Source organism: Gossypium hirsutum, chromosome D04, assembly GCF_007990345.1.
Source record: "Gossypium hirsutum isolate 1008001.06 chromosome D04, Gossypium_hirsutum_v2.1, whole genome shotgun sequence".
Classification (NCBI taxonomy): domain Eukaryota; kingdom Viridiplantae; phylum Streptophyta; class Magnoliopsida; order Malvales; family Malvaceae; genus Gossypium; species Gossypium hirsutum.
Window position 1 is genome coordinate 3,217,546 of NC_053440.1, and position 72,089 is coordinate 3,289,634.

Consider the following 72,089-nt stretch of genomic DNA (forward strand, 5'->3'; position numbering starts at 1 on the left):
CTTCAAGATCCGAGTCCGATAGCTGGAGAACAAAAATCTATAAAACAGAGGAGCAGTGTAACGAGTAAGCAATTTATGCTTAGTAAGTTTGAGCAAGGAATTCCAGCATAAAAAAGAATAACACACATTTAGCTAAATGGAATATTTCATAATACGCAATTTACGATATCAAACTTGCTTCACAACATTAACAACCCTTATGTACATACACAATAGACTAACTTAGCCGAAGGCTGGTAGCTCGTTTATAACTGAGCGAACATTATTTGTAAGGGCTGATTAAATCAAAATACGTAACATATCCATATTGGGATGTTTTCGAGTATTCGCTGAATTTACAGCAAGCTCATTCATTACCAAATCACGTACCTCGGGATTTAACCGGATATAGCTCTCGTTCAATGCTTCGGGACATAGCCGGTTTAGTAACTCACACATGCCTTCGGGACATAACCGGATTTAACAACTCGCAGAATGCTCGGGACTTAACCGGATTAATATTCGCACAAAGGCCTTCGGATCTTAGTCCGGATATATCACTTAGCACAAAGTTCGGACTTAGCCCGGAAGCATTCAATTAATATGCACATCTAACAATAATTATGGACATTCATATTTCATTTTCATTTGCGAAACTCAACACAAGGCACATATCATCCTTGCACATTCGGCTCAATAGCCTCACATAGAGCATGATTTAATCACATCGTAATTTAAGCTCTCTTACTCAAGAACTTACCTCGGGTGTTGTCGAACGATTCCGCTAGCTATTCAACCACTTTTTCCTTCCCTTTATCGGATTTATTTCCCCTTTGCTCTTGAGCTTAATAAACAAATAAATTGATTTCATCATTTAGGCATCAAAAAGATGAATACAAGGCACTTAGCCCATATTTATACATTAGACATTAAAGTCTCATACATGCAAAAATCATGCATCAACACAACATATTAGCTAATTTCTTTCCCTTGGCCGAATATGCATGTCTATTTTTGGGGTCGATTTCAACACTTAATACACACATATACACACTAGTAAAGCATCCTCCCCTTTTCATCGATTTAACACATGCATTGCTCATCAACATGCAAAGTTACATTCGGCCTTAGCACACATCTTGCTAGCCGATTCTTCTCCATTTAGCAACCAATGCACATATGTGCTCACACAAAAATGCTAAAAGGAGGTCAAGAATCATCAAGCCATCATCACATGCATCATTAACAAGCTTCATATTTGCATGCAATGGCATAACACAACCTCCACTAGGCGAATCTTAACTCATCCTCATGCCTCATCACCACAACATCAAACATCAACCAAGAATGATGCATCCATGGTCAGTGCCATTTCCATCACGTAGCAAGATTTAGACCATGGCTAGGTAGAATCAAGCTAACAACTAAAACATGCATGCATCTCATGGAACATCATCAACATACCTTAGCCTAGCTACATGCATGGCCGAATCCTTCACCTTTCTTCTTCTTTCCTCCTTAAAATTTTTGGCCAAGGATGAACCAAAGGATGAGAAATTTTTTCTTTGTTTTCTTTCTAATTTAGGCTAAATGAAGGTGAGAAAGGATGAACACAAATTTTTCTCCTTTCTTCTCTTTAGCTCACGGCAATGGGGGGGCAACCACACATTTTTTTCTTTTGTTTCCATTCTTTATTACCCATATCCTTATTTTATTCTTCATTAACAAAATGTTTCATGACATGTTTTGCCATCATTCCTTGTCATGGCGGCACTACTCATTAGGGGGGAATTGACATGCAAGTCCCCTTTGTCCATGCATAATAGGTTCACACATTGACTATCATTTTAGAATTTCTCACATATCCTATTGACTAAATCAATGAAATCAACCAAATTGAAGCTTGAAATTTTCAACATTCTAATTACATATCTAGACAATAAGTATACATTCAAACATTTCGGTGACTCGGTTTAGCGGTCCGAAAATTCCCGATAGGGTAACTTTGGGCTGTCAAATCTCCCATTAAAATTTGTCCCGAAATTTAGTAATAGGTTTGGGTATCGTTCTTCATCGAGCTCTCGGTCTCCAAGTAGCTTCCTCGATCCGTGTTTGAGCCATAACACCTTTACTAGCGGAACTCTTTGTTTCGCAACTCCTTCACTTCACGAGCTAGGATACGCATCGGTTTTCTTCATAGTCATGTGATTGAATTTCAACCTCTGATGGCTAATTATGGATGGATCAGATCGATAGGCGAAGCATGAACATGAAAGACGTCATGATCTTTCAAGCTCCGGGGCAAAATCAATCTAACGCAACCGGACCAACTCGTTCGGAGATTTGTACGGCCAATGAATCTTGGCTCAACTTGCCTTACGGCCGAACCTGAGTATCTTTTTCCAAGGTGAAACCTTAAGGAACACTTTGTCTCCCACCTGATACTCGATGTCTTTTCGTTTCAAATCTGCGTACGACTTCTGACGATCCGTGGCTACCTTCAGACTTTCACGGATTACCTTTACTTTCTGCTCAGCATCTTAATCAAATCAACTCCGAAAATTTTACTTTCACCGAGCTCGGTCCAAAACAATGGTGTACGGCATTTACGACCGTACAAAGCCTCGTAAGGTGCCATCTTAATACTTGATTGAAAACTATTGTTGTAAGCGAATTCAATCAAAGGTAAATACCGTTCCATGAACTATGAACTCGAGGATGCAACATCTAACATATCTCAAGTATTGAATTATCCGCTCGATTGACCATCGGTTGGGGGTGAAAGCAGTGCTAAAATGCAGCTTGGTACCAGAGCTTCTTGCAATTTCTTCCAAAATCGTGAGGTGAATCTCGGATCTCTATCCGACACGATAGAAACAGGTACCCCGTGTAATTCACAATTGATAAACGTACAATTCAGCTAGTTTATCCAATGAAAATCCGTACGTACGGGGATGAAATGAGCCGACTAGTCAGTCTATCAACAAACCCATATCGCATCCTTCTTACTTGCTGACAAGGGCAGTCGGACACAAAGTCCATTGTGACTCGATCCATTTCCACTCGGGTATCATGATCGGCTGAGTAATCCTGAAGGCACTTGATGTTCCACTTCACTTGTTGACATATCAAACATCTCGAAACAAAGTCGGAGATGTCCCGTTTCATACCATGCCACCAAAATTGACGTTTCAAATCGTTGTACATTTTCGTACTCCCCGGGTGAATTGACATTCGGCTACAATGGGCTTCGTTCAGAATCATCGAAATGAGTTCCGAATTCCTTGGAACACACAACGATTTCTGAACCTCAAAAATCATCATCATCAATTTGAAACTCTGATTCCTCGTTCGGAAAACACTTAGCCCGTTTTGCAACCAATTCATCATTGACTTTCTGAGCTTCACGAATTTGGTGAGTCAATAATGGTTTAGCTTTTAATTCAGCTACTAACACACTGTCTGGTAGGACAGACAAATGCACGTTCATCACTCGTAAAGCAAACAATGACTTCCGGCTTAAGGCGTCCGCAACCACGTTAGCCTTTCCCGGGTGATAATCAATGACAAGCTCGTAATCTTTCAACAACTCAAGCCAACGTCTTTGTCGCAGATTCAAGTCTCGTTGAGTCATCAAATATTTGAGACTTTTGTGATCCGAAAATACATGGCACTTCTCACCAAACAGATAATGTCGCCATATTTTTAAAGCAAACACGATGGCAGCTAGTTCGAGATCATGGGTCGGATAATTCCTCTCGTGAGGCTTCAATTGTCTCGACGCATAGGCCACGACTCGACCTTCTTGCATCAATACGCAACCCAACCCAAGTAGGGATGCGTCACTATAAATGACAAACTCTTTACCTGATTCGGGTTGCACCAAAATTGGAGCTTCAGTCAAATGAGTTTTCAGTTGGTCGAAACTTTTCTGACATTTCTCCGTCCACTCGAACTTAACATCCTTTTGAAGTAGCTTCGTCATTGGTGTGGCTATCATCGAGAAACCTTTGACAAATCGTCGGTAATAACCGGCGAGCCCCAAAAAGCTCCGAACTTCAGTAACATTTCTCGGAGGTTTCCAGTCAAGTATGGCTGAAATTTTGTTCGGGTCAACTCGAATACCCGACGCGGATACCACATGACCAAGAAGCTAACCTCTCTTAACCAGAACTCACACTTACTGAACTTAGCATATAACTGCTTATCCCGCAAAATTTGCAGCACTAGCCTCAGATGCTCAGCATGTTCGGTCTCGTCTCTTGAATAGACCAAAATGTCATCAATGAACACCACTACGAACCGATCCAAATATGGTCTGAAGATCCGATTCATCAAATCCATAAATACTGCAGGGCATTAGTGAGCCCAAACGGCATCACTAAGAATTCGTAGTGACCATATCTCGTTCTGAAGGCAGTTTTGGGAATATCTGAATCTCGGATTCGCAACTGATAATAGCCCGATCTCAAATCTATTTTTGAGAACACTGAGGCTCCCTTCAGTTGGTCGAACAAATCATCGATGCGCGGCAACGGATATTTGTTCTTTATCGTCACTTTATTCAGCTGACGATAGTTAATGCACAACCTCATGGTTCCGTCCTTCTTTTTCACGAACAATACTGGTGCACCCCAAGGTGAGAAACTTGGTCGAGCGAAACCTCTATCCGTCAGTTCTTGTAACTGAGCTTTCAACTCCTTTAACTCGGTTGGTGCCATACGATACGGAGTTATCGAAATCGGCGTAGTCCCAGGTACAAGCTCAATACCAAACTCTACCTCCCGAACAGGTGGTAAACCCGGTAATTCTTCCGGAAAAACATCCGGGTATTCACAAACCACCGGCACAGATTCGGGTTTCTTTTCTAATTCTTTGTCACCGAGTACATACGCAAGGTATGCTTCGCACTCTTTTCTTACATATTTCTGTGCCAACATTGCTGATATTACAGCTGGCATCCCCTCCAAGTCCGCAGACTCAATTCGGACTACTTCGTTATTTGCGCACCTCAAATCAATAGTCTTGCTCTTGCAATTCACAATCGCATCATGCGCGGTCAACCAATCCAAACCAAGGATAACATCAAATTCATCAAACGGCAAAAGCATCAAGTCCGCCGGAAAACAGGAACCTCGAATTTCCAGGGGACATTTCTTACACACTTTGTCGACAAGCACGTAACGACCCAAGGGATTTGACACCCGAATTACGAACTCAGTAGACTCAATAGGTAAAGTCTTACTGGATGCTAAGGTTTCACATATGTAAGAATGAGTAGAACCAGGGTCAATCAAAGCAATTACATTAGTATCAAAGAGAGTGAATGTACCGGTAATAACATCAGGCGAAGAAGCATCCTCGCGGGCACGTATAGCATAAGCTCTAGCAGGCGCACGGGCTTCGGATCTGGTTATATCATCTCTAGATCCTCTCTGACCACCACTAGCATTGCCCATATTTCCAGATGGTCTACCTCGAGCAGTGGTAGCACCCGGTCTCCCACTCTGATTTGCATTCTGTCCCGACAACCTCGGGCAATCTTTAATGAAGTGGTCAACTGATCCGCATTTGTAACAGGAGCGGTCAGGAAATCTACAACTCCCCGAATGCCATTTACCGCAATATCGACATTTCGTCCTGTCTCGACGTTCATTCCCAACACTGGCGACCGAAGTGCCTCGTGTACCCACAGGGGGTCGATCACGATCTCGTCCAAAAAGGCCCGAAGTACCTCTAAACTGGCCCGCATCATCTCGAAATCTCTTTGATGTCTGTTGAAGAGACCTTCCCGAGGATCTTTTACGAAACTCTCCAGTTCCCTCATCAACTCTTTGCTTTTCTTTTCTAAGCTCTTCGGCTTTACAAGCTCGTTCAACAAGTACCACGAACTCTCGTATTTCAAGAACGCCAACGAACATTTTTATATCTTCATTCAGCCCATCCTCGAAGCGTTTACACATAATAGCTTCGGACGAAACACATTCCCGAGCGTATTTGCTAAGTCTAACAAATTTTCGCTCGTAATCAGTAACCGACATGGAGCCTTGCTTAAGCTCAAGAAATTCCTTCCGTTTTTGATCAACAAATCTCTGACTGATATACTTTTTCCGAAACTCAGTTTGGAAAAACTCCCAAGTTACTTACTCTCGGGGCACAATAGAAGTCAGAGTACTCCACCAATAGTAGGCAGAATCACGTAGCAAGGAGATAGCACACTTTAGGCATTCATCGGGTGTACAAGATAGCTCATCGAGTACCCGGATAGTGTTGTCCAGCCAAAATTCAGCTTGCTCGGTATCATCGCTATCCATAGCCTTAAATTCAGTAGCCCCATGTTTTCGGATTCTGTCAACTGGGGGCTTATTTGACCTTATTTGGTCCGTTACCGGTGGTATTGTAGGTGCGGGGGTAGTATTTGTCGGGAATGGAGGTTGTGGAACAGCCATATTAGTTCGAATGTATTGGTTAAACCAATCATTCATCACGCTATAGAATGCTTGTCTAGCTTCATCATTCGGATTACTAGCATTAGGTTGAGAGTCTGCCGGCACTGTCCCTTGTGCGGGAGCAGGCGCTACACTCTCAAGATCATCAGCTACCTCTCGGTCACGATCGGGATCCATTACTATAAATAAACACATTTACAATTGTCAGAAATCACCACACTATCAAGTAATCACATAAAATGGCATGTATAGCTAGACCCAAAACATTACGGTAGTCCTAGAATCGACTAAACCGTAGCTCTGATACCAATTTAATGTAACACCCCGAACCCGAGACCGACACCGGAGTCGGACACGAGATGTTAACAAACTTTGAAAATTTTTTTTTTCCAGACACTGCCCAGTCTGAGTACTAGTCGCTTCAAAAATCATATCTTGAGTTTCACAACTCGAAAATCAGTTTTGTGATTTTTCCCTGAAACTAGACTCATGTCCCCACCTATGTATTTTTTTCTAGAATTTTTGGTCGGGCCAATTAGTACAGTTTATTAGTCAAAGTCTCCCATGTTACAGGGGTCGACTACACTGACCTTTTCCCATTACGACTTGGATATCTCTCTGCACAGAGCTTCAATACTGATGCCGTTTGTTTCTATGGAAACTAGACTCAGAGAGGAATCCATACATATATGGTATGACCCCTAATTATCTCTGGTCAATTTATAGTGAATTTCCAAAGTCGGAACAGGGAATCCAGAAACTGTTCTGGCCCTGTTCCACAAGAACCCGAATATCTCTTACTGTACTGTTCCTATGATTGTTTCGTTACTTCCATATGAAAGTAGATTCATCAAGGTTCGATTACATAATTTATTCACTATTTAATTCCACTCCTACGAATTCTTGTGATTTTTCCAATCCACACCACTGCTGCTATCAGCTTCTGTTTTCAAAGTAAACCTTACCTAATTTGGGGTTTCATGGACCAACTACGGCCTTGTCATACATAAGCCCACTTATGATCATACTTAGCCATTCCAGTGGCTGATCATTTGCTCAACACTTCCATTCCAACTATAGTTACATCATGAAACCATCTATACATTCATAAACACGAATGGTCTAATGCCATACTCCACTTCTACAAGCCATTTTCGCATGGCTGTACACTTATACATTTCATAAAGTACTCGAAAACAACAATGGGTAGTCCTATACATGCCATATCAAGATTCAACCAAAATAGTACCCAAAAGAGCCTTTGATAGTGTGGGCGACTTCGACTTCAAGATCCCGAGTCCGATAGCTGGAGAACCAAAATCTATAAAACAGAGGAGCAGTGTAACGAGTAAGCAATTTATGCTTAGTAAGTTTTGAGCAAGGAATTCCAGCATAAACAAAGAATAACACACATTTAGCTAAATGGAATATTTCATAATACGCAATTTACCGATATCAAACTTGCTTCACAACATTAACAACCCTTATGTACATACACAATAGACTAACTTAGCCGAAGGCCGGTAGCTCGTTTATCAACTGAGCGAACATTTATTTGTAAGGGCTCGATTAAATTCAACACATACGTAACATATCCCCATATTGGGATGTTTTTCGAGTATTCGCTGGAATTTTACAGCAAGCTCATTCATTACCAAATCACGTACCTTCGGGATTTAACCGGATATAGCTCCTCGTTCAAATGCCTTCGGGACATAGCCCGGTTTTAGTAACTCACACAATGCCTTCGGGACATAACCCGGATTTAACAACTCGCACGAATGCCTTCGGGACTTAACCCGGATTTAATATCTCGCACAAAGGCCTTCGGATCTTAGTCCGGATATATTCACTTAGCACAAAGCTTCGGGACTTAGCCCGGACAGCATTCAATTAATCATGCACATCTAACAATAATTCATGGCACATTCATATTTCATTTTCATTTGCGAAACTCAAACACAAGGCACATATCATCCTTGCACATTCGGCTCAATAGCCTCACATAGAGCATGATTTAATCACATCGTAATTTAAGCTCTCTTACTCAAGAACTTACCTCGGGTGTTGTCGAACGATTCCGCTAGCTATTCAACCACTTTTTCCTTCCCTTTATCGGATTTATTTCCCCTTTGCTCTTGAGCTTAATTAAACAAATAAATTGATTTCATCATTTAGGCATCAAAAAGATGAATACAAGGCACTTAGCCCATATTTATACATTAGACATTAAAGTCTCATACATGCAAAAATCATGCATCAACACAACATATTAGCTAATTTCTTTCCCCTTGGCCGAATATGCATGTCTATTTTTGGGGTCGATTTCAACACTTAATACACACATATACACACTAGTAAAGCATCCTCCCCCTTTTCATCGATTTAACACATGCATTGCTCATCAACATGCAAAGTTACATTCGGCCTTAGCACACATCTTGCTAGCCGATTCTTCTCCATTTAGCAACCAATGCACATATGTGCTCACACAAAAATGCTAAAAAGGAGGTTCAAGAATCATCAAGCCATCATCACATGCATCATTAACAAGCTTCATATTTTGCATGCAATGGCATTAACACAACCTCCACCTAGGCCGAATCTTAACTCATCCTCATGCCTCATCACCACAACATCAAACATCAACCAAGAATGATGCATCCATGGTCAAGTGCCATTTCCATCACGTAGCAAGATTTAGACCATGGGCTAGGTAGAACTCAAGCTAACAACTAAAACATGCATGCATCTCATGGAACATCATCAAACATACCTTAGCCTAGCTACATGCATGGCCGAATCTCTTCACCTTTCTTCTTCTTTCCTCCTTAAAATTTTTGGCCAAGGATGAACCAAAGGATGAGAAATTTTTTTCTTTGTTTTTCTTTCTAATTTAGGCTAAATGAAGGTGAGAAAGGATGAACACAAATTTTTCTCCTTTCTTCTCTTTAGCTCACGGCAATGGGGGGGCAACCACACATTTTTTTTCTTTTGTTTCCATTTCTTTATTACCCATAATCCTTATTTTATTCTTCCATTAACAAAACATGTTTCATGACATGTTTTGCCCATCATTCCTTGTCATGGCCGGCCACTACTCATTAGGGGGGGAATTTGACATGCAAGTCCCCCCTTTGTCCACATGCACTAATAGGTCCTCACACATTGACCTATCACATTTTAGAATTTTCTCACATAAGTCCTATTGACTAAATTCACATGAAATCAACCAAATTGAAGCTTGAAATTTTCACACATTCTTAATTACATATTCTAGACAATAAGTATCACATTCAAACATTTCGGTGACTCGGTTTAGCGGTCCCGAAACCACTTCCCGACTATGGTCAACTTTGGGCTGTCACAGTTTGTATGAAAATCACTTTTTTTTAAAAAAAATATTCATTATTTAAACCAACTTTACTTATTTAATCAATTACAAAATTATTAATGTGAAGTTTTCTTTTTGAGAAAAATGGTTAAAATTTAAAAAGACTTTTCAAATCTTTACGTATTTTGCAAAGTAACGGAAAATAATAAGAAGAATAATAGTTTTCTAAACTACATATATAGCATGCAATTATTAGAGTATTAACTAAGTATATCCCAAGCCTAAGATGAAGAAGCAAGAAATAGATAAAAATTACAATCCCAAAAACGATTAAGGAAAAATTTAATGGAAACTTTAAAACAATAATAAAAGAAAAACGAGCTGCTAGTCCGAGGTTCCTCTAATGTTATTCTGCGCCCTTGTTTTCTATGTTACCTGAGAGGTAAGAAAAGGGGGAGTGAGCTTATGACAACTCAGTGTGAGCCTAATTTTAAATCATTATAAATAATCATACAAACAATAAAGCATTCAATTTATAGCAACATAGCAATTAAGCATAATGTATGGAACATTCAGTAAATCAGTGCATGTACAAATTATGTTCATGATGCGATGCAATTATGAATTTTAAATTCCCACCCGTCCATCCTATCTGCCCTCAAGCATCGTTCGGCACTCTAAAACCCATATCAATAAATGACCATCCTGGATTTTTTTTTCTAGTGACAATGGTTGTTCACTTATCATCCGTGACAATGGCTTTTACTACAATAACTTACCATCCTGGTTGCCCGGTTTTGATGACATTTTAAACTATCATCCTGATTTACCCGATTTCGATGACATTGCTGCCTACTTCGAGTAGTACTAACTTTCGGTGTGGACTTGATTTGCCATTTTCTCCTATGGAACTCCTTTGTCCTCTATTCCCAATTTCATGTAACCATGCACAAAGATTCAACATGTCATGCTATTTATCAATCAATAATTAATTACTATGCTTATCAAGCACATTTACCTTTCAATACGGTGTATGGATTTTCATACCAACAATAGTTGGCATGTATTTATGCAATTATTTCATATCAATTTCACATATGCAATTACTTTATGTGAACTAAAAACCATTTCACATATACAGTTTCTTCATGCAAATTAACATGCTTAGTTCGACTACCATATACATAATAGGTTCACATGTATATAGAGGGTTCACACATACAAGGTTTGCACATATAGGGTTCATACATATATGGTTCGCATAATATTTCATATAGGATTCTCATAAATATATACTAAAATATCACATACTAAATCATATAAGATTTTGCATATGGGTTCGTTTATAGGGTTCGCACACTAAATCATAGGAGGTTCGCACATCTAAGGTTCACACATATGAGATCTGCACATATAGATTTCGCACATACAATATCACATGAGGGTTCGTATAAAGGGTTCACATACATATTCACTAAGGGATTGCCTACATACACTAAGGGTTCGCATAAATTCCCTTAAGGGTTTGCATATCATGCTCTAGGGGTTCGCAATATAGTTAGCATAAGGGTTCGCATAAAAATTCATATAGGTTCGCATAGTACTTCATCTAGGATTTGCATAATAATTCTTATAGGTTTGTATAATACTTCATCTAGGGTTTACACATATAGGTTATAGTTCACTTATCAATTAATTATAGAGTTCGCATGTATAACAATTTATTTAAGGGTTCGCACCTAGGGTTCTCACATATCAACTACAGTTCTCCTAACAGAGTTCGCATGTACAACAATTTATGTAAGGGTTCGCATGACAGTTCATATAGAAGTTCTCTTAATAGTTCACCTAGGGTTTGCATACATAAGGGTTCACATACATGGGGGTTCACATAACAAATTACCTTACTTTTTGCCACTTCAATTGTTTAATCATACACAATGATTTAAGTTTAGACCCCACAGCTAATTGAAGACACAAAACCTTAAAGTGACAATTTACTAGGAGGAGGGGGACAAATTTGAAAACCTTGAAATCTTTGGTTGAGAATTGATTTGGCAATGGAGAAGAAAAGAAAGAAATTTGGGAGTTGTTCTTGAAAAATTCTCTAAATAAAAATTCTAGTGTTTGAAAAGATTGGTTATTTATAAAACTCTTTTCCCTAATTGAAATGGGATTAGGAATTAATTTTAGAATTAAAATTGATTTAAATTAAGGACTAAATTAAAAAAAAGTTTTCGATTTGGGTTGGTTTGAAATTTCGATTCTTTATGGTGTAAAGTAAGAAAATAAAAATATTTTAGCTAAAGGTGTACAAAGGGTTTCAAACTTGGGACCTAAGGGAAAACTAAGGTTTTATCTTTGAATCGAGAGACTCATTCTTTACATACGCCTTCAAGAAATTGTTTTTAAAGGTTATGGTCAAACATGAAAATGAAAAAAAAAATCAGCAAATGAGTGTAATTTAGGAGGTTTAAACCTAGGACCTTAGCTTGCTTAATACCTTATCATTAAGCATTGTGGTCTATTCTTGTAACTACAATAATTTTTAAGGCATTTTAAGTTAGCTTACCCTATTCTTTTTTACTTTAAAATCTAATTATTTTTTATCCCCATTTATTCTAACGCCAATTTTTTGGGATGTGACAACTACAACATAGACATGGAATTGTGGCATGAGAAACTTGGTCACATTCATTTTAAGGGATTGCAAAGGCTAGTTAGATACGAGGTTGTTCGAGGCATTCCTAAACTTATGAGGATCACCCCTAAAGTTTGCAACAGTTGTGTGAAAGGCAAACAACACCGGGAAAAGCACATAAAATTGACTCACATACAGGCCAAAGCTCCTCTTGAGCTCTTGCACATTGATCTATTTAGTCTTGTTCAAATAGAAAGCCTTGGAGGAAAAAGTTATGTCCCTATTTACTTTGATGACTAATCCAAGTTTACTTAGGTAAGGTTCTTTAAAGAGAAATTTGATGCATTTGATGAGTTTAAACAATTGTGCAAAGGCTTATGAATGAACAGGGAAAACTTATTGGAGTAATAAGAAGGATACGCAGTGATCATGGGTGTGAGTTTGAGAATGAAGAGTTTAGACAATTCTGTGATGAGGAAGAGATAAAACACAAGTTCTTAGCTTTTAAAACCTTCAACAAAATGGGGTAGTAGAACGCAAGAATATAACCGTGAAGGAAATGATAAGAGTTATGCTCAACAACAAGAACATTGAGTGCCAGGGAAGTGCTCACTTCCCTAGCATTAGAGCTGTTTATTGACAGTTTTCATATTTGAGTATTGACAATTTATTGAAAGGTTTGAATGGTTATGCTAAATATTTGAAAGATATCTAGCCCAATAATGAAGATCATATTACCTGAGAAACTCATATTGAAGATTGGATCGAATCAATTCACTCAAGTCAATCCCTTGGAACATGGACATTTGGATTATAACTCTATGTGATTAGTTGCCAAGAGTCCACGTTTGTATTATTTGCTATCATTATATTGTAAGCAATTTGTCTTACTACTATTTTAATGGTATTGCGATAGATCTTTTATGTTAGCAAGTCTCAACATAATCTATTTAACGAATAAACTTGTGATGATTATTGTACGAGAGTTTAAGAACTAATCTTGTTCAAGTAAGGAACTATTTTTAGAGTACAAATTGATAGTAAAATTGTTTGTATTGTGATTTTACTTGTTGAGTTCACAGGGTTAAACTTATTGGTGAGAGTATTGATCTTTAAGGTTCAAAAGTGAGGAGAATTGCCATAGTGTGTGTGACAGGTTAGATTCACTTCTTGTGACTATTGAAGATAGTGGATATTTCTCACTAAACTAGGCTCTGCAGACGTAGGGAAATCAAACTGTGTAAACAATTCCTATGTATTCTATTTGTTTACTGTTTTCTGATTTGGTGCCAAAGAAGTGCCAATTTTTCTATCACTCATTCCAAGCATTTAGTTTAAATTACTAACAAGGGTTTAAGAATTTCATATTTCAATCCTTCTCATTACCTGCCAATCATCATCTTTTTCTTCTTCCTCTCTTATGTCTTTCCCTTTATCGCACAATCAAGTAACAATTAAACCTACTCTTTCAAATCACCTTCTTTCGAAAACACAAATTACTCTTCTTTTTTCTTTTTCTTTTTTTTCTTTTTTTCTTTTTTTTTTTTGCGTCTGACAATTGATTCATTAAATTGATGGCTCCAAACCTCCACCAAAGACTTGACAATACACCAAATCCTAAATACATAACTTGGTACATCAAGGATCAAATGGTGTTCAGTTGGATCCTTAGCTCTCTTTCTGAAACTATTCTCTCTCAAGTTGTTGGTGCCACCATTGTCTATGTTGCTTAGTCTTATATTTCAGGTTCTCGAGCTCAAGTTCGCACTTAAAAAAAAAAAGCTCTTTATGCTTTATCTTGATACTATGACTCCATTTCCACTTTCATGGATTTTGCCAAAGCGTTTGTTTGATCAGTTTGTTGTACTAGATGCTGCCATCTCTGAGGATGATCTTATTAATCATATGCGGTCTTGGCCCATATTACATGCCTTTCACATGCAATATTGAAACAAGGTTAGTTTCTATCCTCCTGCCATTGCTCACTATACTGCTGGCTAAAATGCTACTGGTGGCACACAATGCAAAGGCCTTGAAAATAGACCTAAGGCTATCAATCTACTTACGATCATGGGTGTTCCACTCCCCCTAATACCAAGCCTTCCACCCTCACTTGTTACAATTGTTGAGGGTGAGGAAACACCTCCAAACAATATCCAAGTCCTAAATTCAATTACACCAATTACAACTCCGAATCAACAGCCAATTTCATCTCATCTTCGTCATTGCACCAACCGAACTGTGGATAGTTTTCATTAGATCGCAACCCATAACTTGACTTCTGAATTGGAAAACTTGGACATTCACTTTGAATATTCAAACACTAACAAAGTGACTCTCACAAACGGTAAAAGTTTATATGTATTCAAGCACTAAACTTCTTTCAAGTTCTCCTTACTGAATTTGTTTTTCAAATAAACCACAAAATTTGCAAATTTGCAACATAAAATCTCGAAAAAGGATGCACAAAAATAATCAAAAGACACCGATCAAAATATAACAGAAAACATGAACACCATTGTTACGATGCTGTATATAGATGCAAATATTCTATGATTTACAATTAAATCCTTGATAGATTCACTATATACATAACAGTAGGACAAACGAAGCGTTCCGATAGTCGATAGGAGTATTGACAATACATTTGAATACTACCTAGTGTCCTAAGTCAGAGAAACAGTCTTTACATATAAATATTATGATACATGTATAGGGTTATTGTATCAATTAGGCTTTACCTAATCAAATAAATAAAAATATAAGGATCTTTGAACAGCCAATTATGAATTATGGCCATTAGAGACGATAAATGTAACATAAATCAGGTATGAACACAAATACTCGGAACTCATACTATGTATGTCTTGGGACCACGTTTTCTTCTTGGGTTACCACAGACCAAGCTAGAGAAGGCATTGAAAAGTTCAGAATCCTCTTCGGTTGTCAACATTTTAGCTGCATTTGGGTCTGCAAGCAGAAGTTTTGCCACCAGAAATCCCGCAATAGACCAGGTCTGAAACAGGCGTGCTTGTTTTCCGATGAACCTTGCTTTTTTAGTATCATAGTATTCAGGCCATTTGTCACTTGAAATACGTTTCTCGGCAACCGCAACAGCTTTTGCCGCAATTTCTGGTCTATTCATCTTTATGCATGCGACTGTGAGCTGCTCGATAGGGATTCATATTTAAACATTTCATACTTTGATTGCGAAGCTTATGCTCGAAAGCAACTTCTTCGATAAGCAAATTATAAGATATGCATGGTTAAGGAATGCAAATGTCCACCACATCTACAATATTTTGGATATTCATCTAAAATCTAAAAATATGGATATATTTATGGATATGCGAACTTCCTCCATCTACAATTTTCATGTATGGATATGTACGGTTAAATAATGCAACTGTCATCAGCATCACCCCCACCCCCCGGTCCTCAGATATTCATAAAAAATTACTTAGGTAAGTGTAAGCAACCCAGATTAGCAAGCCCTTTCAATCATTAAGAGCAAAATCTAGAGCAAACATCCTCAAAATCTAGAGATTCCAAAGGCAAACCTAAGATCCAGCTATTAACAATGCAATTTAGATAAATTAAAGGATGCCATCATGCTAACCTGCCATAGTAAAGTCGGCCAAGAACCAGCATTGTGATAGGACCAAGGCCTACATTAAAAACAAATAATTAAGATACTAATATCAAACAAAAAATAAGGAAACTTATTATATTTAAGGTTAGACATATTACGTGTTCTTGGGATCACAGCCTGTAATGATTTGCCACTCCCGACCTTCAAGAGCAGGATAACAGATCTTAAATGGCATTTCAGCCACCAAATCTGCCCATTTAGCTTCAATAAGATCTAATATAGCATGTGACTGATTAGTTGTTGCAAGACCACTGACAATAGCCCAAAAATTTCCTAGAGAAAAGAATCTGAAGTCCATGTGAGCTGGTTGTAAGTTGCCAATCAGGTAACCTCCTTTATGAGGCATCCACTCTACCAACCAAGGAGAAATTTGATCCGGATAAATATTGAACTTATTAACAGCATCAAACGAATACTCTTCAGTCTTGTAACGGTAAATCTCATTAACTTTTACCAAATCAATCCAATAATATTCTCTGATATGAAATGACAAAGCAATCAGACGATTATTCAGTGCTCGAGTAAGATCATCTGATCCATCCTCTGGTGTAAGCATTTCTCGTGCACTTAATAATGCTGAAAAGAAAAGTGACTAAACGAATGCAAAAAAAAAAAAAAATTCACAAGGTCAGCTTCCGACTTTTTGCAAATAAACATGGCCACTATACTTAAATTCCTTATGCATGAAACATGTAACAAACTATATCAATAAACTCAACCCACTTGTTGCATCAATCAAAGAAAAGCCATGTATATGGTAATTCTTCAAACAAATTTTGAAGGACATGTTTCTCAAAATAACAGAATGAGAATGCCATCAAATTTGACAGGGTTGATGAGATTGTTCACTGCAAAACAGACCATCAATTTCTGTTTCCTATCTTTTTACCTCATTTCCCTATCCATATATGCAAGTTCCATAAATTACGAAATAGGTGGAAAAGATCACGATTCAAGTCATTTACTTACTTCATAGATTTTCCTCTCTATACGTTTGAGAGTGAGGTGAAAACTAATTAACTACAAATTTTCTTTGGCATAACTATAAATTGCCCCTCAAACTATGCAAATTACATTATTTTGGTCCTTATTCTTTTACTTGGGTCAATTTGGCTCATACTATTAGTTCTGGTCAATTTAGTCCCCATGCTATTATTTTCAGTCAATTTAGCTTTAGTTGATGAAGCTGTTAGACTTTTGTCAATTTTTGATAAATATTTTGCCTGATTCTGGTTAATTTCAGGCAAAATGGCCTAAACTAATGAAATTGTTATTCACATGCTTGCAACTTTCAAGTGACCAATTTCTACTAAATTCATACAATTTTGACAAAAATGATGGAATGACGGTCAAATTGACAGATATATATATATTGTCTAAGTGACTTAGGCTGCATACTTCAAGAGCCAAATTTATACTTATGTATTTTTCATTTTTATCATACCCTTAATCTTTTTTAGGAAGAAAAATACAACTAGCAAAAGCAACAACCAAATAAAGCTTCTGTTATTGATCTTTGCAATCAGATATTGTCATTTACCTGAATTTCCAGGGGGTGTCCATGAATTCCCATGCGTCGATCTATCATACAAGAACCATCTGTAACCAATAACGTAGGGAACATATCAAAACCATCAGCAAGACATAGTCGCAGAATCATCCTGATTCCAGTTTGAACATCAATTCTATCCTGAAGCGAAAGATCTCCAGAGCATTTTCCATATGCCCGTAGTAATATAATCCACCACAATCCTGGAAAATGAAAATGGTAGTTACAAAAGAATTCCAAAACCATCCCAATGCATAAATAGAAAATAGAAACCCTCTTTCAGACTAAAATTTTGTACCAGAGTCAACAGGAGCAACACGACCAATAGCTGCCTCTCCAAAGTCAGGATCCAATACCTCCACGGTTGCCGAATCATCACCATCAAGAGGAGCTGAACGCACTTTAAAACTTGCAGGCATCAATCCCTGGCCAGGGCTATGACAGTCCATTGTTTTTTCCCAACTCTGAAATATGAGTAAGCATATAATATCAAATAGCAAAAGAAAAAGCAGGAAGCTTATATAACTGTAGGACATACAGTTTAAACCATTTTATATGCAATTTTTCCCAATTCCATAGATCCAGATGCATTACCAGAAAAGCACGTGCACAAATGAAAAGGAAATCTAATCCCACTTATCAATTTGATGTTATAGACATAGAAGAGTAGTTGCAGGTGGACATGGGAAACCAACAATTTAAATTAGTTATCATTACAAAGAACAGTTCATTGAGCTACATAGATAATATTTTCCATACTATATTTAAGACCATATCCAAATTCCAAAGCACGATCATTTGAGAAGAGTCCTTTAAATCTATTGAATATGCTATCTGTTAAAAGATTCCACAATCATAGTTGTTGACATATTTAAATCCACGGTCATACTCACTTTAATTATTTCTAGAATGTATCTGTTGTCTACTATAAAGGTAATCAGCAGGGTGACAAAGCATTCAGATGTAAACCTCTTGAGGATGTTTACCAGCAATGACTGTGTCACTATTAAGGAAAGTGAAATTATTGATGAATTATTCATCATGAATTTTTTTTTTTAAAAAACCCAGTTTTTGCACTGGCAGAATAGCTCGAAATTACTGTTTTGTTCTTTAACCTAAATAGCATGGTAAAAATGCCTCTAGATATAAGTTCAATGTCAACAAAATAACAGAACTTTTCCAAATAATCAACTTAAAGAGAAAAAAATGAACATGTGAAAAACAGCGGCCATAATATCAGATGTTGGCTGACCTAGGACTATAACTTGCTAGCACAAATGTCATTTTGCTCCCATATATACGCAGCTAAGATGCATAGTCTTATTTGTATAGGATACAAGTGAGGGAAAAAATAATTAAAACATTGAGAGATCTACGAAAACAAAAAATACCATCAGAAATTGTCTATGTGATCATACTATTGCAAGTGAATTTACCTGTAACTGAAGCGTATGGAGTATGAAGTTCTTAACAATGTCATACTCTCCTTTTAATAGAAGTGCAATACCAGAAGGTATAAAATCACGAATAAAGACTTGATCATAATTCAACACACCGGAATCAGTGGGATCATTGGCAGCGATTGTTCCAATAGGGCTGCCACAATAGTAAACCATAGAATCTCGTAATAGCGACCATGCTTCATCCTCAATGGAATCTATCCCAGACTTGTAAAAGGTAGTTGTGCCTGTTCCAGCTGATGCCAACATTTCTTTTTCCCTCTTCAACCGCTCAGAATCCTCAAACTCCAACTTTTTTTGCGAGTTCATTGAACCACTAAGATTCGATTCATTCGCATTATCCACAAACCGAGCCCCATTTCCTTCATCCATACCTACTCCACTCCCATGGTCAGCCTGCTGGCATTTGCAGCCAAGAAGCCTCAATCTGTTAATTGCTGCATTCCGATCGAAACCACCAACTAATCGCCTATAGTTATAACTTCCGATATGGCATCTAATCATACTCGAACACTTGAGAGATTTGAAATACCTTGAGCCTTTGTTCTTCACAGATTTAAAGTGGCATTTAGAATACAATGCTAAATCCGAATTGCTAGAACCCAGATCACTACTTAAAAGCCGAGGGGCAGCCCCAGATAAAACTTGCAGAACACCCTCAGAAGTTGCCATTGACATGATGCTCATCAAATTAAGCCACTTTATTAAAATTAAATTCCTTGCTATCAATCAAACAAATACAGAAGCTTCACTCCAATCCAAGATACCTACACCTTGAATTAACATAAATAAATAAATAGGAAGAAGAAGAAAATTAACCAAAGCCATAGAAACAGCACATTAAACCACAGATCAAAAAGAAACTTAAAGCAAAAGGACACATAAATTTACGAAAACCCACGACCAAAATTCCAATAAAATTATCAATACCTACATGCAAAAAAGACGTCTCTTCAATGCATTCAAAACAATCACAAGAAAATGGAATCTCTGCATGCAAACAACAAAACCCAGATAGAATTATAAACCAAAGAAATTAAATGAAGAAAGCTAACCTTATTAGGTCTGCCTTACAAATGAACGTTTGGAAGAGAAGAAAAATCCGAGAGAAGTTAATATAGTTTTTCCTTTTTAGAACAAAATTTAAAAGAAAATAATTGTATCCTCACAATCACTTTCAAAGGTTAATATTAAGATACTTATTTTTATAGAAATATTTATAAATAAATAATCTATTTTGTGTATGTACGTAGGACGCACAAATTCAAATAATAATCTATTCTTAGATCTTCTCTTTTTCCTTTTTTTTTTTGTATATTTGTACATTCATCCACCTTAGTAAAGTTAACCTGCCATTTATCCGTCTGGGGAGGTCATTTCATGATTGAGCTTATCGACATGATACTTGTTGGTGTAAAAAGGCAGCAGCAAGTTAATTTGGTCTTGCTTGTACAGCAAGCCTCGAGACTTGCGGAGGAAACAAAGCAGAAAGAAATAAATTTGCAAGTGGAAAACAGAAAGAAAAATTGAATGAGATTCAAGATGAATTCTTCATTAACTAAAGCATTGGAAAGTTGCCATTACATATATCAAACATTAGTTGATCTTACAAATCAGAAAATACTACCTAATCACCTACCTAACACCACTTAATACATTGGAATTTGTTAATTTTACTAGCTTAAGTTACATTGCTGACTTTCAGTCAATCAATCATCAAAATACATCGAAATGTTTACCTACTAAGGTCAAAATGAACTAGATTACAAAAGGATTAGATGACAACTAAATGTAGCAAGTAAACCAGCAACTTCTAGCTTTAGCTGCTGCACATCATGGCTCGACTGCCTGCTGCACTTTCCTCTTGCATGGCCACCTTTGCATGGGAACTAGTTTCAACAATACTCCTCAAATGAGTGTTGGAAGTGGCCTATTCTTTATTTGTCCCCACATTCATGTGTATCACTCTTCTTACCTGTTGTTTGCCCTTGTCTCTACCGTGTCTACCAAAGCTTGACCTAGGTTTGCCTCCTTTGTGGCAGGGTCTTGACCCACAAACTGTTTAAGTTGACCTTGCTTGACAGCTTCTTTTATAATATCTTTCAATGGGATATGATCTTCGGTTTTTTGTTCTACATCGTCATAAAAATAACATCTATTCATTCATCAACCTCAAAATTGGTTGGGCTTTATTGGTAGTGGTGTTTCTAGAATACCTTGATCTTGGAATTGACTTAAAATGCGTGTGTGACGAATTCAATGAAGTATATCTAGTAAACGTGTTATACGACCCTTGTCATCTTCGTTCATCATATGACTCAAAACGAGATGAAACATTCATTGGTGAATTAGGAGAGCGAGAATGGTGTTTCCCCTTAAGTTTACTCACAAGCTGGGGTGTGTCCTATGTTGATCCCTATTGGAAGGTCATTCGCGATGTCCTTATAACACTTAGATATGGTACTTCAAGACCAAGAAATTCTTCATCAGTCTCGCAAAGATGAAATTGATCTTTATTCAAATCTAATGATCGTACAACCACCGAGGTACTCTATGGATGTGCTTTATCCATGTAAAATTTCTTTAAGATCTTTTCTGTATAAGTTGACTGATGAACATGGACGTCCAGATTATTTTAATCCATATAAACTTTTCTTTAACCTGATCGAACAATTTTCCCAAGAAACTCTACATCCTTACAGGATTTTAAATCCTTCAAAGATTTTCATATAAATTTCACTATCAAGTGTATCATATAAATAGGCTGTAATAACATTCATTAGACGCATGTCAATTTTTTCACGTATTACTAAACTAATAATATATTTAAACGTGATTACATCCACCATAGGAAAATATGTCTTTTCGTAATCAATGTCGGGCCTTTGCGAAAATTATTGTGCTACTAGTTGTGTTTTATATCTTACGACTTCATTTTTCTCAATTTTTTTTACACAAATACCCATTTATATCCTACCGGATTTACATATTTAAGTGTTTGGATTACAAGTCCAAAAACATCATGTTTAGAAAGTGAATTCAATTTTGCTTAAATTGTGTCTTTCCATTTTGACCAATCTTTTCTATTTCTATGTTCCTCAACAGATTTGGGCTTAGGATCCTCATTTCTTTTGTTATTCCAATAGCAACATTATAAGCAAAAATGTTGTCAACAACTATTTCTTTTTTTTTGGTTCCATATTTTCTTGTATTGACATGACTTATCGAGATCTCTTTATTTTCACCTTCAAGTACTTGAATCTCTTTTTGGGTTTTATAGATAGTTATGTCATGGGTCTCTTCAGGAACCCCCTGCATCCACTATATGACTATCTTGAATATTTTCTCCTTTCTTTTTACGAGGATTTTTATCTTTGAAACCAATCAATCTTTGCTTCAACCATGCATCACTTTCATTTACTTTAATAAATTGTCCTATTGGGACTTCAATTCAAATTAAAACATTAACTAGTATATAACATTTGGTTATTCTAATTAGGTCAGTAAAATGAATTATTTGTTGAACTTCTAGTTCACATTGCTTTGTACGAGGATATTAGTTACTGATAATTCATTCCAAGTATTTTATTCATCCAACTTTTTATTCTCTCTCCTTATGTCATAACTAAACCTCCAATTAATCACTCAAAAATATTTATTAATATAAAGAGACTCATATCAATGTACATTCCCAACCTCCTATGAAGATCCATCTTTGTGTGTTGTGGTGAAGTAGTTGGAACATATACATACATACAAAAATTTAAATATGGGAAATATTTAACTCCTGATCAAAAACCAATTTTAATGGGGGATTATTTATAATATATTGACTTGATGAGTACAAGTGTTGTAGCACGTAAATCAATATAATCCCATATTGAAATATGAAGCTTTGTTCTTATAAGTACTAGTTTAGTTATTAATCAGAGGCGTTCAATCAATAATTTCTTTAAATCATTATGCGTATAAATAACAAGCTTTACAAAAAAACAAACAAACTCATATACAACAATCAATAAAAGCCTGAGATATGAACTCATCAATATTAGCAAGATGAATTGTCTTAATTGCAAAATTTGAAATTAATTATTTAAACAAGTGTTGTAGCACGTAAATCAATATAATCTCATATTGAAATATGAAGCTTTGTTCTTATAAGTACTAGTTTAGTTATTAATCAGAGGCGTTCAATCAATAATTTCTTTAAATCATTATGCGTATAAATAACAAGCTTTATAAAAAAAACAAACTCATATACAACAATCAATAAAAGCCTGAGATATGAACTCATCAACATTAGCAAGATGAATTGTCTTAATTGTAAAATTTGAAATTAATTATTTAAACAAGCAATCTCGCAAACGACATGTTGCGAGTTGATATCACATATGTGATTATTTTGTAGATGCATCTACCAAAATTATATAATATCAAAATCATCCACACGGTGGATGAATGGACCCACATTCATTTAAGAAATGCAAGATATTAAATCTCAACTTTAGCTAGTGAGTTTCTAATAATCAAATTTCATTGAGAACAAGCAACACATGGGAATTCTTTTAAATAAAAGAATCTTCTAGTTCTTTAATGAATGTTCATATGAATTCTCAATTAATTTTCGCATTATATATGATCCAGGATGGTCTAACTGGTCACAACAAGTAGTAAATGTATTTGTATCAGTTAACTTTTGGTTTACTTTAACATGTTTTTCAATTGTACTAATAATGTCAATATAAATTGTGACAATTGATAATTTTATTGTTATTCCTTTTATTTTGTGTCCTTATATAAGCAATATTATGACATTTACTTCTGAAAATGTCTAAATCAATGTGAAGTCCATAATGTCATTAACTCAATAAAAGAAATATAATTTGCAAACAATTATATGCAATATTCACTTCAGGGAATATGTCAAAATCTCCAAATTGACTTTAATGATCAAAAGTGATTACAAAATTTATTATATTTATTGCAGACATTCACTTCAAGGAATGTGCAAAAAATAATTTAGATAATAATGTAAGCATATATCATATTTCATACCAATAAGATTATATAGATATCATCTGCTTCAAGGGATGATTAATTAGTATAAATCATTAATCATTCTGTTCTAAGAATGAGCATTTAGTACATTTTAAATCATTCATATTCTTTTTATCTTTTTGTCAATAATGGCAATATGTTCCATTTTCATAATTGTTATGTACTGCTACATTTACTTCGGGGAATGGAACAGAACCAGTGGAATGAATAACTCGTTATGTTGTTTAGTCATAAGAGGGCACGAGATCAATTCAAAATACTTTTAAAATCATTTTCACAAGAGTTTTGCATCGTCAATTAACTAGAAAGAAATAGTCAAGTCATGCATGGAGTTTATTGTAAATCAAATGTATGGATAAAGCTGACATTTAAAATATTAAACCTAATATAATTCTAGTGTTAGCAAAAATTTCATAAACCATTGTAGATATGAATGAAATTTACTTTAAAATAATACATTTCATGTTCACTAAAATCTTTCCACTTTTAATTGCTCATCAATTGCTAAATAGAATAATATAAAATGTATAAAATACACTCAACAACTCTACAATAGTGAATGTTGTCAACCAAGATCATTCAAGAATTAAAAATTTGGTTGTAATTAAATTTGAAATTCTACAATAGAATTAGTCCAAAAATCAATTAAAACATTCCTCAACATTTGTCACTGAAAGGACTTAAAACAAACATGTTTGATGAGAAATATTCTTTGATTGTTCGGTGTGAAATTTTTTTTATTTTATTAATATATGTAATAACTTTAATCATTGTTTATTAAGAGAATTTTAAACAATATCAAAGTCAAAAATATATGATGTCTAGAATTTCGAAAACAATATCAAAGTTCAAATTGAAACTGTAATAGCCCGGTTTAAACCCTAGTCGGACAATGGTTTCGGGACCACAAATCTGAATTAGAAAAATATTTTAATAATATTTTCTGTGTCTATCATGTGTGAATTTTCTTGCGTGAAATTTTCGTGTTTTAATTTTATCGTTTAAGTGTCCGATTAAATGAAAGGATTTAATCGCGTAAAATGAAAATTTAAGGGTTAAATTCAATAGGGCGAATAATAGTTGTTCTTTTAATTTAAAGGCTTTATGTGGCAAATAGACCATTATTAAAGCTAGTGGGAGGTATTTGACAAGAATGTCCTTAGCATATAAGTTAGAAATTATTATTAAAGGTTAATTGGTAAATGAATTATAATGTATACATTATAATAAAACAAATGAAAATGTTAGTGGATTGTTCATCCACCCATCACCAAATGTTGAAGGAAAAAGAAAGAGTTGAAGCTTTGTTATATTCGACCTAGGTTGAGCTTGATTGAGGTAATTTTTTTAATCGGTTTTTGATAATTTTTACGTTTTTGAGATCGTTGCTTCGTGTTCTTCAAAACTCATGCCTTAATTTTTGGAATTTATGATGATTTTGTGATGTACTATTGATGATAGTTTGTGATTTTTGTTGGTTGATAGTAGAAAATAAAATATATGTGATAAATTATAATGTTTGTTTTTGAATTTTTGATGAATTTGATTATTTTGAGTTAAATTGTAAGAAATATTAAATTGAGGGACTAAAATGTGAAATAAATGACATGAAAGGACCTATATGAGACTAGGGAATATTCGGCCAAGCTACATTGTAATTAATTTGAAATATTTTGTGTTTTGTGCAATTTGGACTGAATTGTAAAAATGTTAAATATTTGGGGCAAAATGGCAAATCACCCATTTATGTGTTTTTGGATTAAATTAAATGAAATTATGTTTGAATGAGTTAAATTTGAATGTGTTTAGATCAAGAATTAAAGAAATCAGACTTGGATCAGGAGAAAAATAAAGTCGTCGATTAGTCGATCCGTTCCGGTTTATCGCTATCCGAGGTAAGTTTATAATCAAATAGGTGTTATAATTTCTGAATAAATATTAATTATATATGCTGAAATGAAAGTATGCAAAAAAATATATATAGCTGACTGTATTTTAGTCGGAAAGTAGAAATAGACGTGAATGTGATTTATCAATATTTAGCACTAAGTGTGCAAGTATGGGATAACTATAGTTATATGAACAGCACTAAGTGTGCGAAACTAAAATGACGAGGTTGAATAAAGGGCACTAAATGTGCGAAATTAAAATGGAGATGTTGAATAACGGGCACTAAGTGTGCGATACCGAGAGCAATTTGGTTAGATGAGAAAGAGCACAAAAAAAGTGCAACTTTATTATGGTATCGAACAATTATTTAGTACATGATAGATCAAGTATGAAATGGTTGAATAATGTATGATATCAAGGTAAGTTGGTTTCTTCGATTGTGAAATAAATAAAAAAATGGTATATGAGGTAAATGAAAGTATATTAGTACATGAAGGCCTATATTCGGCCAATGGTAAATATATGTGATATTATAATTGTGAATTATATGCATTTATATATATGAATGAGCACATTTGGTTAAGAGTGGGTATATGATTTGAAAAAAAATAAATAAATACGTCTTTAATTACATGTAGATCCGGCCAAGTTGAAATTGATTCTTAGTTACATATTAGATAATTAAATTTTGCAAGATCAAAAGTATATATATATATGAATATGATTGCATTATTCAGTTTTGTTATTGAATTATTAACATTAATATTGAATTGTCTATTTGATTATGACTTACTAAGCTATGATAGCTTATGGTGTATGTGTGTTCCTTCGGTTTTATAGATTTTGAAAGCTAGTTACGGGCTCGGGGATCGTCAGTGAAGTCAATCACACTATCGTCCGTTCATCGGTATTTATAAATGTTAAATATAAACTCTATGGCATGTATAGGCTATACTACCTTTTGAATATATATATATATTTTGAATGAAGTGTGTATATATAATAAGCCATACGAAAATGGCTTGTTAATTTTGTTATGAATGGTTTCATGTTTTGATTAAATATTATGGTTGATGATATGGTTATGTTTCGCAAATGGTTGAGATGCTAATTTAATGTCTTTATATTTAGTAATTGAGATTGAATTTGGATTATCATTTACTATGTGAAAGTTGTATATTGAGTTACTGTAATTATAGGATAGTTGAAATTAGTTATTTGCATAATGAATCTTGTTTATGGAATTGGCTTTATTAAATGACCTTTGATTAATAGGGGGAATAAATAATAATAATATATATATGTATATATATAGGATTCGGTGTTGGTATGTTTGGTATGAAAATGTTGAATATTGTTGAATTTGACATTAGTTAAAAATAAAATTATATTCGGCTAAAGTTTGAAAAATGACCATATGAATTGTAACTTTATTTGTTTGATGAACAAATATTTATATACAGTTTGATTAACAGTTTTGTGTAATTGAATAATAATATGCGAATATACTATGAAATTATATAAATGCTTATGGAATGTTCGGCCCAATGGTTATAAATGTTTGTATTTATAAGGTTGGTATAGGTACATATATTAAAATATAATGATTACATGTAAAATAAGTAAATTTTAAATGTGAGTTTTATATACATAATTGGTCTTTGTTGTTTATAATAGATTTATTAGTCGAATAAGCGAAATGTGATATGCCCGATAGTGGTGTTTGAAATATCTTGGATAAATTTTAATTATTAATTATATGTTTACAAATATGTTCGATACATGATATGAAATGACTTGTAATAAATTGATATTATATTTTTTATTTAAGATTAGGTTGTTTTAGTAGGTTGAACATGCAGATATCTACGATTATTCGAATTTAATTTTTGGTTCGTTAATACCTCGTAACCCAAATCCGGCGACGGTTACGGGTTAGGGATGTTACAGAAACCATCAAATAAACATATAAAACAACTAGTTTAATGATGATTATAAATCGATGCAAGCTCACATATTATGATGAACATTAAGCCTTGATTAATAAAGGTGGTTGATAATATTATGAATTGTGATTTACAAATCTATCAATTTATAAAATTAAAATTAATTTATCATCATTTAGACATAATCATCAAGCAATTGTCAAATAACATATATTAAGAAGAAAAAACATATTTTTATGAACAAAAATTTAGTTAACATATAGGCCTGTGATATGATAAGTAAATTTACCTCAATTTATTATCTTTTGTGAAAGTTTCAATAGCATGCAACGGCAAGCAGTCTATAAAATTTGGCACATTATTTTTGACTCCTTAATATATAAAAATAGACCAAATTAAACAAAACCATCATAGTTAATCAAGATTTAAAAAAATAATAATAAATAAAAACTTCCTGCAAATTGTCGTATTATGTGTTTAAATGTAAAATCATGGAGGTTAAGTCTAATCTTCAATACATAAGATCTTTTTTTCTTCTGAGCATGTTTGTGTTGACAAGTATAATAAAATTAAAAGAAGAATACAAAGATTAAGAGAGAAAGAAAGATTCAACTTTCACTTGGATACAATAAGCTTGTACATGTCATCTATTTATAGGGCTTCAAGTACCATAAGTTACAAAGAATTAAGGACCAACATTAAGGTACCCTATAAATGATTTAGGGTTACAAGATAATAAAAAGGTTACAAAATAGGTTAGATTTAAGGAGTTATGAACATCTATTTATGGATTTACAACAATACATACATTAAAATCATAATTAAATTAATTATTAAATTGGACTTGGGTTTTATTTTTTTATATTTGGGTAGGGCTTTTAGTTTATTTTTATTTTTTTGAGTTAGGTACTTGGGCTACATTTATATTGAGTTGGATTATTCCACAAAACTATTCTTTTGAATGTTTAAAAAAAAGTAACTAATTCAGTTATTTCAGTTTTGGTTATCAAAATCGAAATCGAACTAAATTAATCATTTAAATCAATATAATTAATCGATTTTTTTATTTATTTGATGTTATTAATTCGGTTTAATCGATTTAATCAATATTTTACACACCTTTAATATTTTAGCGAAGTGTGTATAACAGTAAGAACCAGAAACAATTAAATCAAAACATTTGCAAATTAGAAAAGAATCCATCTTGAATTAACTTCTAAATCAGCCCAATAAATATTTAGAGAATGTAATTGCTGTTTAATGGTAGCCAAAATGTGGAATATTGTTTGGAATGATTGGTGAGGACACCAGCTGTAGATTAGAATCTTCTTGAGATATATAAAATTAATTTTATATTAATAAATAATTTTTTAAATTTTTTAAAATAATCATAAACATAACATTTTAAGTTATTTAGATACGGATATTATGTTAATGTTTAAGTCATAAAATTTTGACTTAAATTACAATAGTAACTAAAGCTCAGTCGATTGAGTCTTAATTTGATTAGTATGAATATTGTTATTAATATAGGAGGTCGTGAATTTAAGTGCGCTGAAAATTATCATCTTATTTATAAGTTGAAAAAGGATATGAGAAAGTCGAATGTTTAGAAAAGTTATTTTCTTGAATATATTTCTCTCTATATATAATTTTATAATACCACACATTGTATTTAATATGGTCATCACACATATTAGGTTTTGTTTTTTTTTTTTTATCAATACTGAATAATGCTATTGTCTTCTTATGAGCCGTCGAAGATTCCTTTAAAGAAACGTCCTATGTATTATATATATATAGATTTTCATATTTTAAGAGTTGGAAGTTGACAAAAGTGAGGATAATTTGATGAACTTGTTTCAACTTTCTTCAAACTCTGGAATACCCTTTTCTGTCACTACAACACTCTCTTTGTAAACCATCTTCACCTACATAAACCATGCCCACATCCACACCCACTCACATTCCATCATCATTCACCCCAAACCTAAGCTACCCTCCCTTCTGTCTTTCATATGCTTGTTGTTTTGATAGTGTTGCAGTAAAAAGAGGCTAGCATTGGGAATGGCATCCGCACTGGCTGGAGATGACCTTGCGAGGTCGATGAGCAACCGGTCAATGAGCAAGAGGTCAATGAGCCGGAGGATGAGTTTGGCCCCTTCGGGAAGCCAACGAGGCTGGGCTTCAGCTAGTATAAGGGAGGCATGGAATAGCCAAACCGATGTGTTCCAAAAAAGTGGCAGGGAAGAAGATGAGGAAGAGCTGAAATGGGCGGCCATTGAAAGGCTGCCTACATATGATCGTCTCAGGAAAGGGATGCTGAAGCATGTTTTGGAAGAAGGGAAAGTTGGATATGAACAAGTTGATATCGATAACCTTGACGTGCAAGACAAGAAGAATCTCATGGAAAGTGTGCTAAGGGTTGTTGAAGAGGATAATGAGAGGTTTCTTCTTAGGCTTAGGGAGAGAACCGACAGGTGCCTACTTTCTCTACATACATGCATACCATCCTTCTTTTCTTTTCTTGTTTTCAGTAACTTTAATTATATATGTAACCTTAATCTTTTTTATTGAAAAGGGTGGGAATTGATGTTCCAAAGATTGAAGTTCGGTTCGAGCATTTATCCATTGAAGGAGATGCTTATCTTGGAACTAGAGCCCTTCCAACTTTGCTGAATTCAACCTTGAACACAATTGAGGTGATTTCTCTTGGATAATCTTTTTTTTTTCTTTTTGGAAGAAATGTTATATGTATACATATATATTAAGTACTCAGTTTTGGTTTGCATTTTGATAAAATAGGGAGTTCTTGGATTAATCAAGCTTTTCCCTTCCAAGAAAAGAGTGGTCAATATACTCCGAGATGTCAGTGGAATAGTGAAACCATCAAGGTATTACTTTCATTTCCGAGGACTATCAATTAATAGTTAATGACTCTCTAAGAATGAAGTTTCTATTAACTTCAATTTTCCTGGACATTTTTTTTAACTCATTTTCTTCATCTTATACAAATAGGATGACACTGCTTTTAGGACCTCCAGGGTCTGGAAAAACTACATTGCTGCAGGCACTTGCTGGGAAGACCGACACCGATTTAAGGGTCTGTATAATCAAATTATGTAGTTTATTATTATTATTATTATTATTATTATTATTATTGTTTATTCAATTAATAACATGACTTGAAACGTTTGGTTAAGTTTACTGATGAACAATGTTCAATCCTTGAATAGGTATCAGGAAAAATTACTTATTGTGGTCATGAATTTCATGAATTCATCCCTCAAAGGACAAGTGCTTATATAAGTCAACATGACCTTCACCATGGTGAGATGACAGTTAGGGAGACACTCGATTTCTCAGGACGGTGCTTGGGGGTTGGAACTCGATATGAACTCTTGGCAGAGTTGTCAAGGAGGGAGAAACAAGCAGGCATCAAACCAGATCCTGAAATTGATGCATTCATGAAAGCTACTGCAATGGCTGGCCAAAAGACTAGTCTTGGAACTGATTATGTGCTCAAGGTTTGTTCATTGTTGCCTCCATCTCTTTCTGGTTTTATTCTTCAGATTTCCTGTTCAGCAATAGTCTCATTTCTCAAGCTTGGCTTTTTTACTGTGATGTGGTTATAGATTCTTGGAATGGATATCTGTTCTGATATCATGGTGGGTGATGATATGAGAAGGGGCATATCTGGTGGACAGAAGAAACGTGTAACTACAGGTAAACTAGTTATAGAAAAGAAGTGAACAGAGTTGGAACCGGGGCTTAACCCTAGTTGGTTCATGTAGCCATCCTTAAAGGGAGGCATTCACTATGTCTGAGATTCAAGTCTCAGCATTTGCAACCTCCTCCAGTAAATCAATTTTAAGTACGCCATGACATCAACCATCTTTTGATTTAGTGTTTCCTCGTCATTTGAAGCGTTTAATCGATTGGAAAGTCCTTGTTACCATTTAACTTTTTAAGAACAACCTAAAAAGAGCTAGTTATGCAATATGCAGGTGAAATGTTGGTTGGACCTGCAAAAGCTCTTTTCATGGATGAGATTTCAACCGGTCTTGATAGTTCTACAACTTTTCAGATTGTAAAGTTTATGAAGCAGATGGTTCATATCATGGATGTAACTATGATTATTTCTCTTCTGCAACCTGCACCAGAAACTTATGACCTTTTCGATGACATTATCTTGCTTTCTGAGGGTAAGATAGTGTACCAAGGACCGAGAGAGAATGTTCTTGAATTCTTTGAAAGTGTGGGATTCAAATGTCCAGAAAGGAAAGGAGTGGCAGATTTCTTACAAGAAGTGACTTCCAAAAAGGACCAACAGCAGTATTGGTGCAGAAAGGACGAACCTTATCGACATATATCTGTACCAGAGTTCGTGGAGCATTTCAACTCTTTCCACATTGGTCAAAAGATTGATGATGAACTTAGAGTTCCATATGATAATTCTAAAACTCATCCAGCAGCTTTGGTGAAAGAAAGATATGGAATCTCAAACTGGGAACTTTTCAAGGCTTGTTTTGCAAGAGAGTGGCTATTGATGAAGCGTAACTCTTTCGTATACATATTCAAGACCACCCAAATTACCATTATGTCTGTCATTGCTTTCACAGTGTTTTTCAGGACAAAAATGAAAGCTGGTCAAATTGACAATGGTGTGAAATTTTATGGTGCACTGTTCTTCAGTCTCATTAATGTAATGTTTAATGGGATGGCTGAGCTTGCACTAACCATATTTAGGCTTCCAGTATTCTTCAAACAAAGGGATTTCATGTTTTATCCAGCATGGGCATTTGCCTTGCCAATTTGGGTCCTTAGAATTCCCCTTTCTTTACTAGAGTCAGGGATATGGATCATCCTAACATATTACACTATTGGTTTTGCTCCAGGTGCCAGTAGGTATGAGAATGAACATATACTTCTACACTTGATTGCATTTAGCCATTTTTTCCTCCACTGAATTTCCTTAATCTATAACTGTATGCAATAACATGTCCTTAATGTATAATGTTTTAGGTTTTTCCGTCAATTCCTAGCGTTCTTTGGCATTCACCAGATGGCACTGTCTCTTTTCCGCTTCATCGCTGCAGTTGGAAGAACACAAGTTGTAGCAAACACACTTGGTACCTTTTCCCTGCTGGTGGTTTTTGTCCTTGGTGGATTTGTTGTCGCTAAAGGTAACTAACTGATTTTTGTCTATACATTGATTAAATTTTTCTTTTCTAGTTGAAATGTACCATCTTTGAACATATCTGGTCCAATACAATTGTTTATGGTTCCATGAATGGTAATGACATAAATGGATGCTTAGGTTCCTCATCATTATTGTAATTTATCACTCTCAGGCAACTAATCTCTTTCTGCAGATGACATCAAGTCATGGATGATTTGGGGCTATTACATCTCTCCGATGTCATATGGACAAAATGCCATTGTCATCAATGAATTTCTTGACAAAAGATGGAGTATTGTAAGATCTCTTAAGAATAGGCAGATAACTCTTAATTATCATACAAAATGTTCCTCAGATTATCTTGATATTTTCCTTGCTTTTGATATTGCAGCCTATGCCATTTAATCAATCCATCTCAGTAGGGAAGGTTCTTCTCCAATCCAGAGGCATGTATACAGAAGAGTTCTGGTATTGGATTTGTGTTGCGGCACTCCTTGGATTTTCTCTGCTTTTTAATCTCTTGTTTATTGTGGCATTAACATATTTGAATCGTAAGCTACTAAACTCATGCTAATGTCCATTCTGCTTAGCAAAGAACAATCTGATTTTGAAAGAAAATTGAAAATGAAATGCAGCTCTGGGAGATTCCAAATCTGTTATTTTGGATGAGGGTGATGAGAATAAGAACAAGAAGCAATCATCTTCCGACGGGCAGCATAATTTGAAATCCATAGAAATGAGTTCACCATCAGCTGCTTCAATCTTTGAAGGTTTGACATGTTTTAACTTGATACTTGAGCCAATTGAGTATGAAAAATACAATTGTTGGATCATCCTAGCATGTCAATAGTACTCGAGCTTACAAGTTAAAATCGTACATGTCTTTTTCTTGTGGTGAAATGCTTTCAGGATTGGATATGGCAATGAAGAATACTCTTGACAACTCAATTCTTAGCGCTTCAGACCAAGCATCTACAAAGAAAGGAATGGTGTTACCTTTCCAACCCTTGTCACTTGCATTTGATCATGTCAGTTACTTCGTTGACATGCCTGCTGTGAGTCACTTCTCCTTATTTCTACTTACTCTCAGCAATTTCACCTTAAAATGAAAAGAATATATATATATATTTCATTCAAGAGAAGAAAATAGTTTTTTTTCATTGATATCTTCAGGAAATGAAAGGCCAAGGAATTGAAGAGACTCGTCTTCAATTACTGCGAGATGTAAGTGGTGCTTTTAGACCTGGTGTCTTAACAGCATTAGTTGGGGTTAGTGGAGCAGGAAAGACCACCTTGATGGATGTCCTAGCAGGAAGAAAAACCGGTGGGTATATTGAAGGAAGTATCAGCATTTCTGGTTATCCGAAGAACCAAGAAACTTTTGCTCGGGTTAGCGGTTATTGTGAACAAAATGATATCCATTCCCCACATGTTACTGTCTGTGAATCGCTTGTGTACTCTGCTTGGCTTCGTCTTCCAAAGGAGGTTAACGCAGAAACACGAAAGGCATGTTTTCTTTCTATACTCATCATGAAATGTGTACAATCATTTAATCTTTTCTGTTCCTATATGTCAACTGAAAGGATATTCTATGTGTAGATGAAGCTTAAAGTTGAAATTTACCAAGTTCATCTTTCTATTTGATAATTGGGCAGCAGATGTTTGTTGAAGAAGTAATGGATCTGGTAGAGCTTAATCCTCTCAAGAATTCTCTAGTTGGCCTTCCCGGAGTTGATGGCCTGTCAACTGAACAACGAAAAAGGCTCACAATAGCTGTAGAGTTGGTTGCGAATCCATCGATCATCTTCATGGATGAACCAACATCAGGCCTTGATGCTAGAGCAGCAGCCATCGTAATGCGAACTGTGAGAAATACAGTGGATACAGGGAGAACTGTGGTTTGCACAATTCACCAACCAAGCATAGACATATTTGAAGCTTTCGACGAGGTATTTGTTGGAAATTTTCCTTCATTTGTTTTTATAATTCCAATGCACTTGCTTAAGAGACTTCCGTTTTTTGTTTGCAGCTATTCTTGATGAAGAGAGGAGGGCAAGTCATTTATGCCGGACCACTTGGTTGCCATTCTCACAAACTTGTAGAATACTTTGAAGTGAGAATCTTTTCTCTCTCACACCTCATATACAATGAAAATGGTGTTTGAACTCTTCGATCCCTTTGTCACAACTTATGTTTAATAAATTTGTGCAGGCTGTGCCAGGAGTTCCTAAGATCCAAGAAGGCTACAATCCTGCAACATGGATGTTGGAAATCAGTTCCACTGCTGTTGAGGCTCAGCTTGACGTTGATTTTGCTGAAATTTATGCCAATTCTGAACTTTATAGGTAACTAAATTGAAACGACTATCCTTTTCTGCCTGTATCTTCCCCCACATTTTCCTCTCAACTGAGGTTTGTCATTTACTAGGAAAAATGAGGAACTTATCAAAGATCTAAGCACCCCAGTGCCTGGAACTAAGGACCTTCACTTCCCAACTACATACTCTCAAGACTTCTTTACTCAATGCAAAGCCTGCTTTTGGAAGCAGTACCACTCATATTGGAGGAACCCCCAATACAACGGCATCCGATTCTTCATGACCTTTTTTGTTGGTATCATATTTGGAGTAATTTTCTGGGACAAAGGAAATAAGATGTAAGTCCAAAAGTTTATTATTATGGTAATTAACAAACTACAGTTTAACACTAGAAAAATACTAACAGATAATGAGGATATTCTCTCCTTACACAGTATTTTGAAAATGACCTTTGACTAAACTTTGCCATCAAAGAACTCATCTCTGACTATTGTTATGTATGCCTTATTGGATTTCTTTTTATGATAATTTTGCAAACTGTTAATTGAACAGACACAAGCAGCAAGATCTGATGAATCTGCTGGGAGCTATGTACTCTGCGGTCCTTTTCCTCGGAGCCACCAACACTTCGGCAGTGCAATCCGTTGTAGCAATCGAAAGAACAGTCTTCTATCGTGAAAGGGCAGCAGGAATGTATTCACCATTGCCTTATGCATTTGCTCAGGTAAAAAAAGAAGCTGAAATCTTTATTTAGATTCCTCAAATACACAATAAGTAGCTGATACAAACTACATACTGTGTTATATGTTGCAGGTGGCAATTGAGGCAATATATGTTTCAATCCAAACATTGGTATACAGTATACTACTTTACACAATGATAGGATTCCAAATGGAAGTTGGAAGGTTTTTCATGTTTTACTACTTCATATTGATGTGCTTCATGTATTTCACACTCTATGGGATGATGCTTGTAGCTCTTACTCCTAACCATCAATTTGCTGCCATTATCATGTCCTTTTTCCTAAGCTTTTGGAACCTCTTCTCTGGTTTCCTCATCCCTAGGACGGTACGTGTTCAAACATGGAAACAATCATTTAAGCGCTATATAAACAAAATATATCTCAACCCCATGATTGAAAATGCATGCAGGAAATTCCAATATGGTGGAGGTGGTACTACTGGGCATCTCCAGTTGCATGGACAATCTATGGGCTAGTCACATCCCAAGTTGGTGACAAATCAGACATGGTTGAAACAACTGGAGAAATTCCAATAGCAGTGAAAGATTTCCTTGAGAAAAGCCTAGGGTTTGACTATAGCTTCCTTCCAGCAGTTGTTGCAGCCCATATTGGTTGGGTTCTTCTCTTCTTGATTGTGTTTGCCTATGGTATCAAGTTCCTTAACTTCCAAAGGAGATGAGAAGATGCCACTACTTTTTATTTTCTTTACATGATGGTATGTCAATAAATGTGCCAAGAGGGAATTTAATGTCTCTTGTTTTTGCATTTTTTATACAAATTGTGTGTATCTTTTAACGGTTGGGGTACTCATAATTTGCAATCAAGTCCATTCATCTATTATTATTAACATCTATATATGTTGTTGATTTCTTCAATACTAGTTTTCAATGTCATGTGATTTTAAATATTATATTTTTAATTATAGTAATTAGTAGTATTTCTTATTTGAATTATTGAATATAATTAAAATACACCGTACTAATTTATCAATTCAAATATTATAATAAAAAAATTTTCAAATCATAATTAAAACATTTTTAACATATTCAACATACAATATAGTTTTACTTTATGCAACTAATACAAAGTAACATTATTTAAAACAATAGCGGATTAAAATAATTAATTCTAATATATTAATTAAGTAATAATTAAAATGCTTAAAATTCTATTCAAATAATAATTTTATTATACATCAAAAAAATCAGCCAACTTTTTTTATAAATTAAATTATTTTTAACTAATAATTGTAATTTAAATTATAATGATCACTTCTGTTTTACTTTTAACTTTTTATTATTATTTTATAACGTGAATTTAGTAATATGACAAAAAATAAAAGATATTCTCGTCAGCTGAAAAGTTTTTCCAAACTCGTGTTTTTTACATAGATATTCATTTGAAAGAAGCAAAATACACATATAAACATTGTAGTTAAGTTTTCAATATCTTCACAAGTTACAAAAAAAAAATTACAATAATTTTTTTATAAACACATTTTTTATATTAAGTTTTAAATATTCATTAAAAATTTAGAAGGATATTAGAATTAAATTGATTATTCAAATTTCTATCCTATAAAAAATTATTCAATTATAATTCCATCACTGTTATTTTTGTTATGAAGTGACCATCTATGCGATGGTGAACACAGGTTGCAAAAATGCGAACCCTCCAAAATTGCGAGCTCATCAAATGTGTGAGCTCCCCCAAAACTACTAACTTATCAAAGCTGTGAAGTCTCCAATAGTGCAAGTTATGTTTGGCGAGCTTATACATGCGAGCCCTTATTCTACAAGTTGCCAACTTGTCGACTTGCACTGAAACACTGATAATTTTTAATAAGATGTTTTAGTTGCTAATTAGACTAAAATCAACCAATGAAGAAGCAAGTTGAATTAATCAAGTTCCAAGATTAGTCAAGTTGTAATTATTTTATTATTATTATTAGCTTATTTAAGCATAATTGTTCATGTAAACTTTGTATCAGTATTTTTAAGATTTCTCCATTTTTTTATATATTTTTTTCTTTCTGTTTCAATCCTTTCTCCATCAAATATCCAACATTTTTTAGTATCAAATTCAATTTTTTAGAGTTAATGATGAAGATTGAATTTGAATCGTTTCAAGTTTGAATTGTTGTTTAGGTCATATGGACTTGGGATTGTTCCATCTTGGTATGTTTTCAATTGGTTTTGTGATGCAGGAGCATCTATCGAGTTGTTAGCTACTATGGTCTAAATTAGACATATTTTGAGCTTTGAAGGTCTTATGGGAGCATAACATGAAAAACTTAATTTGGGTGGAAGATTTTTAAGATATTTTTTATTTAATTTAATAAATTTGGTGCGTAAATTAGGAATTAATGTATGAATGAATAAATGTACATTAATTAAAACATGAATTTCAAAATTAGATATAAATTTAGAATTAGATGCATGTATTTGGTTATTAATGCAAGTACTTAGCTTTAAGTTTTCTATACTTGATGGATATCTTAAATAGCCTATATAAAGATTAACAATGAGATTTTGAATCAAAACTTTCCGATTTCAACAATAATTAAACACCCTTAAATACTTTTTATTTATGTGAAGTAATTGAGAATGATAATATTTTGTATCTCTTGCTCTCCAACCTCATCACTTTAAATTTAGAAGATTCTTAAATTGTGGTGGTTTATCAAAATTCTTCCCCAATTGCTATCATGTTGTCTAATTAGCTTTGGTTTGGATTGGATTTTAGGTTTGCTTGTTAACCCTACTTGTCATTCTTTTTTCATGTGTTAGCTATATAATTATAAACAGAAGGTATAAAAATTGAGTAAAATGTTGAAAGCAAAAGCTCAACTGAATCATAAGTAAAATGATAAAAAGACTTTAATATCAAGTTTGTACTCGACACCAAATCTAATCCCTCATTGCCCTTTATTTAAAAAAAAACACATATCAAATTGATTGAATTTTAATTTATTGCCAACGCAAGAGAACACAGGTTCAAGTGCGCTAAAGTACATTATCCTTCTATTTAAGGGTTGGAAAGAGGTTATGAGTAGCTCTAAATATTGTATCAAAAAACATAGATATGATAAGAACCTCTAATAAAATTAATATTAAAAAAAACATATCAAACATTAGTATCATATTTATTACACCATTTTTGCATTAATTAAACAGATAATATTATAGCAGCAAAGAGTGGCGTACAAAATAGGACTTCTTTCTCTACACAAACAATTATTTTTTAAAGTAATGATAGCTTTTTCGTAAGAAAGTAATGAACCTAATGGTAAGTTTTTTAGGAAAGTAGATTTTAAAGGTGTTTTCTAAATATTTATATATAGTTTAAGTATTGCATTTAAATACATTATATAAAAACTTCGAAAGATAAAAATATTCTTAAAATATGATTCATTTAAAAAAATGAATTTTCATTATTTGCTCATAATCTAATCAACGGTTTTATAATTTAATCTTGAATTCTGAAATTACAGTTCAATTTTACTGAATTAGACAAAAGTAATAATAAAATTAAAATATTTCCATGAATACGAAAATTCAACAAAATTGAAAAACCAATCAGACCCTAACATCATTTTTGGGCAATCGAATTTAAGAAGATAGACAAGTAGAGAAAAATACAACAATCTTACATATATATATATGTATGTTTTGATATTAATAGTGTTAGGATACAATACAAAACTAGCAGAAAATAAGGTTTAATGAAATGGCTTTGTTTTAGAAGAGATATTAACTAAAATATTCCTTCAGAGAGATATATGTATGTAAATTATGAAAAGCTACCTTTCATCAGTTTTGACAGGATCATTAGCCAAGTCCAGGATCTCCTTCTTGCTCTTTACCACACTCCATTTCCTGTTATGGAAATCAAGTTTGTCCAAGTCCTCTGATACTCCCATATATCCATACAGCAGTTGTTCCTCCCCCTCATCGGGTTTTCCCATTTCCTCATCCCCCTTATTTTTTGATGTAAATTCCTTTCTCCCTCGCTTATTCTCCACGAAATACTTGTGAAGTCTCTCTGCCATCGCCAGTCCAGTAAATGTGCCTAAGAATTTCACCACCATAACACTTTGGTCTGCAGGCCTCCCCAGGCACACCGTGATTTTCCCCCCAACAAACCCTTTATCTGTCATCATTCAATAACCAACATGGGGAAGAACAAGAAAAACAACAAAACCACAATCCATGAAAACAAATAAATATATATCAGTCTTCATATTCACCAGCAAGTATAAAAGCTTACTAAATACATTCAGGCGTTTACTAAATAAATCATCATGCAAATTTATCAGTCAAGTGCTCACCTCTTAGGAAAGCCTGCACCCCTTCGATTGGAACAACCTTCTGTTCTTGAGGGTTGTTATTTGCCATGGAAATGTTGTGGATGACCACAATTGGAGGCCAGAGAACCAAATCCTCCTTCTGAGCCAAGGCTTCAGCTTCAGGCAAGACCTGGGGAACCCATGTTATAGTGTCAGGAGGTGCTATGCTGTCCCATCCCAGCAACACACATACTGCTTTGTGAAGACCCAAGTGCTCTGCCCTCAACCCAACCTTGTGAGACATGAAAGCATGCGTCACCAGGCGTTGGGTGTCCATGAATTCTTTTGAGTAGCTGTAAGAGGCACATATGTAAGAATAATAGAGAGAGGAAGATTCATTGTTCATCAATGGTAATAAATTTTAAAAAGGAGATACTGATTTGAATAAATATTAATCTAGATGTTCATGATGATTGATGCTCTCAAAGCCATTAGAGGAAAACAACCCGAATCCAATCAGATCAGAGAGAATAAAATCAAAATCAAGAACATAAAAAGTAATATCCAGTTCCGACCTAATGTATCTCAAACCGATTTTTCTACAGCCACTGGAAATAAAGTACGAAATTGTGTTTCAAAACCTAAGCACACCTTCTACATAGGTCAAACAGTGACTTAACATACTCTATGTTTTTCACCCAAGTTCAACAGTATATTGAGGGTATATTTAAACCTATCAATTCTAACCCAAACCAAAAACCTAACCTGATTAACTGAACTTGAACTATAGCCAACCTGATTTGACCACAAAAAGGCAACCACCCAACCCAAACCCAAAAACAACCATAACTAGAAATGACCCGAACAAGTAACCCAAAATGGCCCAAGCCCGAGTGTCAAAAATTTTAAAACCTGAATTGACCCAACCCAACTTGACCTGTCCAATTGACAGGTCTATTCATATTTACAGGACTATATCATCAGTTTATTAGATAAGACCAGTGAAGAGTTAAAAACAACAAAGTATATCTTTAATCAAGCAAAGCATCCTGTTTTACTGCAACCTGATTTCTACTTCAAAAAAGTAGAATGCATTTGCAATTTGTTAGTGAAGTAGACTGCATTTGCAAATGTTTTACTAACAAAAAATTACTTCAAAAAAGATTAAAAAAAAAATACACATACATCAAATGCGTCAGAAAGAGAGAGCGAGAGATGAGGGGGAAAGGGGGAGGGGGGAGAGCGAGATGGATGGATGGATCATTAAGATCAACGTTTAGCTACCTACAAGAAATTGCTGTATAAAACCATGCAAGACAAAATAATACACACTTTTTACAAAGTTCTTTACAGAACTTAAAAAGCTGATCTGCAACATAATGCAGACCACATAGCTTTATCTCTCTATCTGATTTCCCAATCTACACTGCCATTTAGACCTTCTCCATCATGGACCTCTCCATTAAAAGCAAGTAGCATCATAATTGACTGGCAGTGCCTCACTACCATCCTATCTGCCACAGAAATGATCAAGTAGTCACTCACATTCAGATTATGAAAGCCCCTATCAGACATAAGGGTACTAACCTTAACAACATCCAAGGATTCTGAAAGAGCAAGGACAAATGGCTCAAACCAAACATCCTAGATGCCTGTTGCTGAAATCAAGCAGCTTTTCTCACAAATCAGTCAAGAATGAGCATGGGAAGCAATAAGTTCTATCCAGTATCGACAAAGCCAAGACGTTCTCCATATCAGCACACTTAAAGAATCCTTGGAGTTCTCCACTTGACGTCTCAAAATCAACCAACTTTCAGCAGTTAGCTTTACTTATAGGGCTATACACAAATGTCGTCTAACACAGGAAATTTCCAAGTTCCAACCTCACTGGATGAACTTCTACATAAAATGCTATGAAGCTTAAATTGATAAAACTGGAAGCCTAAATCCCATCACATAGCAAGCTAGCCCATTCAACAATTTTTTGTCACAAATGCTGAAACTCTCTACTTTCCCCTCTATTCTTCTTTTAGTGAATGAAAGCATTTACTATATCTAAGGTTGCATGGTGTTAACATATTCATAAACTTCACATTCAGTAGATGGTACGCTAGCATTATTACATTTTATGAAACCCGAATTATTAATATAAACCCTCATTTCTCAGGCATATTTCAGCTCTGAGAATATTTCAGCTCAGAAGCAAAATAATTGACATTAGACCCAGAAATAAAGTTGTTTATGACCAACCATCATATGTCTAGTTACCATTTAATGAACAAACTGCATGGCCAGAAGAAAAAAACCTCAAGTTATCACTTAAATAACTAAATAACAGTAATGATTTTGTTAGTTCCCAAAATATTCAAAAGGCCATTAAAAATGTCCAAGGAAGACCAATTGATAGAACCTTTGGGCCTCTGCATACTTAGTTGATTGCAACTTTAAACAAACACTATGAAAGTCCTCAATGAAGCAAACAACTAAATGAAAATATAAGCCCCTCTTTAAAATGCATGTAATAGAAAAGAAAACAGACCTTTTTCCACATACAATGCAGAACAAACTACCAGCATTTCCTTGCTCCTTGTATCTTCTACGAGCGGACTGGTTCAAATTTAACTTTCTAGAGTACTTTAAGAATGCTTCATGTACCAATTGCTTAAATTCTTCTGAATCCTCGGACAGCTCAGCCTCTGCATAATTCACTAAATCTTCAGTCATGTCACCATCATTTGCATTTATATCCTCATCATAATCTTCATTTCTCTTCCAAACTTTGTTTTGGTTATGAAGGTTACTTCTTCTGTCATTGTGATTTGAAGTATGCCAGCTAAGAGAACCAGGTCCAGGATTTCCCTTAATATATTTACCACTATTTTTGTAAAATCTGATTGGAACCCTTTGCGAATGTGCCAAAGAACCTTCGGACATATACCAGTCATCCAATTCTGAATCTCCTTGATGTTCTTGCCCATCATATGTCCTTCCAGCTTTTCTATATTCATTGTGGCCATACCGTTTTGTCCTAGATGCATGTAAACCAATTATATCTTCATCAATCTGATCCTCACTGTCATATGAACTGCCAAAGTCGCCAGCTGAATGCAATTTTCTGGATACAATAGTTTTAGAACTTGGCCTATCAATATCTTCCACCATAAGGAACTTCCTTTTAAGGATCCTATCTGAGTACATGTCAAGCTCGTCCTCCATTCTCTTTGTTCTTAGACCAGGTCTATGTTGCTCTGCATCATATTTAGATGCAGAAGAATTTATCATTCTTTCATTTTGAAAGACTGGACCTACTCCTCTGCCATAACCAGAATCAGATCTCAAATTTGATAATTGACGGTTGTGGGATGCATCCAAATGTGACATTTCATAATCTTGTGGTAGTCTTCTTCCAAACGCAACATGGGCGTCTTCCGAACCCACATATTCCTCACCATGCATTGGTGCATATGATCTGCGCATATCAATGTAGTCAGTACTTATCTGCTTTTGCAAAGCATGATCATCCCATATAATGGCCTTTCTTGAACTTCCATATGAATGATCTGTATTATCAATTCTGTCTACAACATGGTGCATAATATTTGGTTTTGGCATGCCTATATGACCATAATCAACTGATGCATGTTCATAGCTAACTCGAGATTGAGATGGCATCATCCTTTTTACGTCCTCAACTGGATACCCATGATTATTACTTCCTATTACCCTAGGTTTTCTGTATACATAATCCTCATATTCAGCTCTGCTCGGACTATTTGTCCATTGCTGATATAACGTCATATTCCTTCTTGCAGATTCAGGATCTCTCACAGAATCTGTAAGTGGCCTTTGATCATATTTATTATATCCCACCGGTTCTGTGAGCTTCCTGCTGCTCCTAAGATATTCTTCAGAAACATGTAAGGGTGCATCATCCTGATATGAACACAGGAACTCAGTCCTAGGGAGACCAGAAGATGTGCTACCAAAATCCTTAAGTTGATTGGTGCTCATGAAGTCCTTGGATTGCGATGCTTCCACCATACTATATGTGACATCCTGGGAGTCAAACATGGGTTTGTCTTCTTTGTAAGAATCCATAACTGTCGCCTTCTTAGAAGGTATAGTTTCTCGATGCCGAAATTTTTCATGCTCATATTGACCTATATTAATATCTTGCGAGGAAAATGGTAACTGCCCACTAGTTTCAGAAAAATTTAGGCTTGTACCTAGATCCTGAGGCAACCGATGTGGCCCTCTTACATTGATTTCTTCCACTGGCAACAATTTCTGGCTCATCATTACGTGCCCATCAATAGTTGAAACTCTGTTATCCATATAGTCCTCTTTGGTCATCCTAGAAGTACCATGATAAACACCCCTTGCTCTGGAGTTTGTACGATCATCAAAACCAACAGGCTCAACATAATCATATTTTCTATGGACAACTCCCTCATCTTCATAATGAGGCTTCTTTCGCATTTGCTCACGTAGGGGTGATTTTGATCGTGCCGTTTCAGTTGTAACACTACCCAAATGCTGACCATATGAATCCATCCCCATCATGGATCCGGTCATCCGATCCCTAACTGAGCCCCCCCTCCTAGACGCATCAAGGGAATTAGGACTATAGCTCCTCCGTCCACGCAGTGGAGGAGACCGATTATTGATCACCTCACGACGAGAAACTGGATAAGGGCCATGAGGACCAGCTTCAGCAGCAGCCCTGTGTTGACCACGCGACTTAACAGTTCGCGATAGTTCAACATGCTCCTCTTTTCTTCTAGATTGCATCTTCCCGGTTATCAAATACTATTTAATTTTCTATGTATTCAGAAATAGAGCAAAAGCCCTAATTTCAGAATCAAGTTTATGTACCAATTTCGGAAACCCTAAAAACCCAGTAAGTATGAACAAAAAAAGAGACTAAGAAAGCGATTGCAAAGACAGATCTAAGGAAAACCCAGAAGGGAATTCGGATTGTTTGAGAGAAATTAAAAGGAGAAAGACCAAACCTTGAATTGAATTGGATTAAAAGAACCCATGGATTGGCCTGAAAGCCTTTGTTCCAAACTTCTCTCAACAGAAAACTCCTAAAGAGAGTATGGATCTTATCTTACAGTCTATTTCTTTTCCCTCGCAATAATTCTCTTCTATTGTTTTTCTCTCTCTGATCTGAAAATGGGTGTTGAAGATGAGAAACAATAAAGAAGTGAAGAGGTTACTTAGTGCAATTTTATTTTTTTTAACTTGGTTTTAGTTTTAGAAGTGTTTTTTTTTTGGTAAAAATACATCTCCAATCCTTTCAATTTCAATATTTAGTAAATTGGTTCTTCTCAAACAAATCGAAGCAACTTAATCTTTGTCAATTTCGAAACTGAGCAACTAAGAACAATTAGTCATGACGTTAATATTCTTTGTCAATTTTACATAAATTTGATCAGTAAAATAACAAATTTAGCTCTTATAATTACACATTCCATTAACTTGATCATGATTTAATAAATTTAGCCTCAATATTTTTGTAAATGTGTAAACATTGAGGCTAAATTTGTCGGTTTTTTTAGAATCAGAATCAAATTAATAGATATGTAAACATTGAGGGCTAAATTTGTTATCATACCAATTAAAATCATGCACAATTGATAAAAGACATTAATATCATGATTAATTATCTTTAATTACTCACTTTCAAATTTGATAGAGATTAAATTGCTCTAATTTTTTTAGAAAGACTAATTTGTACAATTTCAAAATTGAGAAGGACAAGAAAAATCTTTTTTTAATCATGTGGTATAGAAGGATGGAAATTTTTAAAACCATTTCACCCAAAAAAAAATTAAAACCATAGGTCTTAGTTATTTAAATACAATTTAAAGACAAATAGTGTAAAGTTAAAAATTTTCATAGTTAATGTCCAGGTAAATATATCATAGAGGTACTCGAATTAAGAGTTAGATTCTATTTTGTCCATTTAACTCAGAAAATAGATAAATTAATCTATATACATTAGATCAAAGAAGAAGTAGATCTTTCTATAAAAAATTACATCAATTTTTGCTATTAAAACGTATTCCTTGTACGTCAATATAATATACACGTGACACATCACATGTTAGCCGTTGATTTTTTTTTAACTACATTAAATTTTAACATTATAAATAAATAAAATTTTAATAGAAATGATGAATTTTTCTTTAATCACCAACTTGTTTTTTACATAAAAACCAAAGTACAAAAATTTTAGGTATATCTTAATGTTTATAATCTTTTAGTATTATATTTAGCTTTGGAGAGAACTCTAAAGGCCCCATGGTCGTAATAAAATATTGGTGGCGGAAAGTGCGGTGGTAAGTGAGGGCAAGCTACGCGTTGCGTGCGTGGTGCTGCGAAGAAGAATAGTTTTTGGCATCAAATGCACGCATTCACGCTTATTGGCAAAGTATGCATTTTTTTTTTTATTGAAAACAAATTATGCATTTATTATGACTTGTTTTTTCTTTCTTTCTTATGTTTTTATCCAATGGAAACTCTCGTTAGGAAAACTATAAGAACTAGAGGAGAGGCCCAAACAAGAAAAACTCTAATATTCGGTAAAAATATTATGAAAGTTTTTATATTAGAAATTAGATTATATTTTATTTTTTTATTAAAAATAGATATATTAATCCTTGCACACAAATTAAAGAATAAATTGATATTTTTGTTAAAAATTTCATTCAATTATACTGTTAAAAACTAACGTGGCTAATAAAATAACCAAACAATGACACATATCGTGCCATGTGTACTGACTCGCCCATACACACGATCAAAAATCAAATATATTCAACAATTCAATTGGGGCAAAACCGCAAACATAAGGGGTTAAATTTTAATATAGTAGTATAATGAAAATCCTCAAGTAAGCATTCCAAAGGTCATCTTTCTCAAAGACTGACTAGGTATCATGCATAAGTCGAGCAAAATACTAGTTAAGCAATTATTGATTTAATAGAGTTAAGAATTATTAATGCAATTCAAAAAAAAAGTCATAGAAAACTAACTTAGCTTAGAAATCAAGTAAATGAATCTAGCTTCCATCTTTCTCGTTTTAGACTATGCAATTAATCAAGATGATGGTCGATTGATTAGCTAGCTACTCATGAAATTAACAAACGTGTTTCAATTACCTTGGTTGTAGATGTCTCCTCTGGGTATCATCTAACTCAAGAGCTACCGCCTAGGATCTCCTCTTAGTCTCACCTAGTTAATAGCTTACTTCTCGACCTCATTATTCGGCATGATCATATTAAATCTCTACATGATAGAATCCCCTCTCAGTCTCATCTATCTACATCTTCCATTAGAGTTGTCAATTCTAGTTTACTAAGCACTTTAATACAATCAACCAACCAAATTAATCATCAACATGCACACTGACTACAATTGGCAACTAATATCACAATCAACCATCAAAAGAATTTAAAACAACATGGAGTTCAAAGTACAAGCAAACATGCTAAACATTCAAGTTATAGAAATGAGTAAGAACAAAAGTTTAGAATTACTCATTCATGGAGTAGCATCCAACTTCAAAGCTAGAGCTTTTTTTTTATTTCCATGTTAGGTCGCCATCAACAAGAAAGAGTCTAGAAATGTATAACAATTTAATCTCTACAAAGTATCTACAAAGAACTTTAAAAAAAAAACAACCTAAAAACTCTCTTATTTCTCCCTCTCCAATCTCCCTTTAATTTTCTATAAAAAGGTGTTTCTATATTAATGAGCTAAAAGACCTTTTTACCCTTGTTAAATTTTAACTTTTTAAAGGTTGGAATGTTCAATTCTGTTTGAATAACTGTCAATAACAACAAATTTGTAACACAATGTCGCCGATCTCCATTTTCGTAGCATCACGGCGTGACAAAGGTATGTTCTCCTAAGTCAGATTCAGCATGTTGTCGAGACTTCAGGTTTTCCATGTCGGGACTTAAGGAGACAACAACGGGACTTCTAACAATTTCGCATCGCAATGTCACTCATTGTCTACTACACCTCCAAGTCTTGTTCATTCAACATCGCACCCTCAGCTTGACAATGTTGCGATGTTGCTTTGCTCACTAGATTCCTCCAGGTCCAAATGGTCAATTAGGTCACGACCTCAGGTCCTTCTGTTGAAAAATTTTAGTTATGAAAATGGTTTACTGTTACAACGGAAGTTTAAAAGTTTTCAAAATTGAGTTGACATGTAATATTTATAGTAATAAACATTCTACCAAAAAATACTTATGTTTTGTGCGAGACAAATTCGAAACGTTCCCCACTTTTAACCAAATGGCCTTCTCTGCTGTCCTTGTACCTTGAATTGCTTCAAGTGTGGGCTCGAACAACAAGAACCAAACACAAAACCAAAAACATTTTATTACTTTTACTTAAAGTAATTCTCTCAATAGAAGCCATAGAAATTATTATTCCCAGAAAATATAATTTATTCCAAGAAAATAAATTTCCACTACTTTCTAACAAAATAATAGTACAAGAAACTTATGTGTAAAAACTAGTAATAATAGCTCTACCGGTGCCAACTATTTATAAGGAGAGATAGGGGAATCCTAATTAAATAAGTATAACACAAATAATGTTTATTTAATATAAAAACACTCTTCTAGTCTAACTAAAAGAGGGGGCGACACACCCTAGATAAAAACACCAGGGTTGTTGCCCCTTACATGTAAAATGAGGGGAATTGGGCCTCTAACATCATCATCTTTATTTATTGTGAATACGACCCATTTCTCTAACTTCATAATTTCTATTCATTTCTACTCGTTTGGTTCTACATATAATTCATTTCTGGTTTTAACGAGCTAATGAATGGAACAATTGGATATATATTATTAGGGCTCAAATAATTTATAATTAAGTTGCAGTTTTTCGCCTATTAATTATTATAACGCCCCAAATTTTTTGTTGTTAAGCCTGTATAATCATTAAACAATTTGATTTGGTTTGGCGATTAAGTGCCTTGGAGGTATGCTTTGGGTTTTATGTTCAATTCCCTTATTTTGAATTTTTTCTATTGGATTTTGGCTTTATGTTAACCTTGAGATTTAAGGCTTAAATTATTTCTTTGTTGGGTTGTGACAATGATGAGCTTAGTGTTTTGACGGTTAAGTTTAACAAACTCTTAAGTTTTGGGTTCAAGTTGTGGTGTGAGCATATGTAGTATTTTTGTTGCTTGTATTTATTAGTAGTAGTCCTTATTAAATTAAAAAAAGTCTGGTGGTTATAGGATATTTTATTTTATTTTATTTTAAGTTATCATATTAATCAAATCCCTAAAATCCCTCTATTCTAAGTCTAGTGGTTCGATCGTTATTTCTCTTTTTCTTGTTTGTATCTTTTTCTTTATGAAATTTTCTTCTTCCATTTTCTCTTTTCTGCTGGTATCTGTTTATTGTCATTCTGTTCTTCCTTGTGTTCGTGCGTGGTGTTGTTAATTTGATCAAAATTTTGGATAAGGTGTAAGTTCTTCGAATTATTTTCTACTCCTTTGCTTTGAAATTTTTTTTCTTTGAACAATATGGACTTATGTTATGCCTAAATCTCATTCTTGATTGTGATATATGTTCTCGTGTTTTGATTAGGCGAAGAGGGTGACAATCAACTTCTTCCAGCTGAGTAGGTTGCAATCGAGTCGCTGATTTCTTGAACGGTAAGTACTTAGTTTCGATTTAGGGGCTGGAGTTTTGGTGAATATTGTTTCATCTTGAATTGGTTTTGAGAATTGATGGTTATCGTTGTTGAATAATTGTAGGGTTCGGAGTGCAATTGTTGTGTGGTCAATCGACTCTTCTATCAGATGGGTGAAACTAACTCGATTTATCATTTGAAACTCGAAAAAAATACAAAAACAGGGGGTTATTTTCAAAATTGTCTGGCGTTACACGGCCGTGTGTCAGGCAGTGTAGTAGACCGTGTGTGCCACATGGCTATGTGATAGGCCGTGTGTCAGGTCGTGTGGAGTACACGACTGTGTGAAAATTTTCAGACCGTGTGGGTAAATCGTGTGGACCACACGGGCTAGGTTTTTGAGTCGTGTAGGCCTTTTTGCCCAATTAAGGGCTGTTTGGGGGACTCAAATTTGGGTCTATAGGCATCGTATGGGCTGAAAAAGCATAAGTTTCGATACGTAAAAATATGTAGATAAGCCTAGGAGGTATGTAGGTAGAATATCTTACCATTAAACCATGTGCTATGTTATGATTTGAATGAAAATATGTGAGTATGTATGCCATATGATTTATGATACATATATATATGATTCATGATTATGATACATTTGTGTTCTAGGATGGGTTATGATATGACGGAGGAAGTGTTATATGGCAGTTTGTACTGCAACTATAGCGGTTAGACCATAAATTTATGTATGGCATCTCAACTGCATATGAGTGGCACACTGCCACATATTGGTTGATTAGATGGATAGACTCTTATAGTTATATGGTGTGATCGGTTAGACGAAGATGGTGTGTAGTGGATGGGGGTAGAGCATTATATGTTTATGATATGATATGCTATGTTATGATTCAATATGAAATGATTTGATAAGATATGTTAAGGTATGATCTGTATAAAATCTGTTATGATAAGATATTATATGATAAGTTCTTGTATTGAGATTATGGGTTAAATCACACATTAGGCTTAAAACTCACGATTTGTTTGCTTCGTTTCAGATAATCCTCCGACCTAGGATTGGACGACGACTCTGGAGCTCGAGTTTCATAGTTTTGGTTTTAGCACTATAGGTTTTCTTTTATTTGTTTGTTAAAATGGACATTATGGACTTTCTTGGGTTTTTATTTGTTTTTGGGCATTTGAATTTTTGCTTAGTTTGTTAGGATTGTTTGGAATTTATCACATAAAAACTTCAATATTTTAAGAACGTTTACGTATGATAACTAAAAAGAACCGCCATTTAATAAATGAAACGTTTTAAAGTTTTCCGCTGTAAGACTAAATACAATTTCCTAAAGTGTTTTGTCACTCAAATGTTTAAGTAAATTGGTTTTGATTTTAGTGATACCATATAAGCGTGGCTTCAGAAAAATCGCTATGCTTTCAATGAGTTACCCAAATTGATTTTTCGTTATGTTGAAAATGGTTTCATCAAATTGAAATATTTGTTTCTTATACTTGTACGACGTAACCCCTATGATCCGACCATAACATTTAGGCCAGGTATGGGGTGTTACAATTATAGACTTATTTAGTCATGAAGTCATTCCACTGTAGTATTATGACTAAGTTCTCCTTAATTACATATCATTACAAACGCTACTTAATCAATACTCTTCCAATGACCTTGTCATCAGTGTGTTACCCTTATAGGATATCTTTAATCTCTTTGCGATAAATATGTTCTCCTAATATGATCATATTTTATCCCATGGTAACCATTACATCTTCCTTAATGAAAAGTAAATTACTATCAAATAGTAATTAAGTCATTTATCACAAAGAAAAACGAGCAATGGCCATATTTGTTTTTCATCTATCATGTAATGCCGATGAGAGGATATCATTTACCCATTGGTTGGGCTATGAATTCCACTATTGTGAATGATGCTACATATTGTAGAAGTTGTACGCCTAATAGACCAACTTTCGGTTTCTTATCTATTTGAACTCAGGCTTTTACTTACATCAAAGTATACGAGTCACGCATAGATAGTCCATCATCCACTCAAGATCAAAGTATGCCGCACTATGAATCATAAGTGAATAAATCCATAAATCGGTCTAGGATCTACTCTACTTGGATTCTGTCCAATGTACTGTCAGTTCAGTTAGTCACACTTATGCCTCTATCTTTTAGGAGTCATCCACTCCTATGCTCAAGACAAAGCATCTCCCCAGTTAATCTTGAATGACAACATATTAGTCTTTTAATTGGTTTGCTCATTTTCGGTTAAACTAAGGACATTGTTAGGTTAATCTAATAATACAAGTTGTATTTCTGTATTATGATCCGACTACGTAATACCACTTAGTATTAGTTAAACATTAGATAACCAGTGAGCTAATATTTTATTATATTTTTCTTTGCATGCAAAAACATTGAGGCCAATACACAAAATATATTAATGTAATTAATGAATGTTCTTATTAAATCAATTAGTTCAAAAAATACAAGTATACAAAACGAACACTTAAGGCACCAGATCCAACACCTTCAATGTCGCAACCTCTAATACTATCATTTCAGGGCATCTCCAAACAATCTCTCATGTCATGACGCTAAGCTTCCTCATGCCACAATGTGACTATCTATTCTGCTCAAATCTCAAAGCCTTATGCAAGTTAGCCCTTAACTCACTTGTACATTCAGGCACACACACCTTAAACACCATTTATCATCTAATCACTAAAATGACATTAACCTTCTAAAACAAACACAAAACCGCAACTATACCTATACACAAGCTATGAAACAACTTAATATTAAAATGACTCAGTTTCATTTGAGAATAAGCTGAAACAAGAATAGAAAGACCATAAATATTTACCACTTATCATAATTTCCCACACTTACATTTGTTCTTGCCTTCACGCAAAACCAAACCTAAAACTCACAAACAACAAGCAATGCAAAATTTTCCCTATTATACAATCATATGCATTACATTTGTTAAGTAAATACAATCAACTTAATCATCGACATTCACTTATGAACATGAGACTTACAATGGCTCATAGTCATCAATCATGAAACGAGATTAGTTCAAATGGTTAATAAAGATCAAACACAATGGATAGCCAACTCAAAACATGCACATTCATGAAATTCCATCAAAATAAAACACTTAGATTTATGATAAAGTTGTAATGCCAAAATCATTATTCAATAGGTCAATTGTGTCTTTAACTTCAACCTAAGGTGTGAAGACTAGTTGAGGTCATATAGAACTTTTTGGCTTATAACATTCAATGGCTTAAGATGGTATGATAAATAATAAAAATGTTGAGGCACAAAACGACTACAAGCACTTGTATTAGTTAAACATATGATGACATTCCTTAGCTTCTCCTTCAATTAAAGCATTCAACTCACTAACCTTTCACCCTCCCTCTAATAACCTTTTGTCTCCCAAAATTGTAGTTCAAAATTACTAAACATTTAAAAAATCACTAACATTTAACTATCTAACCAAACAAACTAATTATATTAAAAAAGTCAGAAAATACAACTTAAAGGAAAGCGCGTCCTGCTGGGTGATTAAAAAAGTCAGAAAATACAACTTAAAGGAAAGCGCGTCCTGCTGGGTGCGCTTTCCCACTCTCTCTAAAAAAACAATCTATTTCCCTAAATTTTCAAAAAATCGGCCTATTTAGCCAATAAACTTTTTTTTGGCATATATGGCCTATTTAGCCTATTTTTTAATTGATTGATTTTCTTTATCTTAAATTTTCAAATATATATGAGCCATACTATTTGTCGAGTCGGGATTTTTGTTGGATCAAACCAATTTGATTAGATGCAATTAGTATTTATAAAAAATTTACATAATTTAATTATAAAATATATTTATTTTCTTTTGAGTTTTGACATATAAATTAATAATAAATAGATAAATTTATACATTTTTAGGTTAAATTACCAATATGTTGATATTGTCTTTTTATATACATAATGTTAATCTCACACATTCATTTTTTTTGTTAATTATAAAAAAATTGATTTGAATATTATTAATTTTTATCATATTTAAAATAAAATCATATTTATATATAAATTATATTTATTTAGTTAAAATGTTTAATTGAAAAGCTTAAAGTTTTTTATTTAAAAATTCTAAATAGAATAATAATGATTTCAAACTATTAATCAATCAAATAATATGAGGAATACATTGAATATTTAGCGAAAATCATGCAATAAATAGAAATTTAAAATAAAATAAAAAGAAATGATTATTTTTAATTTTTTCACTTTTATTCAATAATTTCATAAATTTACATTTTATTAATTAATAATATATTAGGTTAATTTTTAAGTAGAAATTTTAAAAGATAAGACCAAATTAGTTAATTTTCCATTAATATACTATCATATTAATTAATATTTAATTAATATTATTTTTATTATTATCAGATAATGATACTAATAAATTATTATTCTAATGTTAATTTAGTAAAATAATTAATAATAAAGGGTATTCTTGTCAGTTCAAAAATCTTTCCAAACTCATATTTTTATATATACTAGTTTTAATATATAATAATAAATAAATAACACCGCCAACACACACCCACAAAACTAATTTAACAAAACTTTAAAATAAAAAGATTAACTGCACAATTAGTCCCTCACTTAAAGATGAAAATTCAAGTTAATCCCTAATATAAATCGAAGTTCAATTTAATCCTTGAATTAAACTAAAAATTCAAATAAGCTCACACTATCACAACTCTTTTTTATAATATATTTCTTTTTTCAGATAATAAATTTAAATTTATTATGATTATCACAACTTTTATTTTAATATAATTACTATAATATATTTTTTTCACTTTTTAAAATTGATTATATTTATTTTAAATTTCAATTTAGTAATATAATAGAAAATAAAGGGTATTCTTGGCTATTCAAAAGTTTTTTTCAAACTCGTGTATGTATGTATGTATGTATGTATGTATGTATGTATGATGTGAAGTTGTTGGAAAGAAAAAAAATTATATAAATTTGTTATGGTATTTCCTGTTACCGACCTGAAACCCGGACATAACCCCGAACTACCGACCCATGCAGAGGAATCTGGGCCCTACAAGGGTCCCACAAGGTAGAGACATTAAGTGCTCACAAGAAGAGCTCGCAAGCTAGGTTTGCATGTGTTGCTGGGGTTCGAAGGGAGAGGGTGCCAAATCAAGCACGTGGTACGATAAACACGTGTTAAGTCTAGAGCAGTATACGTGTTGGTGTGCATGAAGTCTACCTAGCATGTCATTTCGATAAACAATAACTGTATATTATAAATATCCGATTCTCCTCATCAAGAGGATACACAACAAAAACACTCAACAAAATTTGAAATGAAAGGAATATATTTTTATTTCATTGTATCTTCTTTGACATAAACTTAGAGTAGTTATGATGGATAAGTCAAAGCCTCCTAACAATGAGATTGACTCCATATTTAGGTTCAATAATCAAACTCAAAGATGGGCAGTGCCTATAGTTTGGTGAGGGAGAAAAAGTGAAATTTGACAAAGCAAGGGCAAGAAGTAGCTTGAGTTCGGCCAAGGCAAAATGCTGCCCCAAACATGTATGCGGTCCGAATCCGAAAGGCAAATACACATGAGGGAACTTGCAGGCGCCACTGACACCATTGGCAAACCTTTCAGGGTTGAATTTATGAGCTTCAGGTCCCCATATTTCAGGATCTTGGTGAAGTGTCACCGGCATTAACCAAATATTCACTCCTTTGGGCACCTCAAGTGTTCCAAATTTCATATCTTCTAAGGCCTCCCTCGATATAATGGCTCCTGGAGGATATAGCCTTAGCGTCTCATTGATCACCATTGTCAGCTGCCATCCATTCAAACATAGTTAATTTCTGGACATGTTACTGCCTCACATATACGAAAAATGAAGGTTGTGCTTACTGTTTTCATCCGCCGGATCATATCGGCATCTGGTATTTTTCCCTCACAAATTTGAACAACCTCGGCACGAACTTTGTCTTGCCAATCAGGGTTGAGTGCAAGAAGGAACAAGGTCCAAGCAGCTGTAATGGCAGTTGTTTCATACCCAGCAAAATATATGTTCTTGCAGTTGTCAACAATGAAGTTATCAGTTGCATCAGGGCCTAAATCACTGCTTTCAGCACCTTTCAGAATCATTTGTAACAGATCTTCCTTTGATGTTTCATCCTTGGTTTCATATACAGTTTTCAATATCAATGCTCGAACTTCTTTCTCCAATCTCCATATTTCCCTATTGCTCTTCGTCGGAAGATACCTGAAAATTCCAAATTCACTCATTTCTATCAGATTCCAATTCAACAAAGGAAAAGAAAAGTGAACCAAATCGAATCGAACCTCATTCCAGGGAAGCCATTAGATAAAACTTTTTTAGACATGGCTTCTTGTAGAGATCTAATTTTGAAGAAAATCTCTTCTCCTTTGGAATAATTGCTTCCAAAACAAGCCCTTGAGATAACATCCCTTGTAAACCTTCGTAAACAATCGTCAACTTTTATGTCTGCTGCTCCACCATGGCTGTCTATTTTGCTCTTCCATCCCTTCACCACCATAACTGAGCACTCCGCCATTAGGTGTGTCATACCCTACAAACACATGGAAGACGCCAAAGTCTCAACAACATACTGTAATGAACATAATAATAAATTTAGAATTGATCCATGGATAATTAATAGACATACCTTGACCTTGTCCATGTATAATTCAGGAGCAATGATTTTCCGTTGATGAGCCCATAAGGCACCATTTGAAGTTAAAATGCCTTTGCCAAGAAGAGGGCCTCGTTCCTTCTGTTGATAGGTGGGATTTCCCAAGTCCATTGAAGTGCATGTAATTATTTCCTTCACCAAATCAGCATCTGTTATGTGTAAAATCTGTATGTTGCCAAGCGAAAACAAAAAGGTTGGGCCTGAAAATAAAAAGGTTTGCAACGTTACTTCGTACTGTGCTTGATACAAGTACAAATAATTTCTACAATTTTCTTGATATATATATATATATACATCGGTACCAATATATATATATATAGCAAAATGAGAAATGAAAATACCATATTGTTGTATCCATTGATGGAAGAAAGGGAAGACAGTAGAGGAATTGTTGTGGGTAATGTGTTGTGGGGCCAAAAATGAGGACTGAGATTGTGCCTTCTTGATGTCAAGTGTATTACCAAGCAAAAATGTAGGAGGGGGACCCTGGATGCCCTGCTTTCGGAGCTTGGCACGGAGCCTTTGGGGCTTCCAAATCATCGAATCAAACAGCTGAATCACCATTCCAATCAACCCAATCAACAAGCATGTTCTACTCATCTTCACCACCAGCAATGCCAACTCCATGCCTTTGAACTCTCTCTCTCTCTCTCTCTCTCTCTCTCTCTCTCTCTCTCTCTCTCTCTCTCTCTCTCTCTCTCTCTGTATGCAGTGTCAAATATGGTACTTACAATCTTTTCATGCCTATGATTTATATATGTGTATGTATATGTAATAACAACAAAATTAGGCATATTAAGAATCGATAAAAGACGTTAAAGTGAGGTCAAATTGGTGGATGTTGGAGCTCAGAATCTAGAGTTTTATAAGAAAATAAAGGCCAATGATAACAATGTGAGCAGTCCATAGATTATATATATGCTCCTTTTTGGACAGTTGTAAACAAATTTATTAATTTACAAAATATTTCGCATTTAGATTTCAAAGTGCGGGTTATTCGTTGTATCGAAATCAATTTTTCAATTAAATCAATCTATATTAAGTTTGAATAAGGTAAATTTTAATCTGGACTTGTTTGATTCATATTAATATTTTAATAATAAAATTAATCTTTTTTATTTTAATTATAAAATCACTCTTTTTAATATATAGTTTTTAAGATATAAGTACAATCACAATTATGAATACAAACAATACATATTTGGATAACTATGATTAGAACCAACTATTAAAAAATACGTTCGAACTGAACTAATAATTATAATATATCCAGATCTAGATTAGAATAAAATTTATAATAAAAAAAATTCATACATGATTTACACTTAGTGGAACTTAAACTTGAGATCTCAAAATTTCAAGCTCCTCAATCTTGCCAATAACATTTTTAATACTTGTTTGCTAGTCCAAGGGCGACACTGAAATTTTATTAATTTTATTGTTAAGGGCTAAGATAAAAATATAAATTATTGGGGGAAAAGTAAAAAATATTATAATAAAAGACTTAAATTTAATTAGTAAATTTTTAGTGGGATTAAAAAGTTTTCACCAGTTTATTCAAGGGGCTAAGGTCCCTTTCTTCAGGAGTCAAACCTTTATGTTAGTCTTGTGTGTCATTTTTATATGAGAAATTATTATATAGATCTTTCCCACCACATCATCTATGGTCCATTTTCAATTATTTAATGACATTTTAACATTTCAACACTTTGAACCCCGAATCTTGAATCTTAAACCCTAAACTTCAAACTTAGAACCTTGGGTTTAAGATTTTGGGGAATTCAAGATTCAAGGTTTGAGTATAGAATTTGGGGTTCGAGGTTTAAATTTTAAGCTCTGGTTTAAGATTTAGGGTTTAAAGTTTGAAATTTAAAGTTTAAGGTTCAATGTTCAAGATTTTGGGTTCAGAGTTTAGGGTTTTGGTTCAAGGTTTAGGGTTTTGGTTCGGGGGTCAGGGTAAAAAAATTACCAAAATTATGAGTTAATGACATGAATTTTTTTTTTGAAATGTCATTACATTATTGGAATGGACCATAGATGATGTGGTGGAAAGGGTCCATAAAATAATTTCTTCATTTTTATACTACAATTGTGTTTAAAATGTTATATATTTTTATAAAATTTATCCATTTTTTTATCAAATTTGTATTTTCATGTTGTGTTAGTATTATTCTTTCTTTCTTGTGTCATATCTAGAGGTGTGTATGGGCCGAGTCGTACTAAAAATTTAGGCCCGTTTGCTAGGCTCAGACCCGGCCTGGCTCGAAAAATGGGCTTAAAATTGTGCCCAAGCCCGACCCAGATAAAAATGTTTAAAACTGGGCCAGACCTATTAATTATTATATTATTTTTTATATAATTTTAAAATATATATAATACATCAAAAATATTAAAAATATCAAAATAAATCTTTCTCAACAAATTGAAAATAAATTTTAAAAAATATGTATACTTAAATACCACTGAGGTAGATGCAACTTAACAAGCAAATGCCTCTAAAATAATAACAAAATTAACAAATGTCTTTAAAATAATAACAAAATTAACAATAAAATAAGTTTTATACAATATTCAAACAATAACAACAAAATAGTAGTAACATAATAGTAAAATGGTAGCAAAATAGAGAGAAAACAATAAAAAAATAATGTTTAAAAAAAAAGCAAATTTTTTGTCCTTTAGTAAATTCGGGCCGGGCCAAGTCCAAAAATGACTTACATGAGGCCCGACCTATTTTTTAAACGGACCTTTTTTTGTCCAATCTTATTTTTTGGGCCTATATTTTTGCACAAATCCTCCCACATTTCGGCCGGGCCTTCGGGCTGGGCTGGGTGGCCCGACCCATGAACAGGTCTAGTCATATTTCATATTACATTTTAGTTTTTTTTTACTATTAGTGCGGTTATTATTTCTAGTAATATTATCAAGTATATTATCGGGTATGTTACAATACCTTGTTTGGTTTGTTCGGTTATATGAGGTAAGATTTTGATATTTGATTGATGAAATGTAAAATTACCTAAAAATATATTTTATTAAATTGTCCTCGTAGAAATTGATTCTTCTTATTTAGTTTTTTTTTTTTTGAAGTTTATAATATTTTATTTTTATCAACAAATAAATGCATTTCTGTAGTAAATTAATTTTGTATCTTCTTTCTCAAATAAATAAATTAAAATCGAGGAGAGGAGCATCAAAGCTTCTATTTGGATCAACATAACAAAATAAAGAAGAAAAACAATTTTCTTTAGTTATTAAAGGAACTGAAGAATAAAATAAATATAATTGAAATTTGATTCAATAGTTATTATTATTATTTCATTTTGGTTTAAGTAAAATAAATCAAAGCCATTAAAAATGTGGGTAAATTTGTCAAAAATTTCACATTATTAAAGTAATGTAAGATTACTTAAAGAATACGTGGGATTGAAATTGCTCATTATATTACCAAATCTTGACACCATTAGTACTATCATATTATTGAGCCAAAACTACTAGTTATAGTCCATCTCCACTAGAGGTGCTCATGCCCGATGGCCCGTCCAAAATATGGGAGGGTTCGGGTAAAAATATAGGCTCGAAATATGGGTTTGGAAAAAAAAACGAGGCCCGTTTAGAAAATAGACTGGGCTCGGGCACGACTTTTTTGGCCCGGGCCCAGCTCGGCCTTGCCCGAATATATAATAAATATATATTTTTTATATGTTTTAATTTTAAAATATTTTTAAAATACTTTTTTTTATTTTTTAAAAAAATTGATGTTTATTTTAAAAAAAGGGTCGAGCTAGGCCGGGCCAGGCTCAAGCCTAAGAATTTTTTCTCGGACCGGGCCCCGACCCATAAGCACCTCTAATCTCCATCTATTTCTTTGCCAAATCCGTCTTGAAGGGGATTTTTAATTCATCTTGAGTAGCACTTTCAAGTATCATTTGTCTCCTTCCTCTCTTTCCTTTACTATATTCAAGATCTAAATTTTGTATTGATCTTGATTCGAAAATATCTTAAAGTTATCCGTAATAATTATTTCATCAAATCATTAAACTGAACAAGAGATTTTAAAGCACGGATATAAGTACAATACATGTATGTCACATGAATATGAAAATTTTCAAAAAAAAAAGTATACAAATAGGGTAGGATACAACAATAAAAATTTTATATAACAATATACAAATCTAACGTATGCGGATTAATTAATAAACATATATATAAATTAGTCTTTATACTTTGACCCTTTCCACATAGGAGTAGCAAGGATTTTGCTGTGGTGTTCGTAGTGCTCCTTTTGCAGCCACTATGCCTTGTCCAAGCAACGGTTCAGTGGCCACTTGTTGAGCCCAAGGCCTTCCTAAAGCAAATGATGTGTTGATGCTTATTTCCTTCATTAATTCTGGGCTGCTCAATTGTAATACCAGTGTGTTCCCCATTGATAACATAAATGTTGAACCTGGAACCAATAACATATATTATTACCATACTGTTGTCTCCATTTATGAAGGTGTGGAAACACCAAGGAAGAGCAATTGTGAGTCATGGGACGATTACCTTCTTGCGATGATTCGGACCACTTCCATCTCCTCTTGTTCACGTCCCAGAGCAAGAAGGAAGATGGAGGGCCCTTGATACCTTGGCTTTTAAGAATGGAAGGAACCCCAGCTGGCTTACATATCAGACCATCCAACAGGGGTTTCACGACGACCATGAACCCCATCAATATTCTACTCATTAAATAAGGTTTTAGATCCTTTGTAGGGTTTCCCCTCATTCATATTTTAATCATCATCTTATGTCGTTGTTAAGCATTAAGGTGATGATCTCTTAACCTTTTCTTTTAGATGATTTTTTTTTCTTTGCAATTATGTTTCAAACTCAATTATTTCTAAACAAAGTAAACACCCGACTAATTCATCATAATTTTAGAGTTTTTAGATGAATTTTTTACAAGGTTCGCATGGCTTTAAATCAGGAGTGGATCTAGGAGGTTGACAGGACCACTGATTTCCCTTAAAATTTTTTAGACCATTTATAGTTATAAAATTTTAAATTAGTAATAATAAAATTACACTTTGGCCCTCTAAAATAATAAAAATGTAATTTAATTCTTTAAAATTATAAAGATATTAACTATTAAAATGGTGAAATTAAATTATTACTATCGTAAAAATATACAATTTAATTTTGACTTAAAAAAATTCATTTTGAGGGGCGTTGGGGGAGAAGAAAAGGGATTGGCGGGGAGAAATAAAAAGGGAAAGAAAGAAAGAATGTTAAATTTTGGATTTGGTCCTTTTATTATATTCATATTTGAATTTAGTCTCTATATTTTAATTTGACATAATTTGTTGATTTATTTTTATAATATAATCAATTAGTCCAAATAGTTAACATGGTTTATAATTTTAGTTAAAATGCTGAAGTGGAATTTTCCTTAAAAATACTTATTCCAACAATTTTCTTTTTATGTTAGTATGATTGGTTAAAAGACACACAATCATTATTTTAATTGAAATAGTTAAAAGTGTCAGAATTAGGGGTGAACATCCGGTCGAGTCGAATCAAGTTAACGATTCCTATTATTTATACTCAATATTATGTTTACATGGACTTATTATTTTAACTAGTAGACAAAGTAAAATATTATTTAACTACATAAGTATGGTTGATGGGTCACCATTTGTCAAAAAAACGTAGTTTTGTTTAACTTTAGAAAAGGTAAATATTTATTAAAACGGCGTGGTTTTGTCTTTTCTTATTTGAATTTTCAGATAACTCGAATTGTGTAATTCATATTCGAGTTAAATAAAAAATTTTGATTTTTTTTATTCAAATTGATATGAATAACTCAGTTAACTTGAATAACTCGAACTATTTAATTCAAAACAAATCATGAATTTTTTTCTATCTACGTTCTTGCATTAATTTGCATAATTTATAAAAATATGCATAGGTGTATGTTCATGATTTTTAATACAAACTTTTACATATTGATAATTTTTATATGTTCATGTATTCGTATAATATTCATATTATTTTTGTAAGTTGATGTATTTGTGAAATATTTTTATGTGATTTAAAATAAATATTCATTAAATTTAAACTCGTCCAAAGTCAATTATTCAACCCCTTAAAATAATTTATTTGCACGTTGGCTCACAAGCTAATTTTCATGATTAAAATGCAATAATACTTTAGAACCTAAATAATTAATTAATTAAAAAGTAATTTAAAATTTTTTTTAAAAAAAAAAGTGTGTTTGAAAGAGTCTGCTATTTTAAGGTTTTGCCTTTCTTGGATTTTTTTTCTCTTTTTGTTTTACTCGTTCACTCCATGGAAGAAGCGTTGGCAGGGTTATTGATTGAAGAAGGGGAGGAAGACACATGACAGGTTCAAGGGGCAGATACTAGAGTTTTGTCTCGTTGCCAATTTTCTCACGACTAGCATTGTAAGTTTTCAATCGATGCAAAAACACTTTGCTAATCTATGGCACTCGATTGGGGGTTTGGCTATCTCCAATATGGGAGTCAAACTGTAACATCTCGATACCCAACCCGATCGTCGGCTCCGAGCTACAATGTGCCACATTTATTTTCGGAGCAACTACGATTAAGTTACATTCGATTTAAAACCACTTAACATTCAAAAATAAGTAAAAACATGTGCATGTTATCATACGTAATCATTTCCGGGTATTATACGAGCTTACAAAAGCTCTATTACTAACCCGAGGTCGAATTAGGACCAAATTGTAATATTTTCAAAATCTAATATCGACATCGCGACTTCGGGGGTTCCTCATCACGACGCAACATACTGACTTGGTTTCGTCGCGAAGTTGAGGGTATGACGTCGCAACGTAACTCTATTTTTATAAGGTCCATTTTGGTACAAGATTGAAAAACTTGAATTAAGGTTTATACACTTCAATAATTGCCAAATTAACCAATTGCATTCATGCTAAAACATATCAATGTAATACCCCGAAAGTTATTACAGTAAGAAAGTGAAATATTGTCCTTGATACAATAAAATAAGAAAATAAAGTGACAAAAAGGGGAATTTTGAGTTATGTAACAAAATTTGTTTGGGAAGTATATTATGATATATTAATTTAAAAAAGAACAAAATCGCAAAGGTGAGAAAAGTTTTGTAGCCCAAGAGTAAATACTCAAAATTTAAGGGGTTAAAGTGTAAATATAAAAAAGTTGAAGGACCAATAGTAAAAATATTTTAAAGGTGGAATGATCTAGTAACTAAGAAAAATGGATGAATTAGGACCAAATTGAATAAGTGGAAAAAATATGAGGGGTTAAATCCAATTTTACCAAAATAAGTGATGAGTCAATGGAGGAAATTTGAAGAACCATAAGGGACAAAATGATCATTTAGCAAGGAAGATAATTTTGAAGAGTAATGATGATGTTGGTGATATTTTAAATTAATTAATTAAATAAATATTAGTTTATTAGCATTTTGATTTAATTTTTAATTATATTTTATTATTATTTTATTTAGTATATAAGGGAAAAAAGATGAAGAATTCTCTTCATCTTTCCATGCGACCAACGTGAGAAGAGAAAAGAAAGAAATAATTTTTTTCTTTACAATTTGGTCATTTTTACCAAAAATTCACCATTTTCACTTTAGAAATCAAAAGAATTTTCATAGCTACCAAGAGAGAAAAATAATAAGGAGACAATGAGGAGCTAGAATATCAAGTTAGATTTAAGAAATAGAAGCTGGAGGAGAGAGAAAATCAAGTTAAAGATTGAAATCAATAGGACAAGGTAAGAACATCAAGATTTCATTATATTTTTAAGTTTGATATTATTGAAAAAGCATGAAAATGATGTTAAAGTAGAGTTTTCTTATATAAGGTTCTATGTTCTTGATGTGTTAGCCAAGGTAAATAAGAGGAAGTGATGGGAAATATTGTAGGGAAAGGAAAGGAGAGTGTTATAAACTTGGTTATCAACATTTTGCACTAAAATAGTTTTGGACAGCAACAGTAGTTTGACTTTGAAAATTTACCAAAAATTGTAGGAATTGAATTAGAGGTTAATTAAAGTACTAAATTAAAGCCTATTTAGTCTAGTTTTATATAGAATAAACGTTGTAAGCAAAATAATTTCATATTATGAGATATATGAATTTTTGTGAGACAATGTCAGATTGATTTTGGGTTCCCTGTTTTGACTTTGGAAAATCATCAAAAAATTTTAAAAAATAATTAGGGGTTTAAATTTATATTTTTAAATTCTTAATTAGTCTATTTTCAAGAGAAACAAATGAAAACATCATCCGAACCCCGTACTAAGAGATAATTAATTTTTAGTAAAGAAAGGTCGAAGCTGTCAAATAGCAAAACAATGATAAATTTGAAGATTTTACTGTACTTATTGGTTAAATTATAAATTATGAAATTTTTATGATGGAAATATATTTGAGTCTAGTTTCAAAAACATCAAACGGATTTTAATTTAGAATTCTATAGCTCAAGATATAAATAATTTAGTGATTATGACTCAAGTGGACAGCTTTGATATGAACATATAAGTAAATAGTGGAATTATATATACATTAAGGATGTGAAATGGAGAGGAGGAGGAGGAAAATATATATATGAATATTCAGCTACCATGGTTTTACATTAAAAATGGCTAACTTACATGTTTTAGGCTTAGGGACTAAATTGAATAAAAGTAAAATTTTAGGGGCAATTTTGTAAAAATGTCAAAAATGACCAAATTGCATGAAATGAATTTTTTTATTTTCTAAATTAATATTTTGAAATAAATTATTAATATCAAGTGAGTTTAGAGCTTTAATTTTGTTGTAAGTTTAGAGCTTTAATTTTGTTGTATGATGAAATTATAAAGTGATTTTGTTAAATATTAATGTTAGTATCAAATGGTAAAAATAGTTAAAATATTAGGGTTTGGTATTAAATTTCTGTTTTATTAAGGGCTGTATGATAGCCTAAAATATTTGGATAAATTATTGATTTAGAAATATTAGTTGATTTGATAAATTAATTAGTTAAGGGACTAAATTGTAAAAGTTGTAAAAATTGGGGAAATTTTGTAAATTCAAAAAATTGAAGGGTATAAATTGTGAAATAAATTGGAACTGAAGTATAAGAATGAATAATTTTATATTTTAGATCAAAATTCCGTAGATACCCGTGAAAAAGGAAAAATAGTTTCAATTCAATTCAGGTAAGTTCGTGTAACTAAATTATGTATATTTATATGTTTGAATTGAATGTTGTATTTGTGAATTGTGTAAATGCTATATACATGAAATTACCACATATCTGACAATATCTGATAAATAATAAGTCTCGATTGAATAAATAAAATTTGATGGATACAGGGTTCCCGTATTGGTTATGTTTTTGCATATCTTGTAAACACACCATAGCTCAAAAGAGCGTCCCATTATTAGCCCTCTCGAGCTTCCCGTTATATAGTTCTTGCGAGCTTCCTGTTAATAGCTCTTCGGAGCATCTCGATTGGTTGTGATTCTGCATGTGTTATGGACACACCGCAACTCTTATAAGTGTCCCGATATATGGCTCTTCGTGAGCTTCCCGTTGATTGGCTCTTTGTGAGCTTCCTCATTAATGGCTCTCCGGAGCTTCTCGATATTGGCTCGCTTGAACTTCCTGATATATTGCTATCTAGAGCTTCCCATTAATGGCTCTACGAAGCTACCCGTTATTGGCTCGCATGAGCTTTCTGATTATGACTGCAGCGACCTAAAAATTTCGTGCACGGGCGCTAATCGAAGTGATTGTTGAAATTTGAAAATTGAATCTCAATTTTATTTCAACAAGGAGTCGCCACCGATCTTTTTTCTAGGTGTGATCGAACACCTACAAAATTCTCCTTTTTTAGAAAACTTTATTTTTAAGCTTTTCTAAAAAGAGGTAATTTTAGGTCTGCGTGAAAATCCAGAGAAAATTAGAGTTCGGGAGTCGGTTACGCGCGAGGAAGGTATTAGCACCCTCGCGACGCCCAAAATTGGTATCTCGTTAAACGCGTGTTGTCTTCATTTTCTAAAATACGAGTTCAATTTAATATTAGTCGTGATCCGATTAAAGCACGAAAATTTTAAAGCACAACAACTTTTCCTTTTTTTTTTTGAAAACACAAAATTTTTTTAAAATACAAGCATTTTAGAAACACGAAACTCTTTTTTTTTTTAAACGAAAATTTTGAAACACGAGATTTTTTTAGGAAACACGAATTTTCTTTTTGAAACACGAAAATTTTTAAAACACAAAATTTTTTTGAAAACATAAAATTTTTGATAAAATACGAAACACGAGGATTTTTTGAAACACGAAAATTTATGAAACACGGTCAATTTTTGTGAAAACACGAAAATTTTTGAAAGACGGGATTTTTTGAAAACATGGAAATTTATGAAACACGGAATTTTTTTGAAAACAAGAAAATTTTCGGAATACGGGACTTTTGAAAACAAGGAAAATTTTTTGAAAACACGACAATTTTTGAAACACTGGAATTTTGAAAACACGAAGATTTTTTAAACACAAAAATTTTTTTTAAAACATGGAAACATGAAAATTTGTCAAACACGGGAATTTTTTTTTGAAAACACGATAACATCAAAAGAAATATTCGCGAAAGTTTTTTTTTGAAACACGAGAAATTATTTTTTTGAAAACACGAAAACACGAACATTTTTCAAACAAGGGAATTTTTGAAAACACGGAAAATTATTATTTTTTAAATAAACACGAATATATATTTTTGAAACACGGGAAATTTTATTATTATTATTTTGAAACACGATTTTTTTTAAAATACCGTATTTAACACGAATCGATGATATTCACCCCGACATGGCGATGAAATCGTCGAATTAGTGTCAAACCGATTCAATTTAATATTTAATCGGGATTCTAATAAAACACGAGAATTTTATTAAAATACGAGGAATTTCGAATATTTTCGATTGTTAGAAGGGCGTCCCGTATTTAACACGAGCCATCGATATTCACCCAACATAGCGATGAAATCAACGGCTCGATATTAAATCGGTTCGTAGCCTTATGCATTAAAATGATTTTTTTATATTTTAAAAAAAATACAAATAAAATTACAAATAATAATGTTTCTAAAAAAACTATTTTTAAAAATGCTAATTTAATTACAATAAGACTATTTAAATAAATTAACTAAATTAACATGGGTTAAAAAAATTACCAAAAGCCCAAAGTTATGGGCTTGAAAATGGGCCTTTTCTCTTTTTTCTTTTCTTTTTTTCTTTTTCTTTTCTGCAGATCGGGCCGCTGGGAGCTGGGCTGGATGCTGGCCTGCTGCTGGAACGGGCCTGGGTCTGCTGGCGCTGTTGGGGTTGCTGTTCTGGGCTTGCTGGACTGGGTCAGGCTTGTTGGGCTTGGACAGGCCTGCTGGCCTTTTTTTTTCTGCTGCTGCTTGCTTTTTTTTTTGCTGGTTGCTGTTTTGGGCCACTGGGAATGGGCCTACTGCTGCTGGGTTGCTGGGCGGGTCGGTGCTGGACTGTTAGGTCGGGTCCGATTTCGGGTCGGGTCGGTTTGACCCGACTGTTAGCTTTTTATTTTTTGTTCTTTTTTCTTTCTCTTTTTCTTCTCTCTTTTTCTTCCTTTTTTTTTCTTTTTCTTCTTCTTCCTCGGGCCGAATCCTAGCCCTTTTGCGCCGTCAACGACACTCCTTCCGCCCGGTGGTGCGGTGGCCGGCGCGCCTCCTCTTCTCTTCCTCTCTTCTTTCTTTTCTCTTCTTTTTTCTCTCTTTTTCCTTTGGGTTGCTGTTTTTTTTATTTACTGCACTTTTATCTTCTCTTTGCTTGTTGTGTTGGTTGATTGTGTTGTAGGAGTCAGCGGCGGAGGAAAGGGGAAGACGACGATGGCGGTGGTCGAGCGACGGTGGTGAGGGCTTTTACTCGCTGCTGTTTGATTTTTTGGTTTCTCTACTGTTGTTTTTTTTGCTTGCTTTGGTTTCCCAAAAAAAAAAATCCCTTCCCCTTTCCTTCAATTTTCTTTTAAATGCTTCAATTTTTGTCGTTTTCCGTCTTGTTTTCAGGTGGCATGGAGGTGGGGAGCATGGATGATTGGCGGTGTCAGGCGTAGGGTGCGGTGCACGCCCGGATGCTGGTTGGGGGCAGTCTTGTCATGCCCAGAAGGACTGAATTGTAGAGTGTGCAAAGTTTTTGGGGTAAAAACGTAATTTTAGGAAAATATGGGGCTAATATGTAATTTATAGAAAGTTTAGGGGTCAAAGTGAAATTTTGAAAAAGTTTAAGGGTTGAAATGTAATTTTGAAAAGTTTAGGGGTTGAAATGTAATTTAGAAAAGTTTTGGGGCCAAAATGTAATTTATATTTTTTGTATTTTTTCAAAATTTCATTATGACTATTTTATTAATATTTAAAACAAAAATTTAAAATGGGCTAAAACAATTCCAAAATTAAATCTTAATAGGCCCGATCGTTGGGCCCATACGAGATCAACCCAGCCCAAAACCCTAATCGGGCAAAATTCAGTGATGACAATGACTCTTATGAGCTTCCTGTTATACAGCCCAGATAAGTTTCCCGTTATATGGCTCGAGAGAATGCTTCCTGATTATATGCTCTGATGAGCATTCCCGAATAAGAATTGACGGATTACAATTGTGTATACTTGTGTATACTACCCTTGTATCCATCAATATTTTAAATGATTCAACAGGCAAAATTTTGATATGAAACAATATAAGTACGAAATGAATTATTACCCATATATGCTTGAAATATATATAATGATTTGTACATGTTATATGGCCACATGATGTGGAAAGTATATGTACATGGAATTTGATTAATGTTAGGTTCGATATAAACTATTACCAGAATAAATGTACATGGAAATAATGGTATATGAAATATTGATATAATGAAATGAATGATATATGTTTATGAAGAAATGGTAAGAGAATGATATGTATCATGACATGTACATATATGATTATCTTTGATATGTTGATACTAGGAAATTATGTAAGTTGAGACTAGTAATAAACTCAAGTGTGACATGTCGAGAAAATAAGTATATCAATGTTAAATTTATATGAAATATGTGCAAGTACACTAACAAGTGTTGTTGTTTGATGCTTAGACAAGTGTCAAGCTATTGGTTGAATGGTAAAATGTTTATTTATATGATGCATTGAAGTGGTAAGTACTAAAGAGAAAATATGCTAGTGCTCATGAAAAAGTGGTAAGTTTGAAATTGTACAATTTCTTACGAAATGACTTATCATGTGATCAATTCGAAAAAGGTTTTGTTTAAATGCACTAGCTTGTGGCCATGGTTGAATGGCATGTTTATGACTTGTGTGTCATGCATATGGAGTAAGTGTGGAAAGTAAAAAAATGCAAATAAAAATAAAGAAAATTTGAAGAGTTAAAGTTATTTAAATCCTACTAAGCTTGGGATAATATGTATAAGTGAAGCTGTGGATTTATTCACTTTGTGTGTGGATGAATATAGCTTCATGAGTATTGCAGTATCAATTTTGAATTATTCTCGATATGTATAAATTTCATATTTGAAAAAAAAGTATTATGATTAAAGTTTATACGAGCTTACTAAGTATTCATTGCTTATGTATTTGTTTTCCTTTACTTTTTAGATTATCGGAAGCTCGATTAGGTTAGAAGCTTATCGGAGTTATATCACACTATTTATCAGTTCTATCGGTACTTTCGAATGTTTTGATTTTGGTTATAATGGCATGTATAGGTATTTTTCTTAATGATGGTCTATATGTAATTTGTTGGGTTTAGCCACTTATTTTGGCTTGTTGATATGTGTAATGTTGATTCTAGATTGACATAAAATTTGGGTGAGAAATATGGCTTGTAAAGTGGCCTGTTTTCGTCCACACGGGTAGAGACACGGGTGTGTGTCTCAATCGTGTGTGACACATGGCTAGGTGACATGGCCATGTGTCCCCTGCATCTTAAATTTGCACAAAACAGAATGCTCACACGGTCTAGCACACGGGCGTGTGACTTGGCCGTGTGGCCCAAGTCAGTATACTCACACGGGCACAAACACGGGCTGAGACACGGCCGTGTGTCCTTATTTCGAATGCCCACATGGCCTGAGACGGGCGTGTCCCCAAACCGTGTGAGTCACACGGCTTGGCCACACGGTCGTGTGACCCCTGCAATGTTGAAAATTTTAAATATTTTCGAAAAAGTTTTTGAGTTTTCGACTTAGTCCCTATTTTTTTCTAATGGTAATTTGGGCCTCGAAAGCTCATTGGAGGGACAATATGTATGCTTTTAATTGGTTTCTAATATGAATGCTAGATGAAATGAAATGTCTGAAAATTAATTTGTAAACTTCGGTAATGCTCTGTAACCCTGTTCCGGCGATGAATTCGGGTTAAGGGTGTTACAACCAAAATGGTAAACCAAGTTAACCTTTAATGGCAGTTATTCAAAATGATCATTTGATATACAAAATCAGTTCAAACCCTAGATACATGCCATATACTAAACGAAAAAGAACTTTACAAACATTGTTGAGTCAGGAATCACTTCTTGGATGCTGGAATCACTTCTTGGATGTAACACCCCTAACCCGTCTTCGTCGCCAGATTAAGGTTATAGAGCATTACCGTACAATCGAAAACATTTTAAACATCATAACATTCAGTACTTTAATTATATCACAAACCATTTATTCTCATATATTTCATTCCTAAATCAAGCTCTCATGGCCCTAAAAATAGCTTAAAAACAATTCGGAACTGATTTGAAATAAATTAGAAAGTTTTTAAAAATTACAAAAATTTCAAAACAAGGGTCACACAGCCGTGTGGCCAGGTCGTGTAAAATAGCCGTAGGTCGTGTAACTTTCGAACAAGGGACACGCGGTTGTGTCCTAACCCGTGTCTTCACCTGTGTAACTCACTGAGTAGGGTTACATGACCGTGTGCCAGCCTTTATAACTCACTGACTTGAACCCTAAGAAATCCGCAAACGACACATGGTCGTGTCGCCAAACCGTGTGCCTCACACGGTTGTATCACATGCCCATATTCCAAGCCGTGTGAACCCAAATGTACCTAAAATCAAGTCATTTCAAA

The 72,089-nt window shown here is 33.8% G+C and overlaps 4 protein-coding genes across 4 annotated transcripts; 1 reads left to right on the plus strand and 3 right to left on the minus strand.

The window, feature by feature from the left end:
• Positions 1–14,900: 14,900 nt before the first annotated feature.
• On the minus strand, positions 14,901–19,857 carry LOC121216237 (neutral/alkaline invertase 3, chloroplastic). The gene is made up of 6 exons (XM_041091693.1): positions 19,041–19,857; positions 17,903–18,068; positions 17,596–17,807; positions 16,154–16,647; positions 16,023–16,071; positions 14,901–15,569 (listed from the first exon to the last, which is right to left on the minus strand). The coding sequence occupies exons 1-6, from the start codon at positions 19,749–19,751 to the stop codon at positions 15,255–15,257; spliced, it is 1,947 nt and encodes a 648-aa protein (XP_040947627.1). The 5' UTR covers positions 19,752–19,857; the 3' UTR covers positions 14,901–15,254.
• A 9,922-nt stretch (positions 19,858–29,779) lies between these two features.
• Positions 29,780–37,037, plus strand: LOC121216238 (pleiotropic drug resistance protein 2). The gene is made up of 20 exons (XM_041091694.1): positions 29,780–30,438; positions 30,540–30,660; positions 30,764–30,852; positions 30,977–31,061; positions 31,195–31,485; positions 31,594–31,684; positions 31,966–32,866; positions 32,984–33,144; positions 33,334–33,437; positions 33,532–33,691; positions 33,776–33,910; positions 34,050–34,195; positions 34,314–34,646; positions 34,799–35,089; positions 35,170–35,253; positions 35,352–35,485; positions 35,568–35,795; positions 36,010–36,181; positions 36,271–36,525; positions 36,609–37,037. Exons 1-20 carry the CDS (start codon positions 30,026–30,028, stop codon positions 36,876–36,878), a joined length of 4,464 nt encoding a protein of 1,487 aa, XP_040947628.1. The 5' UTR covers positions 29,780–30,025; the 3' UTR covers positions 36,879–37,037.
• A 2,790-nt stretch (positions 37,038–39,827) lies between these two features.
• On the minus strand, positions 39,828–45,714 carry LOC121216239 (uncharacterized). Its single transcript, XM_041091695.1, has 3 exons — positions 43,027–45,714; positions 40,530–40,840; positions 39,828–40,351 (listed from the first exon to the last, which is right to left on the minus strand). Exons 1-3 carry the CDS (start codon positions 45,276–45,278, stop codon positions 40,002–40,004), a joined length of 2,913 nt encoding a protein of 970 aa, XP_040947629.1. The 5' UTR covers positions 45,279–45,714; the 3' UTR covers positions 39,828–40,001.
• A 9,880-nt stretch (positions 45,715–55,594) lies between these two features.
• Positions 55,595–57,601, minus strand: LOC107927570 (cytochrome P450 714C2). The gene is made up of 5 exons (XM_041091696.1): positions 57,286–57,601; positions 56,918–57,144; positions 56,574–56,821; positions 56,139–56,493; positions 55,595–56,061 (listed from the first exon to the last, which is right to left on the minus strand). The coding sequence occupies exons 1-5, from the start codon at positions 57,569–57,571 to the stop codon at positions 55,636–55,638; spliced, it is 1,542 nt and encodes a 513-aa protein (XP_040947630.1). The 5' UTR covers positions 57,572–57,601; the 3' UTR covers positions 55,595–55,635.
• Between the last annotated feature and the right edge of the window lie 14,488 nt (positions 57,602–72,089).

What these genes read in the sequence shown, in the direction of transcription:
- LOC121216238 (XM_041091694.1), top strand. Translation starts at nt 30,026, where the DNA reads ATGGCATCCGCACTGGCTGGAGATGACCTTGCGAGGTCGATGAGCAAC. An exon ending in GAAGAAACGTGTAACTACAG is followed by an intron (nt 31,685 to 31,965) that starts GTAAACTAGTTA and finishes TGCAATATGCAG; the next exon opens with GTGAAATGTTGGTTGGACCT. An exon ending in TTTGCTCCAGGTGCCAGTAG is followed by an intron (nt 32,867 to 32,983) that starts GTATGAGAATGA and finishes ATAATGTTTTAG; the next exon opens with GTTTTTCCGTCAATTCCTAG.
- LOC107927570 (XM_041091696.1), bottom strand. Translation starts at nt 57,571, where the DNA reads ATGGAGTTGGCATTGCTGGTGGTGAAGATGAGTAGAACATGCTTGTTG. An exon ending in AATGGCTTCCCTGGAATGAG is followed by an intron (nt 56,494 to 56,573) that starts GTTCGATTCGAT and finishes TGGAATTTTCAG; the next exon opens with GTATCTTCCGACGAAGAGCA. An exon ending in TGATCCGGCGGATGAAAACA is followed by an intron (nt 56,062 to 56,138) that starts GTAAGCACAACC and finishes AATGGATGGCAG; the next exon opens with CTGACAATGGTGATCAATGA.
- LOC121216239 (XM_041091695.1), bottom strand. Translation starts at nt 45,278, where the DNA reads ATGCAATCTAGAAGAAAAGAGGAGCATGTTGAACTATCGCGAACTGTT. An exon ending in TGCATTGTATGTGGAAAAAG is followed by an intron (nt 40,841 to 43,026) that starts GTCTGTTTTCTT and finishes TGCCTCTTACAG; the next exon opens with CTACTCAAAAGAATTCATGG. An exon ending in GGTGCAGGCTTTCCTAAGAG is followed by an intron (nt 40,352 to 40,529) that starts GTGAGCACTTGA and finishes GAATGATGACAG; the next exon opens with ATAAAGGGTTTGTTGGGGGG.
- LOC121216237 (XM_041091693.1), bottom strand. Translation starts at nt 19,751, where the DNA reads ATGAGCATCATGTCAATGGCAACTTCTGAGGGTGTTCTGCAAGTTTTA. An exon ending in GGCTGTGATCCCAAGAACAC is followed by an intron (nt 16,072 to 16,153) that starts GTAATATGTCTA and finishes TTTTTAATGTAG; the next exon opens with GCCTTGGTCCTATCACAATG. An exon ending in GGCCGACTTTACTATGGCAG is followed by an intron (nt 15,570 to 16,022) that starts GTTAGCATGATG and finishes CCTATCGAGCAG; the next exon opens with CTCACAGTCGCATGCATAAA.